Consider the following 72,089-nt stretch of genomic DNA (forward strand, 5'->3'; position numbering starts at 1 on the left):
TACTGCTCTCGTTGATACCTCCTCTACCAGATGGGGGCCAGTGAAGCGTGGGCTGTTCCACTTTCTGTTGAAATTGCGAAGTAGTACGTGGTCACCTTTAGCAACTTTGCACAGTCTTTCCTTTTCCAATTCTTTATCCACGTCTTCTTGTTGATCGCTGTTAGACCCGCCCCGCGTGCGCTCGAGCTGTTGAGACACAAACACTACACTAGTAATCAAAGAAGACACATATTGGTACATTTCATCACCAAGGACATTTGCAGTACTCTCGTGGTCGGTAAATGCTCTTGATGTTGGCGTTAGGGGAAGGCGCATTTGACGTCCGGTAACCACCTCGTGAGGGGTGAGGTGGTGGTCGGAACCTGGTCTATTCCTTAGCTCAAATAGGGCTAGTGGAAGGCAATACAACCAACTCTTTTTTGTTGTTTGCTGTATTTTTGCAATTGCCTCCTTTAATAGGCCATTCAGGCGTTCACATACACCGTTGGCCTGTGGGTGGTATGCACATGCAAATTTATGCTTGATGTTCAGTAAGGATGTGATGTGCTGTAACATTTCGTTTGCAAAATGCGGGCCATTATCTGACCGCAGTACCTCGCACACTCCCCACCTGGGGAAGACCTCCCTCACTAGGAATTTAGCTGCTCTGAATGCATCTGGGTGTGAACAGGGCCCTGCTTCAATCCACCTCGAGAATGGGCATACTACTACAACCATATACCTATTTCCTTGACATACGTTGATCATATCAACATAGTCAATATGGAGATGTCGGAAGGGTCCCTCTGGCCAGGGTATAGTACCTCTTATCACCTTCAGAGTGTGACCGGCCGTAAACTGTTGACATGTGAGACAATTGCTGATAAAATTTGACACATGAGAATTTAACTCGGGGCAGAACCAGTCTTCCCTAATTCGTGCTGCAATTACTTCCTTGCCTGTGTGGGCTGGGTGGTGTAGTTGGCTCAGGGCGGTGTTCAATAGTGCCAGTGGTATTACAATCTTTCCAGTGTCACCCTGGCGCCATAGTGCGTCAGTTGGTGACATTGTGCATCCTCTCTTTACCCATATTTCTTTTTCTGCCATTGGTGCAGCCGCTTGTAGCTCCATTATCTGTGTGGCTGGGAGATGGGTGTACCCTTCTCTTATCAACATCTCCTTAGCCATTCCCCTCCCTCTCCCTCTCTTTGACTCTGGGGGGTTCCATATCTCACCAAAATATGCAGCATACTTCGCATGTGCGTCTGCTGCTGCATTCCCTTTTGAAATGTGGTCTTCACCATTGGTGTGTGGGGTGCATTTGACCAAAGCTAATTCTTGGGGGTCATTTATTGCTTCAATTAGTTCAGCCAATAGGAGGGCATGTTGCACTGGAGTGCCATCAGCTCTCCTAAACCCTCTTCTTCTCCATTTCGACAGCCCTGAGTGGACAGTGGACGTAACATATGCGCTGTCGGAATATATGGTCACTCGTTTGTCAAAGCTTTCCTTCAACGCCAAGATTAGTGCAATTAATTCTGCTGCTTGAGCGGAATAATGCTGTGGTAGTTGTACACATTTCATTGCCACACACACCGGTACCTCCATCATTTTTACCACTGCTGCCCCAGTCCTCCTTATACCATCCCTTTGGTCGATAGTTGATGACCCATCAATGAACAGGAGCTCACCTACCTCTAGTGCATTTTCTTCAATCTTTCTAGTACATGAGTACATTTCAGTTATTTGCGTACAATCGTGGGCATAATCTCCTTCCTCAATTACTTCTGCTAGGAACCTTGCGGGGTTGACCGTGCTACATCTAACAATTGATAGTTCAGCTCTGGATAAGATGATCTCATAACCTGATGCCCTTTGCGTGGTTAGGGTGGACTTAGGTTTATTCAATATTGCAAATAGTGCATGTTCCACAAACAGTGTAGTTGGGCACCCCATGGTGATTGCTGATGCTTTCTCTACCGCAAAAGCAGCTGCGGCGAGACCTTGTTCGCAAGGGAAATGACCTAACATCACAGGATCTAAGTGGCCGCTGTAAAATGCTACTGGTTTGTAGCCCATGCTTGTTTTTTGAGCCAACACTGCTTTCATTACTGCTGAGTCGCAATGTGAAAATATAAAGAATTGTCGCTCATAGTCTGGGGTTGCCAGTACCGGAGCAGTTGATATCGCATCTTTCAGTTCATCAAAAGCCTCTTTCATTTCCATTGTCCACCCCAACTTTTTCTCCCCTTTATTAGCTTCCTTTAACGCCTCAAGCAGGGGTCCTATGTATGAGCTGTAATCAAATACCCATGCTCTACAATAGTTGCACAGACCCAGGAACTGCTGCAGTTCCCTCACTGTTTGTGGCACTGGCGTTTTTGAAATGGCCTGTGCTCTTTGTGGTGCAATCTTTCTTCCATGTTGGGATATGAGCTGACCAATGTAAAGTACCTGTTCTTGACAGTACTGTAACTTTTCCATGTCTACCTTGTAACCTTTTTCAGCCAATATTGTCAGCATCTTTAATGAGTCCTCTCTGCATGTTCTTTCGTTTGTACTGCAAATTATTATGTCGTCGACATACTGCAACACTGTGCTTTCCACTTCAATGTTACCCAAATCCATCTGTATTACTCTGTTGAAGATTGAGGGTGATTTGCAGTACCCTTGTGGCAATCTGGTGTGTTTCCACTTTGTGTTTCTGTAAGTGAAGCTTGTCAGATCTTGTGAGTCTGGGTGCAATGGTATTGAGAAAAAAGCATTTTTAAGGTCGATCACTGTAAATCGTGATGCTTCTGCTGGAATGCCACACAATATTGTGGCCGGGTTTGCGGCTATGGGGTATTCTGCTTCTACTATGTTGTTCAAGAGCCTGAGATCCTGTATGAACCGCCAAGACCCCCCTCTAGCCTTGCGCACTGGGTATACAGCCGTGTTACGTGGTGATTCTGAGGGGACCAATATGCCATTATCTCTAAAGGCCGTTATGGTTTCATATATGCCCTCATCTGCCTCTTTTGATAGTGGGTACTGTTTCACTCTGGGGAGTATTGCACCTTTTTTCAATTTTATCCTTACTCCCCCTATACTTTTTATGCACCCCACGTCATAGGGGCTAGTAGTCCATAATGATGTGGGTACTTTTGTCATATCCTCCTCAAAGAAGGGAACTGGGGTGGATGTGGGTGCCTCAAGTGCCATTGCAATTTTCTGTACCACTTGTTTGTACGCCACTCTTAGCCATATTTCCACACTCATCATAAACACCATTTCACCTTCCTCCTTTTCTTCTGAGAACAGCTCCTCATCTGACACCTGGGTGAGTCTACATCCTTCTGCTAGTGCTATCACTGCCCTCCATGCTCTTCCTTCTCTGTCTTGGGCATGTGCAGCAATGTAATCAGCTGTTGCTATAATGCTCTCAATGTCCACTGGAACCACCTTTCCTTCTGGCTCATTGACTGGTGTTTCTGGTCTGAACAAATAGGCTGCTGGCCTCCTCCAGATCTTTCCCTCTATCCCTGGCATCCATGCAAATGCCATGTCTGTCCCGTACTGGAAGAGTTCGCCATCTACTGGCTCAGCCCTAATCGCTGTCTGTCCGCAGTAGGCTTGCATAATCTGTCGTGCTGTGAGCATGTTATTTCCTGGAGTAGAGCAAATTATGCCGTCCTCCGTAAAGGAGATCGTCATATTCAACCTGTTCATGATGTCTCTCCCCAGTATATTTACTGGTGAGGCACTATAATATAAAAGTGGTACTGACATGTCATAATCTCCTATAGATAAGGGAATGTTATCAGTAAAAGGAACCAACCCTCTAGCCCCAGAGAATCCTTGGGTGTTCATGGCTTCGCCCGACATCTTAAATTTACCTTCCCTTATGCAAGACCGGGTCGCCCCGGTGTCAACAAGGAATGATAATTTTTTTTCACCTATCGTTACCTCTATGCGTGGTTCCTCCGCACTATTAGGTGTTACCGACAGGGTGGGACACACCAAGGCCATCTGTGGGCTGTCCTATTGAGGCTACAACGATTGACCATTTCCTGTGTAAGGGTTGTGTCCCAGGACCGTCACCCTACCCAGTTGTGTTTGTTGTGCTTGGGGTTGTTGTGTTATCGCTACCTGTTGTTGTGGCAGTGAATATGTCTGTGGCTGTTGTTGTGTTATTAGTTGTTGCTGTTCATTTCCCTGTTGCAACGTCTGCTGTTGCTGCATGCCCTGCTGTTCCTGTGTGGGCCTTGGTTGTCCCTGTTCGCTCCATGATGGTGTTCCTGGTCTTACTCTACACGTGCGTGACATGTGCCCTACTAATCCACAACTCCAACACACCGGTGGTTCCCTACTCTGCCATGGAAAGCTTCCTGTGTTGTCCTGGTATACTGGTTGCCCGGTGGGGTAGGAATTTCTAAGTCCTTCCACCTGCTGTTGTGTGTTATATCCGTATCCTCTCCCTCTCATAATTCCTCCTCTTCCCCTGTTGTAATTATAATACCCAGCTCCTGGCATTGAGTATCCTCCTCCCATGTTGGTCGTGTATGGTTGGAGTGGCGGCACCTGTTGTGTTATAGTCTGTGAGGGTGGTATTTGGGAGGGATCTTGTGCAGCCACTACTTGTGTGGGGCTTTGGGTCATTGTTGTAGGTGTAGTTATTAGTGCCCCTTCCATTGTGTATTTAGTAAGTTTTTTTCTGTACTAGTTTAGCCTCTTCCGTTTTCCTGTCCTCTTCCTTTTGTTTCATTTTTCCTTGCCATGTCCTGCAATGATGCACTATTGTCAGTTGTATTTCTGGCCATGCTTTTGCTTCCATTCCCACTACTTTCTTCAGTTGTTTCTGAACTCCTTCTGGGAGCCCTTGTACTAGTATATGATAAAATATTGCTGGTGTTTTGTCCCATTGTTCTCTAGTTTCCATGCGCCACTTCTCTTGGATTTCCTGGATATAATCAACAGGATCTTCGTTCTCACGCATCTTGCGTGAGGTAATTGCTCCTATGTCTGATGTGTCTGGGTACTGTACCCTCAGTGCCTGCCATAGTGCATGTCTGCAGTTTGCGAATGGTGCCCCATTGTGCGATGTGTTTGCTATTGTTACCCCAGGGAATCCCGCTCTCTTCCAAATGTCATCCGCTGCATCCCCTAATATTGATATTAGAAGGCCCTTTACATCTCCCACTGCCAGTTTCTGTCCTGCGGTGTGTTTTTCCATTTCATATATCCATTTACCCGCACCTCCACTTAATGATGGGAGCCTGCACTTTATATTCTCTTTGTCTGTATGCTTCCAAGGGACGTACTGTGGTCTAACCCCTCCCCTCTCCAGAAGTGGCATTAAGTTGTGTCTCGTTTTATCCCTTGGGTTCCATAAAATCGAGTCCTCACACCCCTCCTCTTCTTCCCTTTCTCCTACATCGTCAATTTCGTCCATATTTCCCCTGCTCGTAACTCTTTCTTCTCCATCTTTTCCCCTTCTTCCATCATTTCCTGTATTTAATGTGGGCGTGTGTATTCGTCCTTCCTGCCTAGGTCAACGGAGGTCTCTAAGTCGACCTGCATAGGGTGTCAGTTCGTTTGTGAAGGGCGCAAGTTTGATTGTACGTAATGAGCGTGAGGTGGTTGAGTATGTAGGGTGGGATGGGAGAGGGTGTGATGGTGATGGTGTGGCTTCATGTGTCTGTCTTTCCGCTATTCCTTGCTCTTCCTCCTCACTTCTCTCTAGTTCATCCTTTCTCCTACAGATCCATGGTGAGTCTGTATTGGTCCGGGTGGTGTATAGCTTATCTAGGCTTTCCCTTTCACTGTTTCTTCCTTCCTTCTCCATTCCTTCTTCTTCCTCACTACAAAAGTCATTCATAAACGGCAGCCCCCACTCTGTCTTTTTCCCCTTGATTGTTACTGTTTTTAAGTCTATTAGGTCCGGTTCTCCCTTTTCTCCTTTACCAACCGCTCCCCTTTGCGCTGATGTTGTTGCTACTTCTGTGTCTCTATATACATACCCCCTTACTTCACTCTCCCTTCTCCTATCTTCTCTTTCCCCTTCATTTCTCTCCTCCATCTCTCTACCAATTTCCTCCCTTTTCCTTTTTAATTCCTCCATTACTTCACTACTCACCTTTCCCAATATCCTTTCATCCTCTTTCTTCCTTTCCCATCTCACCCTCTCCCTTTCTAATATACTCTCTATCACCCTCCCTTCTTCGTATTTCTTAGTCGTTTCTGATAGTAATCTCTTCTTCCACATTGCCATTTCTTCTTCCCTTTTCCTCTCTCGTAGCACTGCTCTTGATACCCTTTCTGCTGCTGCTTTTACCCTTTCAGCTTCCCTCCTTTGCTCCTCAGTTCGTTCCCTTATTTTTTCCAATTCGTTCTTACCTTCTTTCCTTTCCCTCGCTCTCTCTCTTTCCTCCCTCTCGAGCTGTTTGATCAGTTCATTCTGCTCATCCCTTAACTCTGCTAGTCGTTCCTCCAAAATCTCTTCATTTTGTCGTAACAGCTCTTCCCCTCTCATTCCACTCTCCCTGGTATTATCCTCGTCTATTCTCCTTACTACCTCCTTCTCTTCTCCTGTTAATGAACCTCGTAATTTTAATAGTATCTGCGCAGCTACCCACTCATCATGTCCTATTTCCACAGTTTGTTCTTCTCCAGTCCTCCCCTCCCCTGCTGGCATCTTCCTATGAGCCACATATGGTGGCGGGCTGTATGCCGGGTTCGAGTACCCCTCGGCCGCCCTCAACTGTCCTCTTTCTATTTCTCCTAATTCTCTTAAAGGGTACAACCCCCTCCCTCTGCTTTCACAACCTTTGCTAGGGGTATATCGTTGCTCTGTTCCTTTTTTATTTCATTTTCTTTTGAGTTATGATTCTTTTCTCCTCCCTCTTGTCCGTTCCCCGTGTTCTTTGGGTCTTCACTCCCCTTTTTCCCATTCTCTCCTTCCTCCTTAATCTCTTTTTCTTCTGGTATTTCCCCCATAGTGAACATTCCATTTGGTCCTGGTCGGGACCCCTGGAACATCCTCCATAAGTTAAACACCTCCACGTGGTGTGTCAACTTCTTCCCTTTGTATGTATTATGCAGATGGTTTAATAGTGAATGTTGTGTCCATTCTATGCTATACTTGATCAGTTTCTCCCTGTGGGGTGACAGTGTTGTACATATGTGTTGTAGTGGGGTAGTGAGGGTGCTCCCCCACCCTCCCGATCCTGTCCCGTATGACATAGTAGCGCTTCACTTGTTATCCTTCCCCTATTTGGTAGCTATTATCTTACTAACACTTACAATACACAGCCTTATACCTTTACCTGGCCCCGTAAATTTGGGGACTTGCGATAGTCCGCTAAGGAAAACTGTTAAAATATAGTATTTACATTTGTATATTTTCTTCTTTCTTTCTTCCTTTACACAACACCCTTACGGCCCCCTGCGGCCGAGGCGCACGTAGCCCCCTGCAGCTGCGTACCCCTTGTGACGTTCTTATACAGTCGTCCTATTTTCATTTGCTCATCCTCCTTCTTCTACACTTGCCGTGGCCGGCGTTCTCCGTGCGCAGCCACGTCCCCCGTTTCGCCTTTCCCCGATCAACTCATTTCCGTTTATCTCCGTTTCCACTCCCTTACCACAGTTCTCTTCCCCACCACTCTCAGAAAGAAAGATGCCTTGTGCTCGGGATATCCTATGAAAGCCCTACTGGTGACGTCACCGATCTCTTCGAACTACTGATAAGTTCTTCATATATTCTTTAAGTCCAAAATACACTTGCAATCTACCCCCGTTAATCCTCACAGCTGTCTTCCTGTCACTCCTGGAACAAGGTAATCAATAATATAATCGGACTGCGCACACTGCGTCGCCTCGCGTGTGATACGCCCCTCGACAGGAGGGCTTAACCAGCCAATTATCTTCCGTATTGGGCAACTAACTAGCTACCGCCTACAGGGAAACGTCATCTACCTATCGAGTTTCTTGCTCGAACAATAGGGATCCTCATCTACTCATTGATCAATAAATGCCAAATCGTAGGAAACCACACACACACACCCTTACACGTAGTCGCGACCTAGGCCAATCAGTGTCTACGAGCGGCCGCATGTGATGTTTTCGTGCTCCACCTCCCTCTCTCGCGCAACGTAGCCGACTGCTCTCGCACTCGTTCGGCTACCATTCATTTCATTGCCTACACTAAATTGTCAAACCTTCGCCGCGCACCTGTACAACACCTCCCACCTCCCGTATTTAATTCCTCCCCCCTCCCTCACAATTTCACATTGCTTGTTGTGCGTGGCATGCTCACCAAGTTCTCTTGATGCGGGGCCGCTCGACTGCGTGCACCCCTCCAAGCGGCTCGCCACCTCCCCTCGTCTGGACCACGTCTGTGCACTCGCCAACCGCGGGCGGGATACTTCTCAACCGGCTCCCGAAGGCCAATATCCGGATTGCGCTGTCCGGTCTTCTCGCAGTTCCGCGATGGTCCTGTAGTCCTCAGAAGGGGGCAACGGCAGAGGGGGCCGCACCGCCGGGCCTCCTCGCAACGGGAGTACCTGGAAAAAATAAAAATAAAAAAGCAGATCTTAAACAGATCTCAGCAGTGCCTCCAACTTGTCGGGGGGAAATTCTGCCGGGGTCGGCCGGGCCGTCCGTAGACCTCCGGGCAGGGAGGCCCCAACTCCTCCCGTATATCCCAAAAGAGATAGAGTATGAGACACACGCAAGAAGCAAGGTGACTCTGCCGTTTATTAGACAAAACGGCAGGGATGGGTCAAGGATCATACGCGTCCGTCCTGACACACACACACTCGTGGGGCTCGCAGGCCCTTTTTACCTTAGTATGACGCGCTACTTGCGTCATTTTAGAAAGTTTAGCAAAAAACCTATTTCCACTCTGGATTGGTTACTCGAGTGGTAGGGTTAGTATAGCATACATATAGAGCGCATTATTAGTGGTTAAGGGTTAGTCAGGTGGTATACTTGGGTTGTCCCTTCAAATTGATACATGAAAATTGTTACATGGAGACCTCTGAGGATTGGTCAATGTTAATGGCGTCAGTGATAAGAGCCCCATGTTCTGATTGGTCCACACACGAGCCTCCCAGTCAGGGACCATCGCTGTTCCCAGCTCGCGGTGCACCTGTCATTTGCAACAATGTTTCACTATGGGTAGGTGTAAACAATGTGAGGATTTATTCATATGTTGGGAGGTCGACTACTCCCACTGCTGCAGATGTCCAATGAGTCTTTTAATTGTATCTGCCTGTGTCTTGAAACGTGGGATTCAGGCGTCTCCTTCCTCCTGGGCTTGGCATCCTGTCAGGTTTGCCTTTGTCACATGAGGTGGGACCGTGTTTGAGGCAAAATTCAGCACAATTAATATTGTTTTTCCTACTGTGTGCCTGGTTTATCTTGCAGGTGCGACCTTGGCGTCGGCTTGCGGCGTGCGAGATCGCAACATCGTGCCCTTGGCGGTGTGCTTTCGCCGGGCTCATTCTGCAGGGTCAGCAACCGAGCTCTTGCTCATTCAATGTTCATGGAAGCTTTTGCTTGCAGCCTACTTGGGCCTGGTGCATAGGTGGAATCGTTTGATGCAGAGCGCTTTAGATTACGGTATCATATTGCTCTATCCTCAGTATCGTGTCTCATTATATTCTTCGTTATGGTACATGGTTCTTAGAAGAAGCGTGAGCAAGCCTTTTTAGATAAGTTCATTATGCGTCTTGCGTTTCTGCATTTTGAGAGCCTATGTGGAAAATAATAAAGATGCACGTCCGTGGGTATGTCTGTCGCCTACGTCATAGCACTGAGTATGTTCTTCGTGTGGATTGGTGTGGGAGTGTCCGGTGTGCATGTTTGCACAGGTGTGCTGACCGTTGGCTAGGTCGTCATGGCATCTCTAACGACGTGTAGGTTTAGTCGAGTTGATCCATGCCGCAGGTGTCGGCATGGACAGGGCGGGCTGCTGGGCAGGTAGGTGGGCACATCCGTATGTTCCTGTACCAGGGTATTTGGTCGTCTGGTAGATAGGCAAACTCCTCTCGTGGCGGGTGTCTAGGCCGTGATCCTCTAGGCCAAGCGCGAGAGGGGAAGGGCGGGAGCCTGTTCTTCCATTCTCCCACTTCAGTGCGCACGGACAATAACGAATTTGTTAATACGTTTTACCATGCGCTGCCAAAATACTCATGACCCAGCTAGTGAGAGAGTTTCATGAAAAAAGGTCACTAGACTGGGTCATTGAACAGGCCACCTGAATGTAGGAGGTGCAGAAGCCAATAGAAAATAAAAATAATGCTCAGAAAAGCCCCAAACCGACCAGCACCCTTGCCGTTGCTAAGGTGGCAGAGGTAAAGGTTGCCCCCATTTCAGATTTGGAGATGGGGGGCCTAAAAACTTGCCTGCACAGAATAATTCCAAGCCCAGAAGGCCCTCGGGCCAGTGACAGACAGGGAGTCAAGGAGGTAGTCCCACCAATGGGATCCCTTACTCCCCTGACTATGTAAGTCCCCACTACAAGGGAAACAAACCCATCCTGGGTTATGTGTGGACTCCTCCAGCCCAAGGGGGGATCCAACCAAGCACCTAACCCAGGGAACTTCCCTCCTAACTTCCCCCAGGAGGGCAGAAATTCCCCAAATTCTGGCAGAACATTTTCCCCAGGTACCCACAGAACTTCCAACCCCAAAATCATCCATCCTTCTTTTCCCACTTTCCTGAGCCCAGACAACCTAATCCGGGAGAGCGGAGGCCAAGGGTCGAGGGGTACCCAAATCTTCCCAACCCGGGGTACTACCAGAGAAGGGATAGCTACCCTTCCCGGGATCAGCCCAGGGGAGAAAACAGAACCCTGTATCAGCCTGAGCGGGTTTCACAGTTAGAGCGGCAGGTCCAAAACATGGCACAGGATCTGGGTTGCATGCTGAGGGCTCAGCAGAACCCTCAGATGAGCATGTCGGCGCAGAATGCCCCAAACTCTGGAACTGGTGCTCCAGAACGGCAGCACCCCGATAACTCACCGGTTCCCAGGGAGGAGGCACAAGGGGAAGGGGGGTGTAAAGCCTTGGAGGAAGCTTCCTTCCCCACTTGTAAACAGCCCCTGGAAACCCAGGAACCGGAAACAAAATCTCTTACCCCTGAAAGCTTGCCACCCAAGGAACAAAGGGGAAGGTGGTAGGAGAAACAAAGGACCCAAACAGACCCATTTTGAGGAGGAGGTACAGATAATCCAATTTGAAGGAGAGGGATCCTCAGATGATCCTGGGAAAAGGTTCTTCTCCTTCAGAGATGGGGGAACTCCTCCCAAAGAAAAATGGGTCCCAAGGGATTCAAATCCAGACTCGGTAGATGTGGGGACTGAGCTAACACCGCCCATCATCCCATCCCAGAACCAACAACATCAAAATCCCCTGGTTCAAACCCATCCTGGTGACTGCTTCCAAAAAGGGGGGGCGGCCCAGAACCGGAACCAGGGGAACTCAAAAATTCTCCTATCTCCAGTTGCCACCTTTTTCTTGTAGATTTCCAAGACTCTCCACAGAATTCCGCCCAAATCTCTTCTCTCTCCATGTCTAAAACTTAGAAAACGAGCCCACCAAATGTGCATTATCTGTGCCCCCTTGTGGAAAAGGAAGGAAGATACTATGGCCCGGTTCAAGAACAGGGGCAGGGTACAATTTTGGCACTGGTGGACACTGGATCCCAAGCTACTCTTCTGTCCAAAAAGGCCTTTGATGAACTGAATTCAGGAAAGGGGGTGAATTACCGAATTCCTCTCACCTCTCTTCCTGGACAACTTCAGAACTTTGACGGCAGGAAATTCCCATCAAGGGGACTGCGGATTTGGACATTAAAATTGGGCGACACAAGGTGAAACACCCGGTCATAGTAGTGACTCCAGAGGGCACCCCTTGTTTGCTAGGGAATGACCTCCTGAGAAGGTTGTCACCCCTAATATACTGTGTAAACAAGGTTCTCTGGACCCAGACTAGCCGACCGATGAAGTTAAAACAGAGCGTCAACCATGTTAGTTTAAACGGCACATGCCACATGGTTGAACAAAAATCTGACCAAGTAGAATTTCACTTCCAGAACAACCAAATTCCAGACGTGACAGTAATAGCAGTAGGACAACAGCCTGGTGATGGGTGGTCCTCTCTTTTTCTGAAAATCAACCTTCCTTCCAGTTTAAGGTGGTATTCCACACTGGAAGGAAACACTCTGAAATTCTTTGCCAATCCACAATCAGACATTCTCACTCCTATAGTCCAGAAAGATTAGAAATCAGCTCAGAGCCTGGCTGATATTCAGCAAATTGGAGAGCAGTTGTCCATCCCTGTTCAGTTAAATGAAGGGAAGGACTCTGTTCTCGCCCGAGTGTGTGTGAACAACGTTAAGAGCTTCAACAGCGAAGCCATGTTCCGCCAACTCCCAAAAGATCCAGCCATTCCCACATTTAGACTCATAGACAAATGGGAAATGGATCTGGAAGCACCCAATTCCACACATCACCTGCCAAGCAGGTGTATGCTCAAAATCTCCATAGGCAACAAGAGCATAGTCCATAATTGTTGGGTCGTGTGAGACGTCACTGCCGCCTTTTACTTAGGCAGTGATATTCTCAATCGCTTTGCCATTAGTTTGGACCTAATAAACTTCAAAGATTGGTCCTGATTAGCGGATAATCCCATGGGCTTTGATGATCCATAGAAAGCATTTAGGTCAGCTCAATTGCTACCTTATGCAGTTGAAATTCAGATTGGAGAGGAAGTCACCATCCCAGAAAGGACCCGACAATTCTCCCTGGAAGTGAAAGTTAAAAGAAGACAGAAATTGAAAAAACCCTGATGCCTATATTCATCTGAACGCTCCTCTCCAACAGCAAGGTTTGGGGGTAAACCAAACACCATTAGTCAATATAGAACATGACACCATTCCAATAGAGGTGGATAACAGCGACTTAAAGAGTATCACTCTAGCCGCAGGCACCGTTAGTGGAATGGCGGTTGATGACCGACATTTTTCCATTGATCTAGGTAGTGAACTGTTATAACCAATCCCCAAGGACTGTTTTGACAGTGACAGTGATGACAACACAACACCAGACAGGATCTTAAACTGGCATGGGGGAACTTCCTGGTGTACACTTCCTGCCCTTATGGTAAGGAAGATGTGACTTGTGACTTCAGGAGGGATGAGGTGATTTTCCAGGTCCATGAGGGCTGCCTTTCCCACCAGAAGCCACCAGTCCAAATCAGCACTCTGACCAGGGACATCTAAACCCAGATGGAAGAGGCCGCTGAGATAGCAAAACCAGAGGTCTTTCCAGGCTTCAGGCAGATGGTTGATGAGAGAGTCAACCTAGCTGATGCCTGTGAGACTCTGGAGCAGAAGCAAAAGTTGAAACAAGTTTTCTTGGATTTTCAAGATCTCTTTGCGGTGGACTCATATGACTGTGGTCGCACTGACATCCACACAACAACAATTCCCATGGACCCTGGTATGACTCCAGTGTTTGTGAAGTTATATCGCTTGCTTCTCGCATCAATGGAGTCCCTTACTGAAATCATTTGAACCTTGAGTCCCGTGGGATAATCCGTCTAGTCCACAGCACCTTCAATAATCCGGTGCTGGGGATATTGAAGCCAAACGGCCAGTGGAGACCCTGATCCGACCTTAGGGAGCTCAACAAACGGGTCCATACTTCCCTACATTGACCAAGGGCTGGCCCAGATCCAGGGGTCACAGGTATTCACTGCAATAGACCTGACCAATGGATACTGGACTGTACCTGTCAGTAGGGAGGACCAATACAAGCTGGCTTTTACATTTCCTGTACTACTCATAATATGTCAACAATCGCTATCATATGTACCATGTAACTAAGTTATTGCAAGTTATTGCAAGTAACAGCGCCTCAATGCCCCTGGGCTGCTTGCGCGCTATATAAATTTAAATAAATAAATAAATAAATAAATAAATTTGGGGGTCAGCAGTACACATGGACCCAGACTCCCTTCGGATACCTTAACTCCGGCAATGAGTTCAACATCTTTCTACATAAGGCCATGCCCGACCTGGGTAAAAGTGGCAACCTGGCTTATGTAGATGATGTCCTCATCAAAAGCTCAACTGTGGAGGAACATATAGCGGAGATCTGTTATGTTCTGACACAGTTGAGGGCAGCCGGAGCAAAACATTCCTTTCAGAAAGCACAGTGGTGTAGAACTCGTGTTAATTTCTTGGGGCATGAGATTACTCCTCAGGGCCTCTGTCCACAGGAAAAGAGAGTGGAAGCACTCCAGAGACTGAAGGACCCCACAACTCTGTGGGAACTAAGGAGCCTCCTTGGACTTACTAATTATAGTAGAAAGTTCATTGAGGGCTATGCAGAGATCACCAGACCAAGTGGGAAGGGGGTCCAGAACAAGCCGAGGCAGTAATACAACTCAAAAGAAGCCTCTCACAAGCGCCTTGCCTAGCTTACCCTGTCATAAACAAGGAGTTCTTCTTGGAGACAGGGTTCTCTAATACATGCTTGACTGCAGTATTATACCAAAAGCATGACAAGGTCAATAAAGTAATCTCCTATGCGAGCAAAACTTTATCCTCTGTGGAGGAAAAATTCAACGACTGTGAGAAGGCACTCCTGGCAACGGTGTGGGCATTGAAGAATTACCGCCCGTTTATCCAGGGGGAACACATCATAGTGGAGACTCCACACCAGCCTCTGGAATATCTCCAAAGTGACAGAATCTGGGACAGAAATGTGAGTAATTCCTGAATACTTCCTGCATTCTGTCAATGCAAGGCTTTCCTGTGGAGGTCAGATATGGCCAAAACAAGACGAGTCCCCTCGCGCAAGGTCTGGCTGACTTGTATGATTGTGCCAGAGAAAACTGTCTCGAGGACCAGAGTCTAAAAATCAAGGACAACATGGAGGCATACCTTAATTCCCCACACAAAGTCTTTGAAGAAGACAAGTGTGAGGGAATGCCACTGTCTATGTGGATGGATGCTCTTACCATGTTGACAACAACGGGGAAAAAGTACTTGTGGCTGACGTAGGGAATGCATGGGTGAATGAGATACCAGAACCCTCCGCTGGGTACAAGATTGGTACAAGATTGGTCCCTGAAGTAGTCAAGTGGCAGAGTTGATGGCTGTGCATCAAGCCATCCTCACTGCTGTCCAACATCAACTCCACAAACTAGTCATAATCACTGATTCGGACTATGTACTGAACGGGTTCGTGGAGCACCTGGTTAATTGGAAAACCAGAGGCATGTTATGTGCTAATAACAAACCCTTGAAACATGGGAAGTTAATTCAAAATATTGATGATCTGGTCACCTTGAATGGGATGACCATCTACTGGAAAAAGATCAAGGGTCATTCCAAAGTAGAGGGACCAGACAAAACTGGAAATGACTTAGCTGATCAGCTGGCCAAAACCGGGGCCATCCAAGGGGATCTAATAGAGATCGAGTCCCTGTTGGGGGAAATCCAGATCACTGCTAGGTCCCAGACAAATGCTCACAATGATCTCTCAACTGCACAATGGAGTAAGGAGACCCCAGATGCTGATTTGATTACGGCTTATAAAGGGGATCCAATAATTGGAAAGTTTTATCAACACATTGAGGACCCCGAGAACTTTCCCCTGACGGATACCGATTACATAGGGAAAGAGGACCTCAGAGTGTTGATGAAATGTCCAAAAATGACCTCTGATCCAGCCAGACCTTGGAGGCGGAGACAAACCATTGTGTGGTCAGAAAGCAGAGCAAATGTATGTTTTAGAATAATGCTCATAAAATATTGTACCAAACTGACAAAAATGTGAAACTTTGAGATTGTTAAAATGAAAAATGTGCTCACAGTTTAAGACTAAGCTGGACTCCGTGCAATGTTCTGAGACCAAACCCCAGAATTATTCATATTGTAGCTACTGTGTTTATGCCAGGAACTGGAAAAATTACAGAATGGTGCAGAAATAATATTAAGAAACCCACCAAAAGCACAAAAAGTGGTAATTTCTGAACCAAAGCTCTTAGGAAGATGAGAGTTGAACAGAAATGTACCTTAGTTAATCTGTCATGTGATTTATGTAGTATTAACAAGTTGTGTATATTGTAAATATGTGTTTTATGAAAAATAAGATATCCTGTACAGAGACCAAGGGGAGTGTTTTCCCCTAAGCCATAATGATGACACAGGATGACACGCTGATCATTTCTCCAATCAGGGGACAGGGAATCCTATGACCTATCAGATCCTCAGAGTGTTGGGCATTGTAGAATCAGCATCCCCACCCACTTTAGAAATACATAAATACGGACTGTTGAGGACAGACAGGACACACAGTTTTCTACTACTCAACTAATTTCTTGGGGAAGCACCCTGCAAGAAGATCCAGACAGCTCCAGACATAGATCCAGAACCAAACTCTAGCACGTCCTAGAACCGAAATGTATTAAAACTGTCATTTTGAAGCTAAGATCCTGAGCTTTCCAACGAACCTAAAACGACATTCCAATTCCTTATAGTTTTGCTGTAATCGCATTTCCTGCATGCAGAAAAATTGCAGCGAATTGCAATTTAGCTCAGTTTCACCACATGTCAAAATAGCTGTTTCTTGTTTTCAGCTGTTGAATTTCATTTTCAATCTGATAATCATTCATGAATCATTGCTAGTGTTGACCTGAACCAATTCAAAGTAACTCCCACTAGTGCTGAATCACTTAGCGAATTAAAATCATTTTAGCATATTTTCCCTTTCATTGCAATCACATTCAAAAGTATTTTTGCCTGTTTTAAAATCATACCTGTTTTCTCTAAGCTTGCTGGGGGAACTGGGATTGAACTTCATTATTGCTTGTAACCCTGAAACCTGTGTGCCCTCATTTCCATCTCTTCATATTGCATAATAGTGGGGGGAGTGAGTAATAACAGGGGAAAAAGTGATCATATTGTTCTGAATCCAAGACGGTTTGTTGGTAAGGAAATCCCTAGCTGGCCATGATCAGTGGGTGGTTCCTACCTCATTCCGAAGCCTGATGTTAGGTCACACCCATGATACGGCCACAGCCGGTCATAGGGGGTTTCATACAACACTTAAAATCTTAAGAGAGGTTGCATACTGGCCACACATGGGGCAGGACTTCGACTAATATTTGAAGGGGTGTCTTGTGTGTGCACAATTTCAGCCAACATCCCTCACACACCGTGCGCCTCTCCAAAAGAGGGGGATTACACTGCCATGGTCAGATTTGCAAGTAGATTTTATTGGGCCTGTGATTCGCTCCTCTAGGGGGAACAAGTACATGTTGACCATGACATGCTTGTTTACTAAATGGGTGGAATGTCTCCCAGCCCCAAACTGCAAGGCAGAAACAGAAGCTGCCCTGATGATCAACCACATCTTTTCGCATTTTGGTCTACCCCGAAGGATCGAGTCAGACAGAGGTAGCCATTTCACCAGCGAAGTAATGGCAAATATTTGGGAGATACTTGGGGTTAAATGGAAGCTACATATTGCTGACCGGGCAGCCTCTAGTGGTGCAGTAGAATGATACAACAAAACCATTGTGAGCATGTTAAAAAAGTTTGTGGCAGATTCTGGGCCAAGTTGGGATATTCGATTACCTCTTGTCCTGATGGCCATCAGATCTATCCCTTCATCTGCAACTAAAATGTCACAGTTTGACCTGATGACTGGACGCAGGATGGTGCTTACCCAGCATATGCTCTATAGAACCCAAGAGCAGACATTGATCAATGCCTCCACAACTCATGAGTATGTTGAAAATTTAAGGAAACACCTTCAACATGCTTTTGCCTATGCTCAGCGAAATCTAGAAAGATAAGCCGACAGCATGAAGACCCACTATGACTTAAAGACCACCAGGAAAGAATACAATGTAGGAGATCAGGTTTATCTATACAATTCCCAAAGGAACCAGGCCAAACAGTGGAAATTTCTTCCTACCTGGAAGGGACCATTTGAAATTGTAGACAAGATCTCACCAGTCGCCTATAAGATCTGCATCCCTACAGGCAGTTTGGCAGAGGGAGAAGATAAGTGGGTCCACATTAATCAGCTAAAGTGTTGCCATGCTAGGCACACTCTGCAGCAACTGGATTAGTCTTCAGGAACCCCAGAGGGGGCCACTCCAGATCCATAAAATTCCAACCCTAAAATATTCCACATATAGTCTATAAAATACAATAATGCAAATGTCTCCTGATTTATAAAATGTATATGTCCCCCGCACTACATTAATAGTGGTGGGGAAATGTCTACAAATATGTTTTTTGCTTTGTCATCCTAGGAGAGAGAGAGAGAGAGAGAAAGAGAGAAAGAGAGAAAGAGAGAGAGACAAACCATGGAGACTAACCAAGGAGGATAACCCGGGTACCGGGAGCAAAGATCTCAGGGGCCCGGAGTATCACTCAATACTCCCATCAGGACTGGCGAAGAGAACCAAGCGGTCCACCCCTGATGGAGGAAAAGATGCTGAACTTTGCCATTTGTGGAATCCGGAGAGATGAGGCTGACATCCCAGTCTTGCGGATTTCCATTGATGGAAGATCAACGGGCTTCGCAAGAGGGGGGCTTGTGGGATGTCTTAACCCACTAATCCAAGCCCTGCAACATCACTGTGCATTCCTGGCAGCAGAAACATCTTAATGTCCACTGGAAAGCATGCTGCTCGCTAGAAATCACTAGAAAGTGCGCAGTGAAAACCTGAAAAATAGGCCGCCATCTACTTTTGCCTATGTCAGTGGTAACACAGGAGGCCACTGCCAAAACCCATCATTTGGCTGTCCACAGAGCAAGATCATTGCAAAAGAAACAAAGCTGTTTTCAAAAATCCGTTTTTATTTGGTGTCAAATTTGCACAAATCATGGCTTACAAACCACCCAAAAAGATCAAACCTCCTTGTTGGGTGGTCAACATCATTCTCCTTCTATAATCTACATAAATATAAGGTCCACAGAAGTGTATCTATATCTGAGAAAGTATACTTTTGAGAATTGCTTGCTGGAAGAAATCTGTCAAAAATGGGTGTAATACTGTTACTCACCTCTACCAGAAACCGGCGTTTTAAAACCATTTTGGGTAAAGTTGAACATGGAACTCAAACTATGCCAAAGAAAGACTTGCTATCAGAAGCCTAAGAGGTGGATACAATTTAAAACTATATTCTGAAAAGGCTTGAAGCAAGACATTTTTAATGTATGTGTTAAAAATGTGAGTTACATTATAAGAAAAGACACGTTTTAGACATTGGTTTAAGAGTTAAAGTTTCCCACACTGTGTTCAAACGAATTCCACATCTTCTCCCTTGACAAAGGAGACTTCCCCCTGCCCTTGGCTAAGAGATTGACAGGCTGTTGTGAAAGGGAACAAGGAGGGGCACCATGTCCTGTTGCTCTCAGCGCAGACAAAGGAATCCTTGGGCTGAATAGAATATGCTAATTTGGGTGTGACTGACAACAAACTGCTGGCAGGGAGGAGAGACATGTATCTTTTGATTGAAATCATATTAAGTTTAATTCTGTGTTGCATTCTTTCCTATCTTGCATTTCCTTAAATCATGCAAAGTATTATCTGCTACAATATTTTCCTCTTCCTACTCCTAACTGATTAAAGAGATTGTTGACATGTAATATTACCCATTGCTGATTACGGTTCATATGCATAAGTGTGCTATTCAGATATTATTCTATTCATAAAAGTGTGATATATATTATTCAATTCTTCAAATAAACCTTTTAATTTGCAAAACAAACCTACTTCTTGGCTGAGTGAGGTCGGGGAGATTCAAAGAGAGGGGCGTTATATAAGGGATCATCATCCAGATTTAAAGAACTGTGAAATAAAAATATATAAATAAGGGCTTCCATTGGGCATCTCATACTAAGCATTGACTTAGTTGGAGTGCTGGATTGAAGTCACTTACAACACCTTTATGGGAAACTAGGGCATGTGTAGGGGAACCAAAACCAGAACACCGATTTGCTTTTATTGCTACCTTTTGGTGGCACCTCAATCAGTCAAGGTTGCCTCATTCAAATTTCACAGTTTTTTTCCGGGGCAAATTCTCCAAAGGTGTATTCAGGCTTGTATTTTTCATATTTAATCATTGACTTTGCCGCTGTAGGACTTAGAAATTGGAGAGGAGATATCTTTCTACCATGCCTGCTAATCATTAGCAATATTTGCTTGCACCAAGCATGCTTTGCCTTACATCACCACCCTTTTGAAACGTGTTGTAATATAGTTCCCCTCAAGAGCAATGTTATCATCAAGCCTCTGGCAATGAACCGGGCAGATAAATAGCAGAATTGACAATGGACATCACTTCTCTTTACATTTCAAACAACACCATCAAGTTTTAATTGCATTTGAACATTTCTTGAAAGTCAAGCAAGCCACACCAAGAGCACAATACAAGACGATAATCAATATAATTGCACTTTAAATACCATTTTGCTTTTTGATAGTGAGCTGTCTTGTTAGCTCTAAGGAACTGAATGGGATATTAAATGTGTGCTTTCTTATGTAAGTATTTGTATGGGTCATTATAAGCAGATGCATTCCTGAAACACACACAAGGGGTATCAGGTACTATTATTCCCACCAATAATATCGGCATATATGTGGTCATCAGGAAATGACCTATGCGATATTATTAGTGGGGAGAATTTATGAGGTAAATGGGTGCAGGGGTTGTGGGGGTGTCCCCCGCTCCCTTTAAAAATATATCAGGGTTGCAGGGGTGTACCCAGCAGGTTCCATGGGGTAATATCACTGCAAACATATGGCAACATTTTTGTATGGCAATATTTTTGCAAGGATATTATCACATGGAACCATACAAGGAACTGTGATCAAGGCACCATCTTCCGTGGTTGCTTAATTATGTGATAATATCCTTTTGCAAGAATATTATCACATGGAACCATACAAGGAACCCTGATCAAGGCACCATCTTCCGTGGTGGCTTTATTTATGATATACTGCTCATTTTACAAGGCAGTGGAACGTAATTATTTCTCTACAAGCAATACCACAACAATAACACATTCAACATTACATGAAGAACGTTAGACCTCAAATAGGGTGCTACTTTCCTCAATATCTACTCTTCGAATTTTACAACTTATCCAGAACAGGACTGCAAGACTTGTCCTTGGAACCAAGCCCAGGGATCATATCTCTCCAGCACTGAAATCTCTTCACCGGCTTCCTGTGGCTGCAAGGATCAAGTTCAAGACCCTCTGCATCATCCACAAGGCTATCTTGAGAATGGGACCGCTCTGCCTCCAACTTTCTCTGTCAAAACATCATCTTTCTCAAGCTCTCCACTCAACCAACTCCAACTCTCTGAGTCCCAAATGCTTCTCCAAGTAGAGAGTTGGGGGCAGATATATCTCCTCGGCAAAACCTCCCTCTCGAACAGCTTCCCTGCCTCTCTGAAAATTGAGAAGAACCACCGCCAGTTCCGGAAGCAACTCAAGACCTTCATTTTCACTTCCGCTTGCTCTCTTCCTCTCCCCCGCTGGTGGACCTGACTGCTCCGTGCACTGGTCACCTGGTCATCCTCTGAACTTGGGCATGGGCTCCTGCATGTCCAGTTGGCACCGCACTGCCTCCGGGATCCCCAGCACTTAATGGTCTGTATGTGCAACCTTACAGTCCCTTCTCTCTGCACTTATGAGCCACCTGCTGCTGCACTTGTGAGTTAACTGCACTTTCCCCTTCCCCTTCCCGCTGGCACTTCTCCCCTTCCCTCTTCCCCGCACTTGCGAGATCTGAATGACACAAGGTCTATCAAGATCATAATTTTGTCCTCCCTTTGTTTCCCCCTCCTTGTTTTATCGCGTCTAGAAACACTTGTGTACAGGCACGTTATAAATGCCACATCACATGACACATCATATATGTCGAGGAGAATACGTCACATGCCAAATAATTTAATAGACCAATGGCTACATGGCCAGGCGTTTTAATTGCATGACAGTAAGCTTTTTCCTTTTGTTACAGTAATGTTTTATGTGGTTGGCATGCTGTGTAAGCGCAAGACTTGTGCAAAGTACATGTGATCTTGTCCATGCAAATATAAAAGAATCCGTTTGTTTACTTTAGAGATATGTCCCAAAAGTGCCAGAATATTATCTGTCAACTCCGTCACACCAAATTATTACACTATCCTGTTATCCTGTCATTAATGTGCACCACATTGTCTCCAAAAAAGCCTTCAGCTTGCTGCAGCTATTTCAAAGCTCATGTTCTACAAAATACTAGTTTACCATCACACAGACGGTACAAATAATCAGAGATAGAACAGTAGGCATGCTGCCTAAATGGTTACCCCTAATTTGTTGTCCACATTATTGGCTGGCATATAGCCTTGGGGAAGATCAACACCTGACCACCATGGTCACTGAAGCACATAAAGTTCATTCAGATCAATAACTCACCTGATAATGGCCCAGTGCCCAAGCTACAGCCCTGAGGAAAGTGAGAGCCTTAACCAGGGCCCCGGCGCCATTACCTTAATGACAACCATAAAAGAGGGTTTAGTTATTTACCCAGCCTAGGGTCTGCTGTGCTAATCGTTTTTGCTGTTTTTTTTAATTTTGCGAAAGGGTGTAATGGAAAATAAATACAATATAAAGCGCCCACGGCAGAAACAATCAAAATGGAGCTACTCTTAGTCCCTTCTCTGTTCACATGATGGCCATTGGTACCGGAGGGGAAAGGTGGCTGGGCAGGGTGGGCAGCGTGCTCTGCAGTTCGGGGGAGTCTGCATGAAGGTAATTGTTTGTGGGGAGAGGATGCGTGTGGCTAATAGAGGGAGTGAGTAATGGGGGATTTTGTTTAGTGTGGAGTCAACTGGAGGCCAGAGTCAAAACGGCACGATCGCGGCATCACACTGTTCAGGTGGCAAAGAAGGCGAGAAATCCCATTTGGTAATGCCTGATTTTGGAATTACTTCAGAGCGGCTGTAATTACTTATAAACTCTATTTCAAATAAGAATGAGCACCACAGAACTCAAATTGTGAATATTCTTAAGTGGGTCTAATGGCGAGGGTAGACAATGGATTCAGACTTTTACCGCTGTTATTCATACATAGTTTCACCTAGGGCAGTGACGATAGAGGATGCATTTAAACATGTAAAATGGATGCACACTCTAGAAAACAACATAGTTACATTCTCTCGATAGATGAACACAGTGAGCAGTAACAAAGTGGCCAGTAGTACGATAAATTAGAACATGTTTTAACATGTTTTTGATATAGGAGTCTTTTAAAGTGATGGGACTATTGAGAGATAGGGGGGCTGATTTACAAAACCTTTTCGAATGAGATTGGGCCATTGTAAAACAAAATTGTACATCAGAGTATTCTGAAAGCAATGGTCAAGCACTACTAATCAACTATCACCAGGCGATGTTCTCTACAGTGCCGCAGCAGAGGTCTTAATGGGTATTAGAGATCTTAGATTCAATATTTCTCAAGCTACGAAAGTTGCAGTGAGATCTAAGACATGGGGTCCTGCGAATTAACCTTGAGGTTGAGAAGAAGATAGACTGGAAGTATGTTAATGATAGAGGCATTTGATGAGTTTGGTGGGCAGCACCAGATATGTAGAGGACATAACCCCAAATACAGACGGTTGACAATGATCCGAGAGTCAGGGCTCAGTAAGTAATAGCAGATCATTGAGTGGGTCTGTTATGTACAACTGTGTTTGGTTGAGGATCCTCCACTCAGTAAGAGTGTCTATACTGCTATTGAGCATCATTGTACTTGGAGGATGAGCATGTCCTGTGTCATTGGGTGGCCTGCTCATGCATTAAGTGGATACAAACAAAGTGGGGTGCATTTGTCTTTTACTGTGTGTTCTTGGGCAGGAGTTGGTACACATTGTTAGTCTTCAGAGCTTTTGTCGATTTGCGAGAAAATTGAGTGAATGGGTCAGAGTTATCACAGCTTGTGTGAGAAAAAACATCAAGGCAAGATGTTTGGCTGCACAGTTTGCAATTTCCAGCCATGGATTTTGAGCAGACAAGATTTTGCTTTGGATGCTCCTGTGACTCAGGGCACACACTGCTGTGGAAGACGTTGAGCAGCATCTCTCCCGCCCTGACTGCACTGACAGTGCCAGGGGACATCATGCATCAGGTGAGATAGGAGTTCAGATGAGGGCTTCCTGGGTCTCTGCGAGTTATATGATGAACAGAAGGGTATATTAATCAATACACATTTCATAATCTAAAAGTAAAAAGGGAACTATGAACCCCCCCCCCCAAGGGGAATAAAAAAGAGAAATGCATTGTTAATAAATTAATAAAATCAGAAGACAATATCGAGGGGAATCCATGCAACTTGCAAAACACAAAGAAACACCCACAAGGGCATGATACAAAGATACATTGAGGTTAAATGTAGTGATAATGACAGAAGCACTTCTAGTCACAGAGTTCCCCTGTCCCACCCATTGCCACTCTTTGCTGTCCCTTGGGGTGATGCCGTAGGTTATTGGACCATCCAAAGGTGCTGATACAATGATGATGCCCTTTTAGCAACAATATATGTCTTTGTCCTAGATTCATGCTAATCTGGAAACTTGTCTCTATGACATGGAGTTCAATATGTCAGAAGTATTTTATAAAAAAAAAAAAGATAACCATTCAAAATAATTTCCTTTTTAGAATAACCAACATCTATACAAAAAAATCAATAGTTTACTTGTAACATTGTATGCACAAGCAATAAGGTAACATCCTCCACTAGCATTTAGATCCCTCTGTTAAATCTTTGTATACAGTGCAGATAATGCCTAATTTAACTACATGCTGGCTGTTCCTCACATTTAATCATGGACGAATTTTCCCTGGATGAACTCACAAGTGGGATTTTGCAGACAAGCCTGTAGCCATAAATCAAGATTTAATTCCCATACTCTTGACATGTGGTTCTGATTATGGCGGTTCTTGCAGAACTGCTGAACTTCTTGGGGGAATTTAGTGGGCCATTCAGAGAGCAAGAATCCCACAGAATCCCTACAGAAGCTTGGTGGGCATATAAAACGCTAACTTCTTTGTTCTCTATGGGTCGTGTTTGTCTTGTAGAGTGAGACCCAAGGCCGAATAACACTATAAGGTAGTAGAACAGCTTGTGATGCATCAACTGTCATCACATTTTCTTTTTCATATTTAATTCCACATTTGTGACATTTCTTTTTTTCGTATTCCTTAAAGTCTGTATCTCCCCATGAGCAACTATTTTTGAAACATTAGTGGTTGTTAGTTTTTTTGTGGACATCTTTGTGACACCATGTTGTGCTTTTTAAACCCTTTCTCTTAACTTTCCTTCTTCCACGTGAACTGGGAGGGGGTCCCAGCCCTTTAAGACGAGGTAGCAATACCTGTGAGACCGTGAGTTGGATGGGGATACAGAAGTTACTCAAACATCAATAATCAAAATGACTCAGGTAGTTGGCAAAATGATAACTGTTTTAGTATCAATTATCTAAAACAGGGAGTACAACTGACATCAACGGACGTCTCAGCGTAAGGTCTCTCAATGCATCTTTAAAAAAAGCATTCTTTTATATAGCAAAAAATCGTCATGGATGACATCAACCTACGTATTTACTAACTTCACCCTACGTGGAAAACTACAATAACCTAGTGGTTATTGTGATAGGTTCTTAAGGAAGATCTAAGCATCCATACTAGTCTAAGAGAGCGAAGAAAAGTGATAAGTTTCTTAACATCAGGTGGGGCCACTAAAATCTCCCCTTAAACAGGTCACTATGAACGTCACTAAATACACAACGTCCCATTGGCTACACAAGCTATAGAACCCTTAATCACATGGCCTCTTACCATTGGTTGGCACTCTAACCTCTGTCAGTATTTTTCCACCTATGTTTAGCAGCACGCAGGCTGGTACTCCAGGTGCTGGTGAGCTAGTCCTAATAATAGCTTCCACCAATTAGCATATTCATTTATCATCATCTCAGTGGTCTGCTGTCAATTAAGGCTTTAAACCTGCCCTTGGAGGTGTTTTTTACTCTGGAAAATTCATGGGAGTGAAGGCACGCTCTGCCCTCATGCGTAGATTTGGTCATCATGTTCGTCCAACTTCATCCTTCCACGTGACTGAAGACCACAGCATTGAGCTCCACTGTATTTAAAATACTATTTTCTAATAGACCTCTGACAATTTCCTTGTTTTGTCCATGTCTTCTGAACAGGAGTTTCGTTCTTTCACACGATTTGTTGTCTGCTCACCCCAGCCTGATAAGACCTTGGCTTCTTGGGGCTCGTTGAGACTTGCCTTTCTGAGTTCCACTCCTGCTAATTAGTTCAATTGTTTTTAGTTGTAACACACTGGAAAAGAGGCCTTCCTTCTCTGGTCCAACTCTGCTATAATACATAGTGGAAAAATTCATTCTTTGCTCACTTCAATATATATATCTATATATATAGATATATATATACAACTTTACTCACGCTACACCTCATGCTACCTCAAGTCAGCAAAAAAACAATCTGAGGGACCTCGACTCGTGAGGGATCATGGGTACAGTGGACGTCACACTAGGGATAGTATTACTGGCATGCCCTGTCGACGTCCCTTTTTGAGTTTCAAAAACAACAACTGTAATACTCTGCAGCTTTCACTAGAGTGTCGCCCTATGCACAGCATGTGAATCTAAGCAGATGCATCAGAAATACGATTACGGTGAGTAATGTATCCCACCGTATATGGGATACATTACTCACCGTAATCATATATGGGATACATTACTCACCATAATCGTATTTCTGATGCTTGCATCTGCTTAGATTCACGCATCGAGGTCACTCAGATTGTTTTTTTCTGAAATGAGGTAGCATGAGGTGTAGCGTGAGTAAAGTTGTATCCAAGCAGATAGGTATCAGACAAGCTCATAAGCATCCATGCGCCTTCTCTCCGAGGGGAGGAAGGGTGGGTCGCAAGTGAATCCAAGCATATACAAGCCTCAGAAATACGATTACGGTGAGTAATGTATCCCTTCTGAGGCTTGTGGAATCTGCTTAGATCACATGCTGTGCATAGATTAGCGAACAGTGGAAGAAGAAGGAGGTGGGATACGAGAAGGTTCATGAGCGAATAAATGTCTTAGAACCACTTGTCCCACTTGTGCATCTGTCTTCGAATGAGTGTCAATGCAGTAGTGCTGAGTGAAAGTTTGTATTGAGTACCATGTAGCTGCTTTGAAAATACTGTCCAAGGGGACATTTGCAATGAAATCCAGAGTGGCTCCAGTACCTCTTATGGAGTGGGCCCTTGGCGTAAAAGGCAGTGTCTTATCTGATAGGGAATAGCACAGTTGGATACATCTGACTATCCACCTAGAGATGGCATTCTTAGAGATGCAATCTCCTTCTCTGCCTGGCACTATGGAGACAAACAGTCGATCTGTCTTTCTTAGCGGTCTGGTCTTGTCTACGTAGTAGAGGACCGCTCTCCTCACATCTATTGTGTGGAGTTTTATCTCAGAAGAGCTTTTGGGTTCCTGGAATAAAGCCGGTAGCTCAATAGACTGGTTTACATGGTATTTGGAGATGAATTTAGATGAGAATTTAGGGTGAGTGCATAAAACCAGTTTGTCCTTATGTATAGTAAAGAAAGGATCCTGCACTGACAGAGTTTGGATTTCATTGACCCTTCTTATGGCAGTGATGGCTACTAAGAAGGCAGTCTTATATATCAGGTGTTTGAGACTAGACATGTGCATAGGCCCGAATGGGGGTCCATGAGCTTAGCGAGTACCACATTAAATTCCCAACCTGGCGGTGGGTTAGAGATTGGAGGGAGGAGTCTCTTTACCCCTTCCATAAATGCTTTGATGACCGGTACCTTCCACCATGAGACCTTATTATGGGAAGTGGTGTAGGCTTACAAAGCCACCAGGTGGACCTTTAGGGAGTTGAACACTAACCTTGCATCTAGTAAGTGGAGCATATAGGTTAGAATGTTAGATGAGTACAATCAATGGGGATGACTTGCTTATTCTGGCACCAAATTACGAATCATTTCCATTTATCATAGTAACAGCGCCTAGTGTTTGGTTTTCTTGATTCTTTCAAGATATCCATGTATCTCTGTGATAGATTGAGATGTCTGAACTCTATGGGCCTCATTACGAGGTTGGCGGTAAGGCAAAAACGATGCCGGTATGGTAATACCGGCATTGTTTTACCGCTCCGTTGTATTCCGACTCGCAAACCCAGTACTAGCGGCACCCTAAATAACGGTGCCGCTAATAGCGGCATAGGCGCGTATACGCGCCCCTTCAGGGAGCAAATACTGGCATGCCGGTAATAGGGGGAAATTCCAACCCACGCAGACATGTAAATACCGGCATCACGAAGCCGGTAATGACGCGCTGTCCGATGCCGGCCATACAGGCATCGCGGACCACCCACAAACAGCAATCAGCATACAAGGCAACTGCCACAGGTGCACACAATTCCCACAGGTGTAGTCAATGGAGGCAGGGCCAGTATAAAATGAGCACACACACACACACACCACACCCCTTCCAACACCAAAATGCTACCACTAGCTGTTGCAATCATGGCGCTGGAGGACATGCCCATACTGCTAGAACTACAGCAACAACAGCAACAACAACAACAACTACAGCAGCAACAACAGGCAGCACAGAGGAGACGCAGGAGGAGAAGGAGGGTGAGACAGGCCCAGAAATTACCACCAGCGCAGCCACCAGTGCCTCGTAGGCAGCCAACAAGCCCTCATACCAGACCCAGCCCATTTAACCTAACCCCTGAGCAGATCCACACCCTGTACCGGTTGGACCGTGACACCATCCCCACCATAGTGGACATGATACAGAACGACATTGCCAGCCTCATAGAAATACGCACTGCCATCCCCCCGCTACTATAGGTGGTGTCTGTGCTACACTTCCTGGCCACAGGCACCTACCAACACACAGTGGGGCAGCTGCATGGCATTTCACAACCACTATTTCACGCATGCTGGACCAAGTGCTGGATGCCCTCCTGAAGCATGCAAGCCCCCACATATCCCTACCACGGACTGCCCAGGAGATAGCCGAAACCAAAGTAGGCTTCCATGCACTGGCAGGCATGCCCAATTGTGTTGGTGCCCTCGACTGCACCCATGAGGAATTGATATTCCCCCATGCCATAGAGGCGGTGTACCGCAATCTCAAGCTATACCACTCCATGAATGTGCAAATGGTATATGACTCCAGCAAGATCATCACCCATTGCTGCGCCCGATTTCCTGGATCCACACATGATGCTATGGTACTGCGCATCTCCATGATACCCCGTCACATGGAGCGACATGCTGAACCACGTGCCTGGCTGCTTGGTGAGTTGCACAACTGTCCCATGGCTGTGCTGTGGGGTACTGATGTGTGAGGATGCAGAAGGGGGGGAATAGTGCACCTGGGTGGGAAAGGGGGGGAATAGTGCACCTGGGTGGCAATAGCCAGTGAGTGGAGAATGCATGCACAGCTAAACACTCCTCACCTGAACCAGCCAAACGGAACATGACACATCACTGGGCCACACATCACAAATAATGCATATGGATGACAACAAGTAAGAGGCACAACCAGGCCACCATGGTGATGGCAAGCAATGCATGACTGAACAGGATGGCAACTGTGGAAATGTGGCTAGTGTGACCATGCATTGTGAAAAATATACAGCATGAATCGGAGGCGAAACATTGTCGCACTACCACAGAACATCAGCCTCAGCATGCATGATTACACCCTGCATCATCTATTTAACCCCATCCAGTGTACCACACCTCATTACAGTATACATTGCATCTAGGTGACTATTTTGTATACATACAGGGACATGTGCATGCCCACACCAAATAGCTGCCACCATGACTGTGCCCCCTGAAGGTGGCAGTTCAGAGTGACACACACCTATTTGTATCTGCTTGCAGGTGATGGAGGATATCCCTTGAGGCCATGGCTACTTACCCCTGTTTGGCACCTGCAGAACAGTAATGATGAGGAGTACAATCATGTGCACACTCGTACCCGTGTTGTGATTGAGCAGACCTTTGGCCTGTTGAAGACGTGGTTCCGCTGCCTAAGCAGGTCTGGTGGGCACTCCTATATAGACCTGAGAAGGTGGCAAAGATAACCATGGCCTGTGTCATGCTGCACAACATGTGCGTCCGGAGGAATGTACCACTGCCACCTGACATTGACATGCATGGGCCGGGTGAGGATGAAGGGGATGGAGACGGAGGCGAAGGAGCCCACCTGCCAGTACTTGATGCACAGGATGGCCATGCTGTACGCCAAGCACTAATCCACGAATACTTCTGAAAAGGCAGGGACCATGAAAGTAATGTGCCAGTGACACACTGGCTGCATGTGGACATGCACACTTGTTCAGTTAGAAGTTCACCACTGTACACCATCACACATTAAATGTACATGCACAAAATGAAGTATGTCCAGCCATTGATTTTCTTGCAAACAACTGGTGTATTTTTCAGACACATAATAATGTAAACATTCCCCTCACACAGTGAACTCCCTCACCCACCCTACAAACCCCAAAAATACCCCAGTGAACTCCCTCACCCACCCTACAAACCCCAAATGTCCCCAAATGTACACCAAACACTGGTCCCTTGACCAACATCCATTTGGCCCACAGCATTGTCTGCCCACTCTACGTCTTCGCTATTTTGGGATCCGGGGGTGCCATGTCCAAGCGCCGTGCGCTCCTCCGTGTCATCCGCACGGGGCTTGATTGGGCTGAGGTCGAAGGGGTTGTGGCAGTGGAGGTGTCAGTGGCCGGTCCCATGCCTGCCCCAAGGTGTGGGCGCTGCATTTGAGGCAGGTTTGACATCAGGGCTTGCGTAAGTGCCCCCAGACACTCCATCATGGCAGTTGTGGATGCCTCAATGGCAGCAGTGTTTGCAGCGATGGCTGTAGCGATGGCCCTCATGGAGTTATTACCATCGTCAATTTGTTGCCGCATTAGTTCAAGCATCGACTCCTGCCGTGCCTCAACCCTCGACAGGCGAGCCTAAGAGGAGTCATTGGCAGCAGGAGTGCTGGTGGCCGGGGTGATAGCAGCCAGGGTGGTGGTAGCCATCGTGGTGGAAGCCAGGGTGGTGGTAGCCAGCGTGGTGGTAGCCAGGGTGGTGGTAGCCAGGGTGGTGGTAGGAAGGGTGGTGTATGGCACTTGCGTGGGGCCCACGTCCAGGGAACGGTCCTCCTCAAAGAGGCATATGTCAGACTCTCTGAGGTCCGAGTCGTGGAGGCATGGATCGTCGCTGCTCTCGGCCTCTGTAGGGGGAGGGAGGCTGGTAATGGGGCTTGGGGTGGGTGTGGTGGACACGACTGTGTCACCCTAGTTCTCCACATCAGCATCCGCAACGTCCGTGGTGGTTGGCGGTGCAGGAACGGAAACGCCTCCCACTGTTGTGGGTGGCTGCTGCTGGACTCTGGCTGCAGGTGTTTCCTGCTGGGTTTCTGCCCAGTGTGGCACACTGCCTGTTGGTCTGGGCAGTTCCTGGGGCTAGGGAGTGGCGGTGGCAGTGGCCCTGGTCCCTTGCCGTGAAGTAGCCGTGAAGTAGATGCACTTGCACCCCTGTCCTGCCTGCCATCTTCCTCATCGGTGCCTGGGGGATAGAAGAGATGCAGGTCATCAGTGATGGTGTCACATGGCAGCGATAATCTATTGCGCCGTGATATGTTCATACATTCATGCATCCAATTATTACAGGGGTGCGGCATTTGGTGTTCTGAGGGGGCATGTGGGCAATCAATGCATGGCTGGTGGCATGGCATTGGTATGGTGTCTGTGTGGTGAGTTATATGGGCACGGTCGAGTCATGTTGCACATGTGTTGGGATTGGGATTGGCACTCAGCATGCATTTGTGTGTGGCAGGCTGTGGCACACATTCTTGACTGGATATGTCGATGTGGGCCTGGGACATGCATTGCCTTGCCTAGTCTCACTTCCACGTCACTTGTGCAACATCATGCTTTACCCTACAGGGATGTGATGGGTCACTCACCTTCTGGGGATGATGCAGTGCCCACCTCCTGCTCTCCAAATCCCTCTATGGACTCGGGATCTATGAAGGTACTGGCTGTCTCGTCCCATGGCATCAGCTTCACTGGTGAGTGTGGCCCCCGCCCCCGCCTGTCGCCATGGCGGCCCTCCTGTTGTCTGCCAGGATGTTCCTCACCCTGTTGCGGAGGTCATCCCACCGCTTGCGACAGTCGCGCACAGTCCTTGGGGTGGTTCCCACTGCCGATACCCACTGGGCAACCTCCAGCCAGACTTCCTTCTTTTTGATCTGGGCCGCATGCTTCATGTCAGTATACTTGATGATGTCCGTATGCTGGGCCAGGGTGTCAGCGAGCATATTAAGCTCAGCATCTGAAAAACGCTGGTTGCGCTTCCTGGGGGTCATCTTCATGATTGCCTTGGACATCAAGGTTATTTTGTGCCACAGCACAACACAAATGAATTGGTGGTTGGGGAGGATGGCAATGGATTGTGTTTTCAAATATGGCCGCCGCCCCATTTCCCGTTCCTGCACAATGACGTAATTTCCAGGTCCGTTTTTTGCGAACACGGTATTACCATGGTGGTATTACCGTGCTGGTATTTAGGGGTTGGTATGAGGCGGTACAGCTATGGGCGGGTCCCGCGATGCCGGTATAGGGGAGTTAGAGGCCCTTTAGCGGCATGGCGGTATTGCAATCACCGGCATGGAGGAACGCGCGTGCTCGTGCACTCGTAATCACCCGCTTTTAGCGGGTTCATACGAGCACGGACCCGCTCATTCCGGCATGCCGGTAATGAACCTGCTTTTACCGGGCTACTCGTAATGAGGCTGTATGACTTCAGGAGCCATGCTGGCAAGTTCATTGAGTGTGGCTGTGGGTGCACTGTTAGTCCCCCATGCTGGGTGAGTAGGTTGTACTGGCACGGGAGTTTGATGGGATCGCACATCACCAGTTTGCACAGATGTGGATACCATGGTTGTCTTACTCAAATAGGAGCAACTAGGATTAGCATCATTGGTTCCTTGTGTAACTTGTTCACCACCTTCCTCATGAGTGGAGTCATGGGGAAAGTGTAAGCAAGCTTCCCTGACCAAGTCATCCATAGGGCGTTCCCCTTGGAGCCTGGCTAGGGGAACCTGGACGCAAAGTCTGGGCATTGACGATTTTCGCTTGTGGCGAATAAGTCTATAGTTGGGAAACCCCACTGTGAGAAGAGGTGTTCTATGACTTCTTCGTGTAGATGCCACTCGTGTTCCTCTGCAGGCGGACAAGGAAACACCGGCAGCATTACAAGATGCTTGCTTTCCTTATCTGGTGGTGCCTCAGAGGAAGCAAGGGGCATGCCTGCTCTTTTTCTTGTGATGGTGACAACCAATGAGTCTAATTTCAATTGGTCTATTATGTAGAGTCTTTAGGTACCCAGCAGCGATTTAAGAAACTTGATAACAAATATGACAACGTTCTGATTGGTCAACATGTCATTCCTATATCCAAATCTGTAAAAACTCTGGGGGTCTTCTTTGACCCTCAGCTATGTTTTACCCGTCAGTCCAATTACATTAAATCTTCTTGTCATTATTATATCCAGCTTTTATGGCAGATTCGTCCATATCTGTCCAAAGAAAATCTTGCTCTGATCGCAGCTGCAATTGTAAACTGTAAACTGGATTACTGCAACAGCCTGCTTATTGGTACCTCGCAGGCTAATCTTAAAACCTTGCAGGTCATACATTTTACCATCTTTTTGGCTCCAGTGAGCGCAGGATTCCTGTGGTTCTATTGTGTTTTTTGTTTCTTTGTTTGTTTTTTATCTGTGGTCTGTTTTCTTTCTTCTCCTGTATGCGCCCTTAGGCCTTCGGGTTAGTGGCGCAATACAAGAATATAGATAGATAGATAGATAGATAGATAGATAGATGGATGGATAGATAGATAGATAGATAGATAGATAGATAGATAGATAGATAGATAGATAGATAGATAGATAGATAGATAGATAGATAGATAGATAGATAGATAGATAGATAGATAGATAGATAGATAGATAGATAGAATAAGGGGTCTGAAGGTGCAGGCCTAAACAGTTTTTCCACACGCAGGTTAACGGCCTGTGTGAGATTGGAAGGCTCTAAGGAAGGTTGTATTCTGCGTTGTACTGATTTTAGCAGTGGAATAAACTGACCTACTCTCTTCTTGTCCCCCAATATTTGCTCAGCGAAGTCTCTATCTTCCTGTACCTCCTGTGTGTCAATACGGAAGTGTTCCACCGCTTTGGCTAAGACTTCATTGAGGAGGTGTTGATTGTCGACAGGGGAATCTACCACTGGGGGGTCTTGATTAATAGGAGAATATATGGAGTACATGTTCGCCTCCTGGTCTTCATCTGGGTCTTCATCATCCCCATAATAAAGTTCATCTGTTTCCTCTTCATTAAGTTGAGGGTCAGATGTTTCCACAAATGAAAGGTCATCTGGGCCTTCTGGATCTATTTCATGGTCATATAGATCTATAACCTTGCTTTGTATGGGGACATTAGTGCAAGCCCTCTTAGCAGGGGGTTGAGAGGGTAAGGCAGAGGCTTGAAAGCCAGAAGGAGCTGAGGTGGGAGGAGTGGAGTGAAAACTTTGAAAGTAATCTGGGTTCTTTTCATAAAAATTCACCATAAAGGTAATTCTTCGCATAACCCTATCAATACCTTGCGAAGACCATTCCTTCGAACTTGGGATTACAATGGGTTGCATGGAAATACCCATATCCTTGTTAGTGGGGGTTATAATCTTTAGCCTAGAGTCTTCAGGTTTCTCTATGGGCTTGGGCAGTATACCCTTTTGTGATGACTTGTCGCTAGTAGGACTCTTGTCCCTATGAGGGGTCTTAGATGACTTTCTTATGATGTTTTTCCCCCACCCTGGGGCCCAGATGAGTGTTTAACAGACTTCTTGGGGCCTGCCGTTTTGTCAGACGATGAACGGCGAACTTCGGGTGTGGGAGCCGAGGCTTTGTCCGCGGACGATCAGCCTTCGGAGGGAGTTTTTCGTGCAACCCCCTTGCCGTCTTTCGATGGTTGAACCCTGTCATGTTGTGATCTTGAACGAGATTGCCCAGAGGACTGGGTCTTGGTGGACCTTTCACGAGGTGTCGAACGTGGTGGAGTATTCGACTCATCTGCCGAATGTCGACTGGGGCTTATGTGCTTGGTGGTGTGTGCTTTTGTCACTGCTGCCGCCGGGTGTAGTCCCCACAACATGGCCGCGGCTTGTCCTACGGGGTCGGGGGTCTGCGCTTGAGTAGCTGAAGCTACTCCGGTGCCCTTGCCATCCAAAAGTGTGGCATCGCTGCCATCGCTACAGGCTCCCTCTACTTCCATGGCCTCGAGTTGCCTGGTTTAGTGAGCTCAGCGTTTGGTGGAGTGGTCCTTCAACGTCTTAGGCTTGAAGAGCCTGCACGCTCGAAAAGACGTCTCAACGTGATTTCTCGGGAGACACAAATTGCAAACTAAGTGTTTGTCGACCCAGGGGAATTTGTGCTTACACTTAGGGCAAAATTTAAATGGTATATTTGCCATAATTATGGGTTATGGAAATGGCAGCTGGGTGAACAAAGTGTAGGAAGGGGAGAATATGCATTCTAAAATGGTCTCCTAAAATGGCCTCCCCTCTGTCTCCCTACTGTCTGGGCCGAGGCCCGGGGGGGCCTTACAAGGCCATAGGGTCCGTCGCGATGGTCTCCAACAGGCAGTTTTCTTTCTCTCTTCTCAGCGTGGTGTTACGGCAGTCGATGAAAGGATAGAAAGAAAAACTATTGTAATTGTATAAAGTTGATGGCTTATCGCCGAAAGGAACTCTGCTATACGCGTCGGTCTAGCATTGCAGAAAAAAACATACTGAGGGAGCTTGACGCGTGAGGGATCATGGGTACAGTGGATGTCACACTAGGGATAGTATTACTGGCACGCCCACCCGACGTCCCTTTTCGAGTTTCGAAAACTACAACTGTAATACTCTGCAGCTTCCACTGGATGTCATCTAAGCAGATTCCACAAGCCTCAGATACATATATATATATATATATATATATATATATATATATATATATATATATATATATATATATATATATATTGGCGCATGCCGCAATCTAATCTATTCACTATAAAGCTAGCCTAAACAATACTTTGTCTGCTTGCATTTCTTTGCATCTGTACACGTGTAAGATAGCTTGATATCTTCATTGTTTCTTTAGCATAACTTTCATCATCTTGATCCCTAGATGTCACTTATCTTTGTTACTTTCTTGATGCCTTATAGTATATCTGCATTCTCTTGTCTCTGCATCTCTTCCATGTATGTCAGCTTACTTCATGTGTGATGTCACCATTCCATTCATTGGTCCTGCTTCTTCTAGGATTTGATTCAAATGGCCATCATACTGTCTTGTATGCAGGTATGGTTTTCTCAATGGGAACCTAGCTTCCAGGATTCTCCTCGGTATCAGTATTTTCACTAGTACCACACGTGTCTCACACTCTGTTTCTCAACATATAGGCCATATGGACAAAGTGGTTGAGGTGGGGGTACTTGGCTGCTTCTCTACACACCAAAAAAAGTAGTCCCAAACATTGAAACCCTTTTTTAGAAACCCAGGTGAAACCCGTTGCGTAACAATTGCTTTGTGATTCATTTAAATCCTTTCCCTTTATCCACCCATAAATACAAAAAAAGAATCCCATTCTAGAAACTAGTGTGAAAACAATCCCCTTATTTTACCCCATATATATTTCCATCCATAAAGAAAAGGAACAACTGGATGTCTTAGGGAGCATTTAATCTTTAGATAACATGCAAACGGTGGATGTTGGGCTTGTTTGGTTATACATGAAATGTCTGTTGAGATTAACATTATCCAGTAACAAAAATGTGGAAGCCTTGGAGTTTGATAAAGTTGGAAAGCCACCAAGTAAAGACAGAAACAGTGAGAGGAGGATGTGGAAAAGACAAGGGTGCAGAAAAACACATTCAGTAATTGGGGGTCAGGGGGTGGGAGGGTCAGTCAAGTGATGTGGGAGGATGTAGCAAGACATTCTGGTTTTCCCATGAAGAAGATGGTTACTTTGCAACAGGAGAAGGTGACAGCACAAACTGAGAAGGAGATGTCACAGTATACATGATCCAAGAAAAAGAGGCAATTGATAGACAGGAGGTGGAACACAAGGACGCAGAGATGGAGGGTTAGAAGGAGGTGGAACACAAGGAGGCTGAAAACCGGAGATGGAACATGAGGAGGTGGATGCATTGCAAGAGGAAGAAGAACAAAGGGTAAAGTGGGATACCAGGTAGAGCATGAGGAGGAGGTGGATCTCAAGGAGGAGCATGAAGTGCAGGAGGAGGAACACAAGAAGGAAGATGAAGGGCAAGAGGAGGAGGGTCAAAAAGACATGGAACCTAAGGAGAGTGCAGGTCAGCAAGAGGAGGCACAGCAGCAGGTGGAACATTGGGTGGATGCAGAGAAAGAGGATGGGTATATTAAAGATCTGTATATGGGAAGGAGAAAGAAAGGCAGGAGGGAGAAGAGTGGCAAGCAGTGAAGGGCCAGAAGGAGGAGGTACCGAAGACTGACCGAGTTGGTGCTGTCTCCCATCCTGTGAAGAGGGAAAAGTGGGAAGAATGAAAGAACAAGCAAAGGCATACAGTCCCATCACTGTCTACATTGGTGTCCTCCTGGTTGAGGTGGTACTGCTCCCTGTCTTATGGAAAAATACACATGAGTGCACATTTGTGTTAAAGCCCTGTGAGTACAATCTGTGCTGTTGTACAAAATGTGAATATTGTGCATCATTGTAATCTTCAGCTCCTCCCCTCATCTTGTGCTAGACGTGTCCTCCACCAGTCTCATTACCTACATGGGAGGAGAAAACCTACCCCTAAATTTATGAAGCTGTCTTTCTTTTATGTCAGGTAACTGTGGAAGCTAACATGTGAGTTTAATAAAATAAAGATAATTGTATCCTGTAGATGAGGACACACAATACACAATGATAAGATTCCTTGTTCGATGTGTATTTGCAGCAATAATTATTTTCCTATATTTTACATGTTTTTCTACTTAAGCATCAGATGAAGTTTATATAGGCTACAGAATATATTTTCTAGTGACAAAATACAATTTGTTTTAAATTGGCGGTAGCTTTTATGATGGAGGTAGGAATTTCCTAACAATTCAATTTTGGGGTTAAAATGTAACACATATAACTTTCCTTTTCACTTTATAAATGAAGAACTGCTGACTTTGGACAACAGAAGTCACAGTTGGTACAGCCCATGAACATTCCCCTTCATGATGTTACTACATGCCCAGGAAAGTTTAGTTTGTTCACAGTTATCTCATGACTTTTGTTATATGTATTTTATTAGGGACCTGGTTTTGATATATTTGACAGGTCTCTTTGTGCTTTGTCCATTAGCCAGTATATGGCAATGTTTCATGAGACCTTGGCTTGGAATTATATAGTGTGGCCTTATATTTTGTGATGTGGTTGGGTGGCTGGAGTGAGGCGAATCCTAGGTCAACTCCAGCAGCATGTACAATGAAATATAAACATGAATACACAGTTTTCCATCTTACAAGAGTGTGAACCAGTTCAATACTTTTTACATGCCTTATTTCAAGTTAAATAAAAATCTAGTGTTATTCAAAGTAAAGTGAACTGAATGGCAAAATACAATGGAACTGTTATGTGTACCTCACATTTAACAGGGGCACCCTTTTTCAACATGGCAGTGAGCAAAATGTGCAATCCAACAGGGGGAACATGTTTTTGAACTGTGCCCCTCGTGCTATTCCCGAAAGAGTTTCTGTTGTCAGTCCAATTTAGGCAATCATTGTTGGGTTCAAAGTTATTACAATTCTGTTGCTAAATTAATGCATTCAGAATGTATTAATGTGATGTTGTGATTGAAATGTTTATTTTTATTTTATTGTTGTAATAAAATGTGTCTATCACCCAATGTTATGCCTTGATTAGGTCTCACTATTTCGACACAACCCGAAGCATCATCCCGCTGCCTGTATGAGGCAGCAGCGAGAAAATACACCACTGCCAAACACGAGGTAAGGCCTGAAGGGCTTGTGGCTTACTTTGCCACAATTTGCATCCAGTAAGGCGGGGAGTGCTCCATTTTGTTTTACTTGCCCTGATGGGCTTTGCTTTTGTGAAGCTGCGCTCTCACCATCCTCCAAGTTTGAGTGCCTGCATTAACCTTGCTTTACCCAGTTGGGAAGTGCAGTGCTTTGGCCATTCTACACCTTCCATCATTGCTGCTGCATCTCCTTGAAAATGGGAGGGCTCGGATGCCTGCCCTGCCTCCAGTCTTATTGGCCATCCAGTCCAACATCAGGGCCAACCAGTAGCCGGAAGGCGAGAGCCGACCCCCAACATGAAGGTCCACACAAAGGCCCCTGTTGGGCAGCATTCGGTCTCACTGCTTCGACACGACCAGAAGCATCATCCCACTTCCTACATGAGGTAGCAGGGTTGAGGAAACACCACTGCCGAACATGAGGTAAGCTCTGAAGGGCTTGTGGCTTACACTGTAGCTGTGGGATGTATTGACACACTCCACTATGCTATGCGGCATCACTCTGAACTAAGGAACTGCAACAATGGCGTCAAAACCCTTGTGCATGCCAAAAACCTCCAAAACTGCACGTCTGAATGCATAAAAAGATGGAGATACAAACTGACACCCATGGTGCATGTGTGGTGGAATAGAGAACACACTGCAGAAAATGTGCTAGTGCGCTCCATGACCATCAAACAGAGTGGAGAGAGAGAAGCAGCGCTTTGCAAATTAAACTACAAAATGTGGCCTATAAATGACATTTGCTTTGTTGCTCAAAACTCCAAAATGTCTATTACACAACACTTCTCAACATTCAAAATATTGCTTGGCGCTAAAATTCATGTAATCTAATGAAGCATTGCGAACATACAAAGTCCTAATGTGAAGAGCAAAATATTCTTCAGAAAAACTGGATTGTCTGTAAACTGACAGCCTCTGTCAGAATCTCGGTGCAGTACCCTGAGCTACCTGTGAATGACAGCTGTCAGAGGAATTCCTGATGAAACTTCAAAGTGGGCTAAACTAAAAATCTACCGGAGTAGCAAACATAAAAAGGATTGTTGCTAAAAAGAACACAGAACTCAGTTGCTTTTTATCCCACAGAGTTAAAGCTAAGAAAGTAATGTATTTATGTTTGATGCAACAAGTTTGGTTTTTCCTGGATCTTTAATTAACAATAGATTAGTTTGGCTGAGCTGCAACCCTTTGGAAGTGGACAAACAGGTTTCTTCCAGGATGAAGGACATTCTCTCAGCAGAAACTCACGGGGAGATCATAATCATGGGTTGACCCAGACTTTTGTCTACAGAAAGAGAATGAACAATGCCAGACCCTTCAGCCCTTTAAACGGAGGTGTGAGAGGGTCGTAAATGGCTCCTGGAAGGAACTTCCCCAAGGAGGGGGATGCTCCTGGACTTCCAGGAGAGACAAAGGGGTAGAGCCGAGCAACCATTTGCTGTTAAGCATGAACAAAGAACAATTTTTAAGGACTCATAACTTGTGATTCAAAGTGGTGAAAAATATACCAAGGACATATCTGTTAGTCTAATTTCTGGCTGCACGTTTAAGAGGTGGCAGAACCATGTAACGTGTTCTGGACAGGAATGGCAATATATGTGGTTTTATGTGAAATGTATTAATCCTAGAACTGTGAAAATTTACACACGCATCCCTATGTTAAACACACACATTTGTGGAAATTTGCATAACGTTTGAAAATTGTGTTCATAGCGAAAAGGCCAAAATTCTGTAGAAAGTTGAAACAAGATCTCACAGCAGCAGGGTTTTGAGGAACAGATGCAACATACAATATGGAATCGTTGTGTGTGATTTGTGTAAAGGTGACCAATGTAGAAATGTGTATTTAGTATAAAATTCGATTTTGAGACCAGTAGCTAAAGGGAGGTTTCTAAGAACTGTAAAGCAAACCAAAAAATGTGACATCATCCAGCCTTGATCCAATCACTCCATTTCAAGGCAGAGATGAGGTTTTGATCCAATCCCAGCTCACAGGGGAAAGCTTAGCTAAGCCGGCCCATAAACCCACTTTGTGATGTCATTTGAAAGGATAAATAGAGACAGCTGACAACACATAGGGACTCAGTGATCCAGTCACTTTCCTGATTCCGGCGAAGCACTCTGATCCAGCATTCTACATCCAGCCTTTAACACCCTTCCAGATCCAGATGCCAAGACTCTTGCCAGCAATGGAGAACTATTGATTTTCAGCAAGGCCCAAATCCTCAACTTATTCTTGCAACCCAGTGAAGCGCTGTGGTGTGAGAAGGCCTTTTCAACTAGTATCCAGAAATTATCTGGCTTGCTACCACAAGGCTTGCCACAGGAACTCGCTATCCAGCTGATTGAACTACCCACAAACAAGGAGGGCAGATCCTGTGTAAAACTGGTGACCAGTCTAGCTGATCCAGTCCCGCGCCTGATGTGCTGTCCTTCCTAGACCAGATCCAATCAATGACCAGAACTGACAGTCCAATTTAATAACTTATTTTGTAAGTATTAATAGGAAGAAAAGTGACCATAATATACCTGCATTGCATGATCCCAATCTCAAACCAATCCTATTGGTAAATTCAGAATCATAGTATTGTCAGAACCTTTCTTGCGCTGATTTTTCTCATTTTTTTAAAATAAAATCATAAGTCTTTAGTGTTTTTTGAGTAACTAAAGTGAATCCCAGAAAGAAATTGAGCATCCACCATGTGAAGGGTTAGCTGGCCACGTAACTGTGGAGATTCATGTGTGGCATCCTCTTTTTCATAGTTATAATATAGTGTGATCAAACCCAGCTTTCATTTTCAAAGTGCATTTCTGTTTTCCACTCTCGCGCCTATTTTACAAAAATGCCTCTTACTAAAACCTCTATAACTCCCTCTGTTTTTTGATAGAAACGAAATTTCAACTCCTACTTGTACCTACCATCCTTAGCTTAGCTATCCATAGAACCCAAAACCGCATTGCAAAACAGTGCGATTCTCCCATTATAGCGAATATCGTGCAAGGAAAGGTTTACCGCAAATTGAAGTTCGGAGAAATTTTACACGTGTGAAACAGCTTTAATTTAATTCCCACTTGGACTTTAAGATTTCAAAAGTTTTCTTATGACTAAATCATTGCCTGTGAAAGTTTGCAACTGTTCAAAGCGGCTCCCATTGGATTTTATTTTTGAGCACATTTGATGTTTTTGCCCACCCAATTACAAAGACAATGGCAAAGCCATTCTGATAGTGAAAAGTAAATTCCATTTTTCTCTTGTGTTTGGAGGAGGAAGGTGGGACTGATATTCTCTTTGATTTGTGCTATTCCTCAAGACCTGCTCTCTCCTCCCATCTCTTTACATTGCCTATTGGTGGGTTGAGGGGTGTTGCAGGGGGAACCCCTAACCATAGTGCCATCTGTTCTAAACCAACTCAACAGTATTCCTTTCTGTGCTGCATTTGTTTCATGCTCATTCCTTGATTCCTAGTGTATTAAAGATATTATTCTGTGCTCTGGTACCCCATTGGTGATTTTTGTTTACCTATTAAAATATATTGTGATTAAACTCTAAATACATAAATACATATTTACCTTTGCAAACTAGCCTGATTTCTGGTTCAGTGTGACCGGGAGGGGAGGGGGTTCCAGGAGAAGGGTGTGATATGAGTGGTATATCGTTCAGAATATTGAACTTATATATAAAATAATAAGGATTTCATTTGGGCACTGCACGCTGGGCGTGACTTGGGTGAGTGCCGAATTGAAATCACTTACATAGCAATTTGCATTGAGCGAGGTGGCGAGTGCTGCATTTTGTTTTACTTGCCCTGACACAAAGGCCCCTGTCTGGCCTGTCTGGTTTAGATGGCCATAACCACCGTTCTACATACCGCCAGTCCCTCCTCCCTGCTTTTCTTCACTGAGGCAACCCATGATGCTCTGATACTTTAAGACAAAAGGGTGAGCCCTCCATGTCCAGCTTTACCTTTCCTGGAATTTAGCACCACACTTCTTCCTCCTGGCCACAAGTTCACTGGATTGACTGAAATCCCTCTCCTGTAATCCTCGTCTATCTCACAGGAGCTGTATACCTTTTAGATCTCATTTTATCTCCTAACACTTGTTGCTCCACATCTCACTGTGTCTACTGGCCCTCAGGCTTGTGGGCATTTTACTGTATCAAGTGGTCTCCTAAATATATGCATTTTTACTGGTGAATCATTTTTGAATTTGGGCACTTTAGTGTGCTAAATGATTTTTGAATTTGGCTCCCCCTTCCCCGGATGCCTATTTACTTCTCTGTACCTCATGTCTGCTTGGCCGCCTGGTAAATTCTTTTGTGCACAGTTCATTTCTGTCCCTCTCCCGTGTTATCCTCCTGATGCCCCCTGCTTTGCCCCTGTGGTGTTCTCTGTCTCTTCTATCTATTCTAATTGCTTCTCCGCAATCTATCCTCCCTCTTTCTCGAAGTCTGGAAGGAAGCAATTTAAGAAGGCACTCCTGAGCTCCAACCCTTGTCTGCCCATTGCAGCCCCCTGCATCAATGCTTGCTCCAGACAGACTATCACTGACATTCTCTTTTCTGTTCCTTCATCTGACTTCTGGACTCCCCATATGGTTTCTGTACTCTCCCCTTTTTCTTCCTCACCCATTAACGGGGGCACCAGATGGGAAGTACTGTTGGCTCACTTCGCACCTTCCAGGTGCATCATTAATGGCTATCACAATTGCACTGTCATGGCCCAGAGCTCTCAGCTCAACCTCCTCCTTCTTTACAGGTGTCTTCTGTCTCTCTTCAACTCCCCCCTCCTTGCGGGTGCCTTTCTGTCCACCAGGTCTGACCTGGCAGGCAGACCGGCACCCGCGAGCACAACTGAATGGATGCACCGGCACCATTCATGAAAGGTGCCGGTGCATCCGACTTCCCCATTCCAATGGGAATGTGGAGTAATCAGTACCGGCACCAGGCAATGGGTAATTACCAGGTCCGACGGGGTCCGAATACCCCAGTAATTGCCAAGTTTGGCGACAGCCATGACGGTTTTACAGGTATGGATACCGCCAAACTCGTAATGAGGCCCATGGAGAAGCTGGTCATCTCCCAACTGACCTTCTACACCAAAATGGCTGCCTGCCTCCCTGGCCACCATTTCAGTTTCAGAGCATCCAGAGGCATGGAAACTGCTCGCCTGAACACCGGTGAAGACCTCGTCTCAAACCTGGACTCATATGTTCCTTCTCTTCTGATCCGCCTCAATCTTTCAATCTTTCTTCTGTCTTTGACACAGTCAACCACTCCATCCTCAAAATCGTCTCTACGATACCCTAGGCATCATGGACCGGGCACTAGCATGACTTACCTCCTTCCTTTCAAACAGACAATCCCAGGTGCAAGTGCACCCTTTCCTCTCCTCCACCTCACTCTCTACCTGTGTTATCCCTCAGGGCTCTTTCCTATTGCCATGGCTCTTCAACATATACCTAGCTCCTCTGGCCCACTTGATCTCCATTTTGGGATATCCAGGCCCTGCCACAGGAATCATGGATTCCAGTTAGGTGGCAAGATGGCCCTTGCAGCCTCTTGGTTTCTATTGCCTTTTACCTTGTTTCCCAAAGTCCTGGGAAGCCCTGAGTCTGTCCTTTCCTCTTGAATGGTTGTTGGGTGGAAACACCATATATGTCTCTGTTGATCCCTTTCCCCCTGACTTGCTGTTGGGTGCAAATACCATATATGGCTCTGGTGCTGCCTCCTGAGAGACTGACTGGTGCCTTCCCAGGTGTTGTGTGTTGTGGGTACACCCTAGGGGTGTGACCTGTGTGAATGGAGTCTGAAGTGAACTCACATTCTCTGTTGTGGGTGTCTGGTTTCTGTGTGTGTGTGATGCAATCAATAAGACAGCCCTTCCTGAAATTGACAAGAATGCACTTAGTGTGCTGAAAGGCTGGGTAGTTGCCCCAATCCACAGTTATCAGGCAAATTGGCTATGCTGTTATGTCTCATATCCTGCAAGAGAGTGTCGGATGTCAGGGCCTTAGAAATCAATAGGAGGAGGTTCGGTCCAGAAGGAGTGACCTTCGTAGTAGTGCAGAGGACGAAATCAAGTACATCCGCAGTGCACTATCCCTATTTTCCCAATAATGTCAAATGGTGCGTAGCTAGCTGCATCAAGGAATACGAGGCCAGGACGGCAGGAGATAGAGCGAGTAGTACAAGTCAGTTGCTAATAGCGCGTAGGAAGCCCTTTCAGGCAGTAAAGACAGCTACTATAGCGAGATGGGTCAGAGAAGTAATGCTTGCAGCAGGGATCGATTTGCAACAATTCGGTGCACATTCAGTGAGAGGAGCTATGGCGTCCAAAGCATATAGGACAGGGGTTCCCTTGCAAGATATTATGGCAGCAGCAGACTGGGCGAATGATCGCACATTTAGAGAATTTTATTTTAAACCAACAGAGAGTATGGCGAGTGCAGTATTGGGACAGCTTTGAACAAGCATTGCCATAGAATAAAGATTACCCCTGCTAACTGCGCAGGGAGTATTAATTCTATTAAAGACTAGGAGGCGAGCATTAAATTCCCACCCGAGAAATGTATTGTGCATATTATTGAATGTTTATATGTGATAATAATATGTGAGTGACGGCAATACATGGACACCTCCCTGATTTTCTGCTTTTTCTATTATCTCTAGGAGAGGAGCAGAAGAATAATTGAAGGGATAGACGAGTAGAAGTCGATGCCTGAGTTCAAGGAGTGCGACATTCGTTTGGAAAGGTTCAAGTCATTGCCAGTTGCAGGACTAAGTGTGGAGTTTTCTCTGGGACTTTCAGAGCGAGTAAAAGAAGAGGAGGAGCTCAGGGACAGGATATGGTCATAGCTGAGCTGGAGTAGGATGGACTACAGAGACTATGGGGATTGTAGTTCAAGGAAGAAAAAGTCTGTTCAGACTGTTTTTCAGAGTTTTGTATAGTTTTGAGTTTGTTGAAACTGCTGTGAAGAGTAGTAAATTAAAGAAGTTGAAGCATAATGCTCGCCTCCAGTCTTGCCATAGAATGTGTTATCCCAGTGTCCCATTGGCTCTTTCAACTACTTTGTCTGCGGAGTTCCGTGTCCCTGAACATGTTCCATCTGCTCTGACCATTATTGATTGGCTACAATGATCAACTGCTGAGATGTGCCTGCGCCCGCATTTTAGTTAGGGTCATGAATGGCATGGTTCTATGACTTTGAATTTTCTTTCATGTTAAATTAGGGTTATTTCATATGTGCCTGGTTTAAAAATTCTTTTGATTCAGTTTTTTCATCTTGTTCTTTTTTCTTGTCCTTTAAACTGGCTTCATGATGGTGTATTCATAATGTCTTCACTTATGTAAGGACTTCAGTAATTTTGAAGACTGCTTAGATGTAAGTGCAATGGAAGCACGTCTTTTCCAAATCTGGGCAACTGCATTGCTCTAGCCAGACCATTAATCTCATCCAAACTAGACAACTGTAACGTTCTACTCGCTGGTTCCTCCACAAACAGCATAACAAAACTCCAAATCATCCAGAACAACGCCCTAAGAACGGCATTAAACATCCCAAAAAAAGAAAATATCTCTGCCGCTAGGCGCACAGTTCACTGGCTTTTCACTCTACCTGACTGCGCCACCTTTATCACTGATCTATGTGTTACTGTCTACTCAACTACACATCTTGATGCTGTGTGACTTATTCATCCATGTACTGTAATCAGCGCCCAGATACCCCAGGTTTGGTGTGCTTTACAAATGAAAATAAATAAATAAATAAATAAATAATTAGTAATCCAAATGCTTATTTAGATAAGGCAAACACTGTGCATTGATAGTTCCATTTTACTCCAATACAAAGACATGGGAAGGAGCAATAGGGAGCACATCAAAGGAAGGAATGAAAGGCATAAACTGTGTACCAGGTCTGAGAGCAGAGGTGGATGGACCCAATAAAATAAATGAGTTTCATTTGGGTCAAGTGTAACATGTGTTTATTACCTGGAATAATGCAGGCCTGAAAGCCAAATCAAGGGACACCAACCTAGAACAATATAGTAGAACTTGACATATTAATACTGCAGGAAACATAGGCATGTGAGTCATTGGCCATAGCAGTATGTGTGACACGTATAACCAAATGATTGGAATGTTCTGAGGAGCCCGAGCTAAGCATATGAAAGAACACATTTCACATCATTGTGATTAAACCAACAAATTGAATTAATATTGAGTACCTGGGGGTGCTAAAGAGCCCATTCAAAATGGCTGCCGGCCTGTAAGCTTCCGAGCTCCCTAGGCAAAGTATCGTGACGAATCCCGTACTGCCATGATCATAACTTTTACTTCATCGGCTGTCTGAATATGTTGGGCCTGTTCTGTGCAACTTTGGTGCTCCTGCGTGTGACCTCGGATGAGATAGAGGCAGTGGCAATAATGGTGCAGTGAAGATGTGGACGGCAGCACCCTGAGCAGGCCCTGAGTCAGATAACAGGAAGAACGGACCGAGGGCACTCCTCCCAGCATTGCAGGATGTACGTCTCGGCTACTTGGTTGAGCTGAGGGCCGTGTGGATGAATGCTGTGTCACCAGCTGTGGTTGAGGAGACCGCTGCATTTGCTGAGTGCACCACCTGAGGTGTCAGTATCCAGGGGAGGGCTTCAGGTTGCAAGGAGGCAGGCGGCCTCATATAGTTCCCGTGGTGTCGGGCTAGGGGCACCTGCCACCATAATACTGGTGGGTGAAGAGGCATTGACCGGAAGTGCCCTGCGATTTGCTGACATGTGAATAGCTCTGGGGTTCTGACCAGAGCGGAGCACTGTGGGGCAGCCCGGTGAGTGTTATGGGGTAACCCAGTGAGATCTGTTGCCTCCCCGTTTTGTGAGGTGGGTCCACTGAAGGAGACTGCAGCTGACTGTGGGGCTCGGAGCCCGCTGTATGTGCAGCAGCCACAACAATGCCCTGAGTGGGACTGCCGTGATCGTGGATGCCGGAGGCACTACAGGAGGAGCAGGGCATGCATGCTGAGCCATTGCTTCAATAGATAATTGGAGGCCCGGCCCCGAGCAGCACCAGAGAGGACCCGGGTTCTGTGGAGGCTGTGTCTTCCTGTCCTGCAAGTCCACAGAGCTTGGATGGTTAACCTGACCATGCTTGGAGGTGAGAACGTGCAGTGAAGGACACCCAGGTCTGGAACAAGTGTGAGAGATGGAAAGTTTGGGACACCAATGTATTGTGAGTCAATGGGATGGTGACCATAAAACTTGTGGGGAGTGACACTGCAAATGCTACAACTGCTTTGCTGCATTGAGAGATAGCGGGGGGCCTCCTGAGACCCCTACCTGAGGGGGCTTGCAGTATTCTGTGGTATGGTTTGCATAACTGCTGCATGATTGAGTGACAAAACCCCTGCTGCGATCCCTGCGCTGAGGAGCTCACTGGATTTGGTGATGCAGCACACACAACTGCAGCAATGATTGGATAGCAGGTCCACTGCAGCAAACTCTGCACTGGATGTTAGGGTGCGGTGTGCACACAGGGTGTGGGCACTCCATGTGGGCAGCATAGCCAGTGGGGACATATGCAGACTTAGATGAAGGGGGAAACCTGTTAGATAGCTGTCTGTGCTGGTCACCTCCGCTAATCACTTGGTGCCAGATTTATATATGGGGCACTTATGGCCCCAGCTGGATGAGGTATCAGGTAATAATATCGCCACATATATGGTCGCCGTAAATAATATCGCCGGGAAAATGTTAAAAATTAAAAAATTTGGGGTTTGCAAGGGTGTCCCCCGCATGTTCCATGCAATAATGTCGCCACAAAAAACGACCATTTTTCGGCGATATTTTTGTATGGCGATATTTTTCTGGCGACATTATTACATGGAACCCTGGATAAGCACAAAGTGAGGTGCTCTGTTTAATTAGTCTTCAGGATATTATTGGCGGAGCTGACTGTGAGTGCCTAGATCCCCACCACATTGTGGGGAAGTAACTTGTGACTTTGGTGTGTTTTTGTAATCAATTGCAGACTTTGCTTGGGATGGTCGCTATACGTGACAACACACAGCAGGGCTATCCCTGGTGCCCTGGAAGGAGTGGAGTTCATAGGGGTGCACAAGCTGGAGTTAGCAGAGGTGGAGTTGTGGAGACTAATGCTGGTGCTGCTCTGCCCTGCATAGTTTAGCTTGATTATACAATTAACGAGAAGCAAACGCATATTGTGAAATAGGTGTCAGAAGAGCAGTGCCATGTCAAAATAACAGAAAGCTGGTAAGCAACAGCTGAAGCTGCAGTTTGAGACCTAAACCCAGGCCAAACAGCAGAAAATTGTGGAAGCCTCTCCCAGGGGCAACTCTTAGTCTTCCTCCTTAGACCCTAGTGGACCGCTTAGTGAAATTAAAGTTATGCTTTGTCAGCTACAGGCAGGCATACAGTCATTGGATGGGAAAATGGACACCCTAACATGTAAAGTCGATCACATGAAGGTGCACCTAGACAAACATGGGGAGAGGCTAGATGAGGCTGAGGGGCGATTGTCAATGACTGAAGGGGAATCCTCTTCAGCTACGAGAGAACTGTTCCTAGTTCGGAGAGGTCTTAAGGAATTGGCGGATATGCAAGAAGACCTTGAATCATGCACACAACGGAATAACCTGAGAATAGTTGGGAGTACTTGAGGCAACTGATCAATGCAATGTGAAGCCCATGGTCGAAAGTCTTTTGCAAGAGACCCTTGGGAGCGAGAATGTTTCTGCAGTGTTTATCGTTGGGAGAGCTCACCAAATTCCCAGCAGAAGGAAGCCGATGCCTAGGACGCCAGCTAGGCCAATAATAGTTGCTTCAATCATTTTTCCCCTGACTTCTCGGATAAGGTTCAAGCATCCAGAAGGACTTATACTGATGTTAAAAAGAGACTCAGGGAGAGAGGGTTTGAGTATGCAATGCTCTTCACTGCCACACTCAGGGTGGAACACAAGGGGCGGCACTATTTTTTCAATCCCCTCAGGAAGCTAAAACGTTTCCCGAATGGCTACCGAGAGTTCCACATTGATGAGGGAATAATGAACAGGGGGAACTCCCCATGAAGTAGAAGCATGGGTTGATAGCTGTTGAAGATTGTGGGAACACTTTTTGGCAGAAGTGGCAGGGGGGGAATATACTGACCGCGGGGGTGCTGAGGCAACTGGGTTCTAGCATGTCCTCATTAAGAAGCTTCAGTTTGTTGGTGTGGGCTAGGGGGGTAGTTGGCAAGTTGGGGTTGCTGGTAGGGGAGAGGGGGAGAGGGGGACAGTTGGGGGTTAAGGTAAGACGGTTGTTCCAGGGGTTGTTCTCTATTGCTCTTGGATTTCTCCTAACTGGTTATGGAGTGGTACAATGTTACTAACTATAACTTGGAGAGCCCTGTGATTCTTATGGAATTGACTCGGGAACATGGCTAAGACACTTAAATGCATGATATGGAATGTTAGAGGTTTGAACTGTCCATTTACATACAACACCACCAGGGTGATGTAGCTTTTCTCCAGGAAACATACTTGACCCCATTCGAGGAAGCGAAGTTTAGGCTACATTGGGACTGTCACTGTTATTTTTCCTCTTACTCTTCATATTCTAGAAGGGTGTGCATATTGCTGTGAGGCTCTGTTGGGTTTCGCTTTGGCCTCAGTGATTAACGATTGGGAGGGATGGGCATTGCTGGTATGTAGGACTATACATGGACAGGCAGTTAGTCTGATTAACTATTATGGTTCCAATCGGGAATCAGCGGAAAACAGGGGGTGGATAGCTCAAAATTGGACAAGAACTCGACTGGGGCAATTATTTGGGTTGGAGACGTTAACACAGTGTTAGATCCCGACCTAGAAAGAACTGGGTAGGTTCATAGACCAATTTTGAAAGCAACCTGTCAGCTACAGCAGGATTTGAGGTGTGCCTGGGAGTTATAGGATATTTGAAGGACCAGACACGAGGGGGAGGTGGGGTATATGCATCACTCCTCGGTCCACTTCTCGGCAATCCATTTGGATTATTTTTTAGTTTCCGATACAAATGTGGATTGGGTGGCTAAGCCACAATATTGGCTCATACACTGTCGGACCATGCACCAGTGATACTGGCCTTGGATTTGCCGGGACGAATAGGTGGGAGACCGCCTTCAGTGTTTAAAAGTGAGGCTCTGACTGATGAGGTGTTCCTAGGAGGGATAACGCGTGCTATTCAGCACTATTTTGAGTGGAATGTGGGCTTGGTTAAGTCATGCACAGTGTTGTGGGAGGGTTTTAAGTTTGTGATACCGGGGGAGTGTATCTCAAGAGGAATCTGGGATATTGAGACACATTTGGAAGGAATTGGCTGCCATTGAGACTTGAATAGGACAATTAAAGACAAATGCACCTGCTAGACAGGCAGAGATTAAGGAACAGCTGGATTTGTTAGAGACCAGGCACAGAATGAGGTGAGATTTCTACTAGGGAAAGCAGCCTTTCGGCAGTACAGGGAGGGGCAGGGCCTGGTAGGTTGCTTGCGAGAGCCGCAAGAACTGACATGCCGAGAGGTCATGTCTTCTCAATTAAAAATGAATGTGGGCTTATGGACAAACAAAGGAGGTAGCCATCAATAGTCGATTTAAGTTGATTCATATTAAATACCTACATCAATTTTATTATACCTGTGTTCTGCTGCATATGATCTTTCCAGATGCCTCAGAAGGGTGCGCTAGATGCGCCGCTACACCGGTAGTCTTATGCACATGGCATGGAGCTGTCCATCGGTTGCACGATTCTGGGAACAGGTATTCGGGACGCTGAGCGAGATTGTGGGGGAAGAGGTGGAACCATCACCAGTAACTGCATTGGTGGGATATAACAAACTGATTTGTGGGCGAGTGAGGAGGTTGACAGGGTTGCTCCTACTCTTGGCAATGCTGTAGGTATCCCACAGTGACCTAAGATGGTGGCGAGAGGACATCCTATATTGTAATGATATGGAAGTGGAATATGGTAGGCTGTTACATCCTTGAGCCAGGCCCAGCAATATCTGGGGTCCATACATACAGTGTCTTGTTGATCAAAAATGTGTGGTGAATACTGGCGAATAGAGTACACAATTGTTAATGGAGATTTGTGAGGTGAAGTGGATAATGAATGATTACTGTAGGTGGCAGGACCCTATCGACAGGGAGACATGTACTGCTGTTATTGATCAGTTCATATGTGATGTTGAAAATTGATTACTTTCTGTATCTGTGACTGAGAATGATTATCCTTGGGGTGGTGCAGGGAAGAGGGCAGGAGCACGGGACCACTGTTCTTCTTGTTTTCCTTTTTGTGGTGTATTTTGTTATTGCAAATAATAAAAAAAGGGTTAAAAAAAAGAATGTTGAATGCCTACTTTTTAAAACACAGATGCTAAATGAATTTAAATGGATGGTTGAGTGCTTGGGTGTGCACAGCAAAGAGTTTGCAACTCGGAATGGAAGGTGACACTCAACAAATATGGTTTGTTTAAGCCACAAGGCCTTTGTACGAAACAGAGGTGGTTAAGAGTGACTGTACACGAAATGCATGATAAAGGCATTACTGTTACCAATCCTGATGTATGAATTCCTCCAAAATGACTTAAGTAAAGCTCTCATCAATTTAATGAGTGACTTTGTATTGGCTTAAAACTCTCAGACTTCAATGAATATTCAATATAAACATCCAAGGTCCAGGATTGACTGCATCATGATGGATGGAAATGACAATGACTACTGTGACATTGAAATCCACCATTGAGTTTAAAGTGGCCACACTCCCCTTGTTCTAAAATGGCCATCCAGAGGCCATGATGCCTTTGCATGTAAAACACAGTAAGTAGAGTTACCAAGAACATGATTCCCTGGCTATCATTTCAGGATATAGGGAGGGGTTAGATGAGAGGCTCCAAGGACATGCTACTTCAACCATGTCAACCCAGATACTAGTTAGCTCAAAATTTACAAAATGCATATTATCAGCTGATGGAATTCTTTGACTGTACGTTAAAAGGGGACAAATTAACCCACAAGGAAAGTTTTAAAAGCATTAAATGCACAGGTTGCTTCGATTTGGAGTATAAAGATCCAAAATGAAGTACAGGGCAAATTGAAGGCAAGCTGTACAAAGGAAGATGAGATAGCATGCTTGCATCCATAAAAGCACCTCATAGAAAAAATAACGCTTTAAAATCTCGAAATAGAACGAGTCCATGAACCCAACCAACGACAGAAACACAAGAACATTCCCAATGCTGACAGCAAATGCTTTTTCGAATGACTAAAGAGACCTACAAACCATGAAAAATGATGCTGAATGTGTGTAATGCTTCGAATACATTTTCCGCATGCCAGAGCAAGAGCCAAATGAAGATATCACTGCTAACATTGAGGGTAATTATGACATATTTCAGATTTCAAGATTTGCCTTGTAACAACATATAATTAAGAAGTCTTTGGGACATGGAAAGCTTGTGGAACTACTATCTGAGCACAATATTTTGTCAGTCCAATAAAAGGTATCAAAACTTGGATTTTGCTTGACATATTTTAGGAGATGCAAAGTTGGCTATTAACTATCTAATTAGAAAAAGCCATAGAAGCCCAAATAAATTGACACCTCTCGCAGTTTTCGAGCCCTTCATATGAGAACAGATGTATCCACGTTACAGACAACTATCTGCCTTGTGCCCATACACAAAAAGTGTACACTAGGACATATGTGACCTATACCACCCGATCCAACGTTTTGACTAATATCAAAGCATCCAACATTGGATGGAGGACATATTTTCATCAATTCAAGCACGATTCTGCATTCGCTACCGGGAAAGGGTGCTCAGACAATCGGGTGCCTGGAACATTGAGCAAGAATACACAATCCCCGCCTGCTGTCCCAGCCACTGAGGCCATTCCCCGGGTGACGCCTTATTTTCAATCCGATGAGGCAACAGGAAGCCTATCCCTGTTGCCCCTCTCCCAAATGATCCAATTCCCTTCCCCACCCCCTCTGCTTACCAGACTCAGGCCGGCGGGCCGTTACCGGCCACGTCTGCCCCCCTGGCAGGTCATGAATGCCACAGCAGAAGGGCCACTATTGGCCATATTGTCATTCTCTAGCCACTGGTTCAGAAGTTCAGCTTTGAGGCAGAGATGGCAGTGTGCATACTATTACTCGACTACAGTACAGCCAGTTTTTTGTTAATTAAAGCCTCTTTGCTTCACTGCTGCTGGTCACGCGGTAATGTTGTGACGCTAAAACAAGGTGGTGAGAGAAAGGGTCCTGTGAATGGGCATCAGCCTCCTGGATTCACCTGTAATTTAGAAAACGGTCGGCAATGGCACCTGAAAGGGTGCATTATGGGATGTTAAACACCTGCGCGAAAGAATGGGCTGCATCGCTCTCAAAGAGCGTTCTGAGTTCCTTTCTGTTGATGACCCTGGGGCATGATGTGTCGGCGCTGCACCTAATGAGAGAACCTGTGAATGCAATGTGTCAAACAAAACAAACAGTGCCTTCTGTAAATGGTAAAGTATGTTAGCAAATCAATCATGTGCAGCAAAGAAAAGTGACCTCACCTTCACACACAAAATCCACATACACATATGTCTCATTTACTTCACCTGGGAGGGGATTTCTGTTTCTTTCGAACAGTGAACACCAAGTGTGTCTAAACTTGCTTAAATGGTAGATTTTTCATTCGACCACAATTTATATAACAAAGGGGAGATTGTACCCGAAGGCAGATCCGGTGCAGTGCGTGAATTAGTCTCAGTGTCTCCTTAGAGTATACGTGGCCCTAAAATAAATGCATTAAATAGCATAACTGATCAATACACAATAAATGGGAGCTTAATTGTGGTAATCTTTTGCCTTTCCCTAAATTCTACTGACGCGTGTTGTAATTGCATCAGAAGCAATCGCTTTGTACAGCGACAAAAACAGCAAAACCAAGACCAAACAAAACAGATACATAGGCATCCCCAGTACACTGAGTAAGCAGAAACACACTAACAGGACCAGAAAAAGAAAATCAAGGCGCTGGCTCACTGCCCTAGACTCTCCGGTAATTGGTCATGTCTTCTTCACCACCCACAGGCCGCGGGTGACACTGTGTTATGCTATGTTATGTTAATTCATTTGTAACGCGTACCTGGTACCCATGGGCGCGGACTGACACACAAGAAACATAAAACAAACGGAGGACATGACCAGAGTCAGAGTGATGAGAAGGCGTGGGCAAGTGTGGCTATGAAATAGCTCTCTAGGCAAAGAGCAGGGTCTTCAGCTGCCTCTTAAACCGTTCTGTCGAGGCTACCGTTCTTATCGTAGGTGACAGGGCATTCCAGGCGGTTGGAGCTGCTACTTCAAATGACCCTTGTCTTGTTGGAGTTACTACCAGGGATTTTTAGAATATTGGTGTTATCTGATCTTAATGTCCTAGCAGAGGTGCTGGAGTTCTTGTTCTTCTTTCTTTTCTATTCTCACCCTACAGTCAGCTACGCAGAGTATTAAGGGCCAGCAGGCACTGTGTTTTTTAAAATTTGTGCACCAGAAGCAAAGGTCCACTGTCTGCGTAGTAGGGAGGGGTACTACTCTATAGGAGGTCTCTAAATCCTTTTTTCCATCCAATGAATACCCAAGGCGGAGTAACCGCAAGACCTTCCCATTCAGGCTGAAACTGTCAGCGAATGCAAACACAAACTTATGTTTCTTTTTCATTCACTGTCCCCCTACCCCGCTCTTGCGTGCAGTGGAGCGGGAAGCCAGGGCTCTATCCCGGTGCTTCTCCTGGAACAGGAGCGCCGTGGACAGGAGAGGTGCTGGCTACTCTTCTTCTTTATGCCAGAGTGGCACACAGTGGGTAGAGCAACCAGCTTCTCCAGCTCTCTCCCAGTGTCTTTGTAGACCTTGAAGATTCTTCAATGTGGGAGCCCACTCCATACTTAGACAGCAGGCCTTGCAAGTAGGGATGCGCCTTTCCTTTATTGTCACTGCTCCCCCTCCTGTGGAGAGCAGCTATCATTAATTGGACTCAGGCATCTGCTCCCATTGCTGATGGGAGTGCTTAAAAAGAGCAATCAGCAGCTTTCTCCCTCAAGGCCACAATTTAAGGGAGGGACCAAGGTACACTGGAAAGAGGGAGTGGGGGGGGGCGTTTCAATCTCTGAATCCATTAATTGGCCGAGGTGCTGTCAAGGGTGCAGGAGCATATGCTTTTCTTTTGTGTAACCTGAGAGTTGTGAATGAAGGTTACCTACCATTCTGGGTGGTAGTAAACAGTAAACACAGCACTACAACAGCCTTGTCAAAACCCCTAACGGGGCAGTGCCAAGGAAAGCAGCCACACACTCGGACACATGCTCTCAGTCTTTCCTTTGATACGATATGATAGGTTATTTATAACGCACTTAATACCCAAAGGTTTCTAAGCGTGGACCCGGGGTGTCGTCTTGTTTCCAAGGTAAGCACGTTGCCGCGTAGCTATCCTCACGAGACTTTCAGTTTAGGCATCAAATTGTTTTTTTAAGTGCTCCACGGAGCCGGTCATTCCAAGGCCCTGGTCACCAATGGTTGGCATGTAACGTAACCACATAAATCCAGGCGTTCCCCTTGAGGGGGCAGTTGCAAAACTGGCTATGTCATGAAATTACCATTCAGGTGAGGACAATTTCTAAAATGGAATGACAAGCTTCTTTCAAGCTTTCTTCAGGCTTTAAAAAAGAAATTTCAATTAAGCCAATGATTAACTATCTCCTAAACAGCACAATAAGGCAACTCTCCAGGATATGGAAATCTATATTTATGGTGGCATTGTCGTGCATCAGGTAAACAAAGTTACGGCCCAGGTGTAATCGCTGGTCCTCACCCTCTTCCCCTCTTCAATGCGTTTACACATGACATTTAGAAAGTTCTCAAGGAGGTGGCATAGGAAGTCACAGGGTCAAAAGAACCATAATACTAAAAAGCCAGAACCTTCTACGTGCCAGCATCTGAGCTCTGCAGGTAAGTACACCAAAAAGGCTTACATCATTCTCTCAGGAAAAGGAAGCATGCTAGAAAGAGAACACATACACAGTGAACGAAAAAATGAACCGTTATGACGTTTTCTCCAAAACCACCAATTGAGGAATGTTCTAAACTGTTCAACAAACACATACAGACTGCAAAATATATCAAATAGAGTCAATGATTGGTGAAACAACCAGACAGAGGTGCAAATAATGGTTCACAGATGTGGCTGGAAGTCGAACCAAGGAGTAGGTGTGAATTCGATTGGGAACTTATTAGTTCAAAGGGGTCTACCAAATGCCTCTGCACAGTCACACATTGAGTACACATCTCTGGAGAATAAGAACCCAAAAGCAATTACATGAGCAAAAAGCAATACCCGAATCAACAATAATAATGGGCCTCATTATAAGTTTGCCGGTCCGGAAACAAGGGTGCTCGTAAACTCACTGCCACATTTGTTTCCGGACCAGCAAACTACGGGTCTGCCTGCCTTGGCCGCTGCGCTCAAGAGGTCGGACCCTGCCGGGCACAGTGACCACGGTAGGCAGACCCTTCAGGGAAGCGCCGGGACTGTTATCAATGGTGCCGGCGATTAATAGTCCTCACCCCAATAGAGTCCGGGATTTACATTTTACCGGTGCCTGACTTCCCGGGCAGTTAGACTTGTAATCTCCTGGTGTCACCAGGAAGTCAGTGCAGCGGGAACCCGCCTGTAGCAGCGGCAGGATTACCACCGGATTTGTAATGAGGCCCAATGACTTGTTTAATAAATAGTGTAAGGAAAAGATATGTAGTCAAGCAAGCAATGTAGGAAAGCAATACATGCTGAAATCTGTAGAAACCACGACATGATATAGAGCTAATAACAGTGGCCTGTACCCATCAATTCACCAATGTAGAAACACGAAGGAAAAACCACAAAATAGGGATCAAGGAAAATATTTAAGATGCCTTGAAAGATCACTAATTCAGTCCTTGACAAAAGATTGTCAAAGAAAATCCACCGTCCTACATGATGAATCTGGTAGCAGTGGATAGGACATTGCTCCTTGAAAATAAGAGATAGGAAACATGCAAAAAGTGCAACAAAAATGTGCTCCCATGGGGCCATCGAAATAATTGTCCACATGTTATTAATTTGCCTAAATTATGAAACTACTGAAAGAGTTTGATGACCATGGAGACAATGACAGTTTTGGGAAACTGCAAGGAGTGATGGTTTATCTCCTGAACTACACGCAGCAAGAAACCACCACCAAAGCAGAGGCGTTCATCCCAGGGGCTTGGAAAACAAAGAAGAAGATATTGCCTATCTGGGAGGTTGCCACCCAAAGTGAGAAGGATGTCCTGATGCACACATAGGGCCGTAAACTGCTGAAGACCTCAATCGCACTGGGGATCACCAACACCATGCTTTGAACTTTCAATTTAATTCTATGACAACAACACCAGGACACTGGGTGTACCTTGCTAATTATGAACACAATAAGGAGATGCATTATGCCAAAATCACAGCTGTCTGCTCCTGTGCATCGCTAAAAAGGACACCAATTTAGATAATTCAGAAAGACAGAACTTATATATTTTACCCACAGGCACAATAACTCTGAGAGAAGGTTCAGGTTCTTCACCCAGGTATCCTGTTCCCAATTGCTTAGTACAATAACAGATGTGATATTAGAACCACAAAAACTCACAAGGCCTGGTCCTAAACACCTGCACACACCTGCCTCATGGCACCGTCACAAATCCTTCCATCATGTGCTTTTAATATGGGCTGTTGAAAAAAAAAGTTTATAGTTGTTTACAGCTTAGTCACCCTAAGTTTCCCAGGGTCATCCAGACGTTGTCCCCTTGCTCACTGTGCTCAGAGAGGCACAGCTCCACCTCACTGATGATGCCCCACAAGGCTGAAACACGTGTATGGGGTTGCTTTTGGTACTCATGTTGAGAAGGGAATTGCCATATCATTTCGTGCTGGACTGCCCATGTGGATGGGACAAAGACTGATATGCACATGGATATTGCCCATCTGTAAAAGGCACATTGAGCTAAAGTATGGCTGCAGACTCTAGAGTGGGTACCTACCCAAAGAACAGGCCATTTGTGCTGTGTTCGTTCTCACAGAGGAGCGCCCATGACTAATTTTTGATTTGTCATATTTGTACTGGCATTAAATGCCTTTCCCAAACACGCATAATAACATTAATTAAAACAAATGGGGCCTGATTCATGGAATAGTGCGCAGAGATCCCGCAGAGCCAGTGCGCTGAGAATGACTCTGCGTGAGACTGTGCGCAGACGTTTTCTGCGTGCTCTGCGTATTCATGCAATTGTTTGCGCAAAGTAACTGTATATGCAAGTCATGGCCAGTACGCCCCCGACACGCCCCCACGCAAAGCAAAAACAGCCAGAAACAGCTACATTTGCGTGCTCCCCATGTACAAATAAATGCATCCTTAAAACAGTGCATGGGGTACCCTGCAAGCAGGCATGCGTCTCGGGGAGCCAGCACAGCATTCCCCGTAACTGTTATCGGCAACCAGAAAACAGGCGTACAATTTATCATAATTTGGGTAAAACTTAGAAAATCTGCATGCAAACCCCTATAAACCAGTCCTGCAGCCCACTACACTGCATACGCGTACCCCTAAATTATATCGGAAACCCGGATGCATACACTCACCCCTAAACCCGACACCCAATCTTACCTCTGCATGGTAAATGTACGCCTGGCTTTCGGTGGCAGATACAATGAGGGCTTTGCATGGTTGTTTCCCTGCCAAGAGATTGCGTGGTCAGATGCATCAATACGTGTCTTATGTGTAATAGTGGGGGTGCTATGGACTGCCTGCACACCACCCCGGGTAACTCCAACATTTTCCCTTGTTCTTCCTCATTTTACGTGTTCTGCCCCCATTCATGACCTCTGTGCAAGCCACGCTGTGCATTGTGTCTTGCGCAAGGCACTTAACCGCTCAGAAAGATGTGCCGAGCCTGCGAGCAGTCTCTGCAAAGTACGAAAAAGTGCTGCACAGTTGATTCCATGAATCGACAATCAGGATTTTTTTCATGCAGTTTGGCACACAAAGTTCCTATTTACAGCGCAAATAATTCCATGAATCGGGCACTTAATCTCAAACGCATCCTAGCAAGTGGAATGTTAAGTGGCAGTCTGTCAGTCTGCTGGTGCTTGGATGTGTGTTTTGCAAGATCGTGCATTGTTTGCTTCAGCCTGAATCTGTGCTCGTCTTACTATCAGGTGTGGGATAAAGCCAGAACCTGTGCGAGTCCGGCGCGCTTGTCCTAGCAAGTGGACTGTTAAGTGGCAGGATCGGAGGTCAGCTGGTCTGCAGTGGACCATTTCCCCTGAATGGATACTGTAAGTAAAAGGCCCAGGGCCATCTTAACCACTTTTGGGGCCCCGGGCACGGACATCTTTCGGCCCCCCCTCCACCAAACCAAAGGAATTAACTGATCAATATTATCTACCCCGCCGCCCCCCGCCGCAATCACAACCCATAGGTTGATGTGCTGCCTCACAGCAATACAACTACGGATCTTTACTCCTTTAAGTCCCCTTACACTCTTCATTCTTGCTCTAATCAGAATGATAACCAAGTACCATTTGAAGGCCAACATAATCAGTTCAGATGAGGTGACTTCTGTTCTAGCATAGATACAGGAGACTTTTTTATCAGTCTCATCCAGGAAGGTATGCAGCCTGTAGTATTGATGCGGGACTGTACGTAAAAGGTACATGTAACCCAGAATAGACATGGAACTCACATTTGCTGACTCACAGAACACAAACATGCTCAAGCATGGATAGAGAAGACCAATTGGGAGGAAGGAGAAAGCTACACATACAATAGCATGGATAGTTGCTGCAGATTAGAAGCTACCAGGAAGGTGTCTGTATCCGGACAGACTGAGACTATAAGTGGGACATGGTTTTGAAATAGTGTTGCCATTAGAGATCAAAAGAATAAAATGCCTTTGGTGTGCAATATATCAATGCTCACTATTATAGTGGAAGCAACACTATAGCCAGTGAAATCATGAAAGAGGCTGCTTTGAAGATCATACCCTGAGAAGGAAATCTCTCTGAAGAGCTACTGAGATAACTTCTGAACCATTGTGGCACTCAATCTACCAATATGCATTTCAAAATTGGCTATTGCACATGATCAACACAATTCCCAATATACCACAGTGAACACAGAAAGAATTACATGATGAATTGATCGAGGCAGAATGTACTTCCCAAAACAGACAAGCAATTGGTTTAGAGCCTCGGCACCATGCTGTAAATATCCTGATGTGTGCTATTTATGTCTGGTGAACAAAGGAATCTTACTTCTTTAGATCAGCACGTCTTGTGGGGCCCCCTCCAAGGTGGGGGTCTTGGGCAATTGCCCCTTTTGCCCTCCCATAAAAACGTCTCTGAAAAGGCCTGCCCTTTTAATATCTAAAAAGATGAACAGTAAAGGTGACTCTACTAGGTAAATCTCTGTAGAGGAAACAAGGTTACGTCTGCGAACGCACTCAAGAAAATGATGGAGGAGGGGCAAGTTTTGCAGACGTGCCACTAAGGCTGTGAATGACAGACACAATGGAGTGCTCATAATGAAGTTTTGCCAGTTTGAAGCAAACCAAGTGTGGACTTAGGACCGTGCTGCCCATTAAGTAAGGAAGTGGGAAAACCTGTCGCGGTAGCATACACAAAAGCATTGGTGCATGAGGAAGCTTCTGTCGGTGAGGAGGTTGACAATAACTCTTTACTCAAATTATGCTATTTCCTCCAGCAGAGCTTAAACAGGGCGGCCCCAGAGGGCATTGGAAATACTGGTCCGGGTACGCCTGAATACCAAAAAATCGCTAAGACATGGGGGTCGGAGATTCCGCCTCCTACTAATGATCGCTTGTCGGCATCGCCGAACATAAGGATTAAGCTTGATGCTTGGGCTAACAGTTTAGGAATACTATTTGAAAAGGTTATAAAGAAGGGAGTGATTCCCCATGTCTGGCAGTCAGCAATTGGGATCCCAATGAACAAGAAGGGAGATGTTATGGATCCCGGTAACTATATCACTCTTTCGATGCTGAATGTGACTGGCAACATTTTTGCCTCATTTCTGCTTGAAAAGATGCAAAAATGGGTAGCAGAGAAGGGGATAGTGGATGGCTTCCCGGCAGGTTTTAGATCTGGTTGTGCTACGGGGGACAACTTGCGGCTTATGGACATGATCACAGAGAGAACACAATATACAGATAGTCCGTGGCTATAAGCATTTTAAGTTGATTTTAAAATGGCCTTAGACTCTGTTAACAAGGAACGCTTGTGGCAAAAATTAGAAATCTATGGCTGTCCGAATATATCTCATATTTCGTGAAGTTGTTTCACAAAAACAATACAGCTCAAGTGAGCTTGGACGGTGAAGGGACTTTAACGACCCCGATAGCGATCTGCAGAGTAGTTAAGCAGGGCTGCCGCTACCTATGTATAGGGTAAAAATATGTCCCCCTACGGTGGATGGCCATAGCTGCACTACCCTGGCATATGCTGATGACTTGGCCATGTTGGATCGCACATTAGGGGACTAAAAAGACTATGGGCATATGTGAAGGAAAATGAATTGACCATTAAAAGAGACACGAACCAGACGATTAACTTTGGTTAAAAAAAGGGGTCAGGAGAGTAGCTTTAAACATAGAGAGACATCATATCCATTACAATGAGCAATACAGATACTTGGGCATCATTATGGAACCACAGCAGGGTTACCATGAGTGTATTAGAGATTGGACAAGATGGGCAAACCAGTTAACAGAGCTAATATTGCATTATGTTTCTCATATGGGTGGCTTTGTGGTGATAGGGGCCAGGATGCTGCATTGCTAGTGTTTTATACCCTCAGTGCTGTATGGGCTCGAGGCCTTGACAATGACCAACTAGAGTTGGCTACAGGCGATTTAAAACTAATTCTGGAGGAAAATACTGGGTTTATCCCAGTGTGTTCCAATAGAAATTATTCCCCTGGAGTTGGGGTTAATATCTTCGGTAAACCTCATGAAGCAGAAAAGAACCCCTGTATATACAAAGGGCAAAAAAGCAGCTACAAATTTGCTTTTTCCCTCCTTTGGAAGGGAAATGGAACTATAGCAGGGTGAGGCATTTATGGCTGAAATCGTGAGACAATTTGAGCATTTTGATTGGCAACCTAAGTGGGAGGAGAATATTTCAGGTGCTGAAGAACAGCCTGGTAAGGAAAATGAAATTGGGGGACTAGGTGGAAAACTTCATGCACCTATCCAAATGAAACATCATACATGTGTGTCTCAAATGATTTATAATTACAAGAGACCTCAAGCCTATCTTTCATTGAGCCCTTCCAAGGAGTTGCAGAGGTTTTTAGTTTTGTTAAGACTGAAGAAGTTGCCGGTGTTGGCCAATACGGGGGTCATATTGTAGACTGTGTAGGAGCAAGGAGAGTTTGGAAACGGGGAAACATGTGCTGACTGAATGCCCTATGATGGGGGCCTATTTACATTAGACTAGAGAAAGAAACTAGTAATGGTATGTTTGGAAACATTGATTTCAAGCTATTTGTGGTTTATACAGTGCAAGTTCTTTTTATTTTGGTGTGGACTCATAGTCCTAGTAGTGGTCAGCCACTTACATTAGACATTTGAGCTTCCCGGTACATGACTTGGATTTCATAAAGAACGTGAATTTTGGTTAAGTTGTCTGAATTCTAACCCATTGTCAACCCACATTGCACTGTGTAGGACATGGTTGGTGATAAAAGAAAAATTGAATCAGGATGAAATTTGAAAGTAATTCAATTTCGATTTTGATATGGATTATACTGTTTTCAGATTGATGATATTGAGTATTTGTATTGTGAATTTTATGTCATGAAGATTACCCCTGCTTTCTGCGCAGGGAGTATTATTTCTATTAAAGACTAGGAGGCGAGCATTATGCTTCAACTTCTTTAATTTACTACTCTTCAGCAGTTTCAACAAACTCAAAAAACCATAACAAAAACACTGAAAACAGTCTGAACAGACTTTTCTTCTTTCGAACTACAATCCCCATAGTCTCTGTAGTCCATCTCACTCCATGCTCAGCTATGACCACTTCCTGTCCCTGAGCTCCTCCTCTCTTTTACTCGCTCTGAAAGTCACACTGAAAACTCCATACTAAGTCCTGCAACTGGCAACAACTTGAACCACTCCAAACGAATGTCGAACTTCCTCGACTCAGGCGACTACCTTTGCTAGTCTCCCACTTCAATTGTTCTTCTGCTCCTCTACTAGGAATAATAGAAAGCAGAGAAATCAGGCTGGCGTCCATGTATTGCCAATAACATCATATTACTATCACATGCAATCATCCAATATCATGCTCAATACATACTTGGGTGGGAATTTAATGCTTGCGTCCTAGTCTTTAATAGAATTAATAATCTCTGTGCAGAAAGCAGGGGTAATCTTCATTCTATTACAAGACTGGAGGCGAGCATTATGCTTGGTCAAAGCTTCCCAACACTGCGACCGCTAAACTCTCGGTCGGCTTGAAATAAAATCCTTTAAAAGTTCGATCATTCGACCAGTCTGCTGTTAACATAATATCTCTGAGAGATACTCTTGTCTTAAAGGCCTTAGATGCCACAGCTCCTCGCACCGAATGCGCTCCATACTTCCCCACATCCATCCCTGCTGCATGCATAACTTCTTTAACCCATCTGGCGATAGTAGCTGTGGATATGCCTTTGAATGGCTTTCTGCACGCTAAAAGCAACTGCTTAGCATCTGCTGCTCTGAACTCTGCCGTCCTGCTCTCGTACACTTTTACGCAGCTCTCTACGCACCATTTAGGTCTAGCTGGGAAATATGGGTAGTGAACTGAGGATGTCCCCGTCTTAGTTCTTCCCACTATTGTAAATGTCACGCCCTCCGGCCCGAATGACTTCCTATCTACTTCTAAGGCCCTCACGTCTGACACGCGTTTACAAGAAACTAGACACAACAGCATCACTAGCTTTCCTGATAGCTGCTTCAGAGATAAATATCTGTTTCCGGCCCAACTTTCCAATAGCTTCAGAACGCCCAGAACATCCCAGACCGTCTTATATCGAGGTTCTGGGGGCTCCTCTAATAAGCCGCACTACTGCTGGATGCTCACCCGCTGGTACACCCTCGATAGGGAGATGTCCCACAGATATGGCGGACCTGTACACTCCTATGGTGCAGAAAGCTTTACCGCCTTACAATAATTGGGCTAAAAAGTTAAAAATCATCACTACAGGTGCAGAAATGGGATGAACACCTCTCCCTCTGCACCAGCTAGTCCACTTGGCCCAAGCCGCGTCGTAGCTCCTTCTTGTGGATGGAGCCCAGGAGTCTGCGATGAGCTGCGCAGCTTGAGACGAAATGCCTGGCAATGCCCAGCGTCTCCTGATATCCTGTACGCGATGAGCAGGAGAGTCCCCCTCACTCTCAGAGGGTGATACAACCCAGCTGGGTCAATGAGCAGGTGCTCTCCTTCTGGGAGAAGCCTTGGGTAATCTACTGCTAGTTCCATGAGAGTCGGAACCATACTTGCGACTTCCAGCAGGGTGCTACTAATAGCAACTCCGCTGTCTCCCTCCGACACTTCGCTAGAACTCTGCTCAGCATCATGAATGGTGGGAACGTGTAGTGTGGACCTCTGTACCACTGTTGCAGGAACGCGTCTGTCTCTCGAGCTCCCGGGTCCAGCCTCCAGCTGAAATATTCTACTGTTTGGGCATTCAACCGGGATGCGAAGAGGTCTATGTGTACTGGTCCCCATCTCTCGGTCATCCTCTGAAACACTGCTGGATCCAGCTTCCAGTCGCTGGAATCCGTGAGGTAACGAGAGTTCCAGTCCGCTATGACGTTCAACGTCCCGGGAAGGTATTCTGCTGTGATGGACGTCTGTGACTGCAGGCAGAAGTGCCAAAAATCCTTTGCTAGTTCAGCTAGCATCCTGGATTTGGTGCCGCCCAGGTGATTTATGTATCGCACTGCCAATATGTTGTCCAGCTTCAGAAGGCTCTGATCGCAAAGGATCCTGCCAGTAGCTCTAGGCAATTTATGTGTAAGCGGAGCTCCTCCTCGCTCCATTTCCCTCCTGTCTGCAGGTCTACGCACCTTGCGCCCCAGCCCAGCCGGCTGGCGTCGGATTCTATGACCAGATCTGGTCTGTCTCCGAAAATGGCACGTCCATTCCAGGCGTCCATATTCTGTAACCACCATTCCAGCTCTGCCTTGGATTCCTGATCCAACAGCACTGTTTGGTGGTATCTCAGGCCTTGCTGCAGATGCCTTATATTTAACCTCTGCAGTGCTTGATAATGTAGTGGTCCTGGAAAACAGCCCTACTATCCTTGCTAGAGTCCGGAGGGATACTATCTGCCTCTGCAGACATCCTCTGAGTTCCCTCTTGATGGCGCAAATCTTCTGAGCTGGCAGCTCGAGCGTCGCTTTCCTGGTATCCAGGAAGTCTAGCCTTTGCGCTGGTTCGGTATCTGATTTCTCCCTGTTCACTAGAAATCCTAGGGATGATAATAGGTCCAAGACCCACCTTGTCTGGTACTTGAGGGTCTCTCGATCCTTGGCTAGTAGCAGGAGATCGTCTAGATAAATGATAATTCTTATTCCTTTCTCCCTTATGGCCACCACTACTGGCTTCATTACCTTGGTGAAGGCCCATGGTGCTGAAGCAAGTCCGAAAGGCATAGTCTTGAACCGTCAAAGCTGTCCTTTCCAGCGAAAAGCTAGGAAAGTTCTGAACTCTTGTGCTATCGGAATAGTCAGGTATGCATCCTTCAGGTATAGCCTTGTCAACCAATCTCTCTCTCTCAGCGAGTCTTGGAGCTGATTGATGCCCTCCATCTTGAAATGTCAGTACACTATCCACCCGTTCAGCTCCTTTAGGTTTATGACCGGATGCACTTTCTCTTTCCTGTGCACCAGAAACATGTTGCTTACAAAAGCAGGATCTCTCGGGCACTTTTCTATGGCGTTCTTCGCTGTTAGCAGAAGTAGCTCCTGGTCTAGAAGGCTCTGCTCTGCGTGCTCTAAACGCTGCTGGTGAGGCCTGGGAGGCTGAATGAACTCGAGGCGCAAACCCACAACTGCTTGCAACACCGAGGCATTGCTGGAAAGCTCGCGCCAGCTTCTCAAGAACATGCCTGTTCTCCCCCCCACAGGGGGATAATACGCTGCTCTCACCTTGAGTGAACCCTTGTCCACGACCAGATCCTCTTCCTCTGCGACCCCTTGGGAAGCGTCCTCTGGATGGGAAGAAGGAGTCCTGTTGTCTATTCTCCCAGTACTGGGCTCTGGGATTCTGGGGTCTTCTTCTACCCTGGTTACGACCAGTCGAGCGACCCCTGTGGCGACTGGTCCCTCCAGAAACTAGGTTGGGGAAAATCTTCCGGATGGAAGCCTGCGCCTTCTCCAGAGATGCATAGGTGCCCACGAAGCGACCCATTTCTTTGCCAAATGTCTTTCGGAAGAGGAGTCCCTGAGCTGCTTCACCGGCTTTGTATGAAGCTAAATCACTAAGCTTTGAATCTATCTTCAATAAGAGTCCTCTCTGCGTTCTGATGCGATGGCGCAGTTCGCATTCCCTAGGAGGCATACTGCTCTCTGCGCCCAGCCCGCTAGGGCGTCGGGGTCCACTTCCTCCCCGGTGTCTCTGGCTCTCTCGGCCAGGTCCATTATTTTCACGAGAGTCCCGGCTAGGTCTAACACTTTCTCCTGGCAACACCTCCAAGACGTATCGATACCCTTCCAGGGTTCTTTGCTCATCTTCGAGATGAAAGTCAGCATTTTGGGATCCAATTCTGGCATCTCAGCCATCTTCCCTGAGAGATCTGGTGTCGGACATTCTGCTCGGAGCCTCTGGCGGACTTCTTTGTCCAGCGCTTTTCGCAGCCTCTTGGTCATATATTGCGCTACTCTCGGCGAGGGCTGCCAGTCCGAGGATCTCGGATTCCGAATGCTATCCGGATCGAACATGTCCTCCTCCACCTCTTCAAGGTGCTTTTCTTTGCGGATTCTCTTCCCTCCGCTAGGTTTGATCTCTACATCCTCCTCTTCCTCTTGCGAGGGAGTCTCACCTTCTTCCAGCTCTTCTCCCAAGCCTGGGTCCTCTTCTCCATATTCTTCGTCCCCTGGAGCGGGTGTCGTGAGGTCTGGCACAGTCTGATGCTGCAAATATGCTTCACGGAGCTTTGCGAAGGCATCAACGACCTCCGGTTCCTTCTCTCCTGCCCCATCTGAAGGGCCCTGGGGGTCAAGAGGGGCTTTCCTCTTCCGGGCCTTAGTACTCCCCAATGACCCTGATTCCGAGGGTTCTGCGGGTGTGCACCCTGTCCGTCCGGCATTGTCTAAGGGCTGGTGTAATATCGCCTCTAGCGACTCCAGCCTATCTTGCAGGGGCTTCACCCCTTGAGCCACCGCATTTATAAGTGAATTTCCCAGGACCTGTTTGAAGCTGCGAGCCAGATCTGAAGTCTGCTCCTCTTCGCTCCACTCAAACTCCGACATCTTGTGTAGTTGCTGTGTGCCTGCTGTACCCGTGAGGGTGTCACTGCACGCCCTTTCACTATAGGTGATCGGGGTCTTATTCTTCTGACCCTTCTTTCTATTCTTAATAATTATAAATAATATTTTCTTTCCTTTATTTACTTTATTTTTTGTTCTTTTTCTTTGGTGGCTGTACCGGACGTGGTATAGTTATTATGTGTGCCTGGGATGGGCTTTCTTCTCCAGTCCTCTTTGCTGGAGGAAACGTAGCACATGACTTCTCTCACTGTCTCCGTGAGCCTCGAGGGGCTTTTCTCACCGCCGTTTGCTGGCTAAGGATCTTTACATTCCTTCTGATGAGCAGGTGTTAGTATGCGCTCTTATGCTGTATTATGCCCCTTTAATGGGCTGCCGCTTCGCAGCTTAGTAATATAATATCACCGCCGGGCCCGGCTTCTTTTGCTTGCGCTGCTCTGCGTCGCATGAAACGAATGCGAACACGGAAGCAGGCGCTCGCTCCGACCCGGCAAAGGAAGGGGCCGAGAGGATTCGTATCCTCATGCGCTGCCGACTCTGCCCCCCCAAGGGAGGGGGCTGCTACTCGGCGGTCGGCTCCCCGCAGTCTCTGACTCCGCGGGGAAGGATACCGGGCCCGACCTTCGCGCGGTCTCGCGACCCGCTTTTGCGAAACCTCACTCACGGCTGACACCCTTAATGTGCCGGACATACGGCATGGGGCACGCGAGACGAGGAGAAGGCAGTCCGCACGAACGAGCTGTAGATTGCTCGATAACTACGAACGATGCGCCGCTGCGCTGCAAATGATTACACATAAAATTAAACGATCTGAGGATCAAAGCATCATATTCATCCCTGAATTAACATTACTGTCTGTCCAACACTGTATCTAACCATACATATAATCTTTCCACATACAATAGGGAGATAACCAAAATAGTACTTATCTGCTTGAAGAGCAGTAAAAGAAGAGGAGGAGCTCAGGGACAGGAAGTGGTCATAGCTGAGCATGGAGTGAGATGGACTACAGAGACTATGGGGATTGTAGTTCGAAAGAAGAAAAGTCTGTTCCGACTGTTTTCAGTGTTTTTGTTATGGTTTTTTGAGTTTGTTGAAACTGCTAAAGTGTAGTAAATTAAAGAAGTTGAAGCATAATGCTCGCCTCCAGTCTTTTCATAGAATGGTATATTCTAAGTAATATATGTTTGTATTTATGTGTAAAGTTTTAAACAACTCTAACACATTAAATTAAATTAAATTAAATTAAATTAAATTAATCTCAAACAGAGACCCACACCTACGAGAGGTGATAGGTAGAGGGGGAAGAGGGTATCATCAACCAATAAAGCGAATACGATTAGAAAGATCAGACATGTGTTTGGGAAATAGTAATGATGTACTTCAGAACCTAAACAGCCACGGCAGTCGATACGTTAAGAAGGAAGAACTGGACGCGGAAGGACTTTGCCTGATGTGAAGGAACATGAAGGTTGGATCTCATGGGACCTTGGAAGGTAGCAGATTGCCCAGAGACAGTGACAAAGGACACATGTCAACCCAGCCAACACCTTTTGAGATAACAGTAATGGAGGGCGAGGATAAAGTGAAGGCAGTTTGATGAGTTTAACTATCAACCTGTTAGAACATGACTAAGCCAGTGGCACTAACGAGCCAAAAGATGATTATTATGTATCATAGTTATTGGCTCATGTATTGCTCCACTCAAAAAATTGTGACCATAAGGCCATGGGTAGCAAATGAGAACTTTTGGGTACAGGTACTCTCCATGAACAGATCATTTTTACTTCTAGTTTGGGTACAATACTTGTCTCAAACTAAAGTTAAAGTTGGCCCAGCATCGAATGAAGGATTAGCCTTGTTTGTCAATCAACCTATACCGCTGATTAATCACTGCTCTTTCCCCACAAAGAGCAGTCCACGTGACAGTAGATTGAACCTATGAGACTTCCAGGGGTGGGAGTAAACCTGGCAGATTGCACTTGCACTGCACCCGATGTAGGGCATTTCTTTGCTACGTGAAAATGTGTTTCTAAGTCCCTGTAAACAGAAGGTGAACTCAGATAACCCAGTGGACATTAACCAAATAAACATCTCTCCACCCAATGACTCATATGCTTGACTCTACTGCGCTTATGGCATATGGCTTGCAACTCTGCCACAAAGGCACAAATAGCCATTACCTGATAACTTCAAATTTGCCTGCCTTGGCCTTGGAAAAGTTTACCTGACTTGTTTCTATTTGCACTTGTTTGTATGTGTGTGTTTTTATGAATAAGAGGCAAGCAATAGAATGTCTGTGACCAATGGAACCTCAGCCAAAAGGTCAAGCACCCTATGTAAGCCAGCGCTCAGCTCCTGACTGTATAAGCAGACTACTTGGGTGGTAAGCTTATCCCATGCTGCCTACAGCTTGCATACATGTCGCACCTGCACACCTACGTATTGAACACGATCTGCTGTTTTGCAGATCTCAGGAGCTTTGAAGCGGCATCACTGCAAATTAGCACATTGTAAAACTGAAAAATAAAATAATATACATAAAATAAGTCTTCTTGGACGAAAAAGCGGACACACTTGAAAAATAAAGGATCAGAAAATGGCCATTAAACATGACCTCAGAAGAATGCAACTTGCTGCCCTTTCTCTACGAGGAACATTTGATTGAAAAACGCAATGACATAAAATTGTAGCACACGTCTCCCCGATCTGTCCATATTCAAAATTATAATTTGAAACAAATGAAGTTAAGACATTTTCCAAGATGTTGTGCACAGGCTAGTCTGGAATAGAGCAGGAAAATGACACATCTGTGATGAGGATTTCTTTTCCATGTCAGGACTGTGCATTATGAATATTTAACACACAAAAAAGGGTTTGGGCAGGGCTGAGCAGCGACTTTACCCGCTGCTCCGGGTATCCAGAATTTGTATCTGCTCATTCTTAATGCTGTTTAAAAGAGTAGGCGTGCCCTCTCAGTCCGTACTACTTAATACTCCATTATTACATTAAAGCGCCATTACCACTCCTCCACAATTAAGTGCTAGTTCTGGCACAAGTCGTACGTGCTATGCTCAATTAATGAGAGCTCTCCGGGGAGTTTCGCACGCATAATTTCCAGCAAATTAAGTGCATAAACCTTTGTGGAAACAGGAAAAGGCTACTTGACCCTGCGTGCCCATTCCTCTCGGTTTCAAACTCTTCTGCTTCCAATATTCTTTCAA

Source organism: Ambystoma mexicanum, chromosome 1q, assembly GCF_040938575.1.
Source record: "Ambystoma mexicanum isolate Mex_15411 chromosome 1q, UKY_AmexF1_1, whole genome shotgun sequence".
NCBI lineage: Eukaryota > Metazoa > Chordata > Amphibia > Caudata > Ambystomatidae > Ambystoma > Ambystoma mexicanum.